General features: G+C 44.2%; 1 protein-coding gene across 4 annotated transcripts; it reads right to left on the bottom strand.

Annotated features, from left to right (window-relative positions):
- Window positions 1–16,687: 16,687 nt before the first annotated feature.
- POU4F3 (POU class 4 homeobox 3) lies at window positions 16,688–65,744 on the bottom strand. Of its 4 annotated transcripts, none has more exons than XM_081505036.1 (9): window positions 65,536–65,720; window positions 47,519–47,698; window positions 47,199–47,293; window positions 34,437–34,517; window positions 30,038–30,184; window positions 22,280–22,433; window positions 21,026–21,114; window positions 19,153–19,272; window positions 16,688–18,839 (listed from the first exon to the last, which is right to left on the bottom strand). In XM_081505036.1, exons 8-9 carry the CDS (start codon window positions 19,270–19,272, stop codon window positions 17,943–17,945), a joined length of 1,017 nt encoding a protein of 338 aa, XP_081361162.1. In that variant the 5' UTR covers window positions 21,026–21,114; window positions 22,280–22,433; window positions 30,038–30,184; window positions 34,437–34,517; window positions 47,199–47,293; window positions 47,519–47,698; window positions 65,536–65,720; the 3' UTR covers window positions 16,688–17,942. The 4 variants fall into 4 exon arrangements, with proteins under 4 accessions (XP_081361162.1, XP_081361160.1, XP_081361159.1 ...); XM_081505034.1 differs by having other exon boundaries at window positions 22,280–22,406; window positions 65,536–65,694; XM_081505033.1 differs by lacking the exon at window positions 34,437–34,517 and having other exon boundaries at window positions 22,280–22,406; window positions 65,536–65,744.
- Between the last annotated feature and the right edge of the window lie 776 nt (window positions 65,745–66,520).

Here is a 66,520-nt window from a genome sequence, read left to right as displayed (position 1 = left end):
GGCACACAGCACACAGCTCCCTTCTCTCTCAGAGCCTAACCTTAAAATGATGAGCAGGGACTTGCCTGGTGGTCCAGTGGTTAAGAATCTCCCTTGCAATGTAAGGGACGTGGGTTCAATCCCTGATTGGGGACCTGAGAGCCGACACTGCCAGGAGCAACTAAGCCGGCGCGCCTCAACCACTGAGCATGCGCACGCCGGAGCCCTCGCTCCACTACCCAAGAGTCTCTGCGCTCCAGCCAAAGATTCCCAGTAGCACACGTCTCTGGAGCTAAGACGAAGATGCAAGTGGATGGCTTGGTTGAGAGTTTATTTAAGAAGCATTTAGACACTCAATTACCTTACGCACTTGGCGCAGGTAGGCAACTGTCTCACTGAACCTGGAAGAATACTGGTTATTTATTCACTAGAAAAAATGTTTGTTTTTTTTAAGTCATTGTATTTGAGATACCAGCCATAGTTAAGGGTTGGAAACCGTACAGCAAACAGAGAAATTAAGTACAGTTTTACATTCTAAATGTTAAAAACCCCATTCCTGTTCCCTCACTGAGCACCTTGAACATCAGCTGCCAGACGTGTATCCTCCAAACAGGAAACTGAGAGAATCAGCCAGTCCAAAAAAAGAAAGAAAGAAAGAAAGAAATCTGCCATTAGACAATCCCAAGATCCCAAGGAAACAGCCCAGCCATGTTACTATAGATAGAAAACCAGAATGAACAAGGCCAAATCAGATGTGCAGAGCTTCCAATCAACTTTTTACCCAATTAACCGAACAATATCTAATACAAAACACAGAAACCAGGATAGTTCATACTGAAAACAAAAGCACTTTGGAGGAAATAGACTTTGAGGGAAGAAGAAATTAAAGAGAAACTATTAGCTATATTAAAGATATAACTGAATAGAACTCAGAGCTCCAACTAAAAAGATAGCAACCATAAAAAATTTTTTTAAAGATTTTTTCCCTTAATTTAAAGGAAAAAGACCTATTAGACTTGTTTTATTAAAAACAAGATATGATAGGATAAATTTAAAACTCAATAGAAGGGTTGAAATAAAAAATTTAAGAAAACATCACACAAAAAGACAAAAATAGTAGAGAAATGATAAATCAGGGAATTCAGATGGTTCAAAAAACAATAGGCATTCAGAAATATGAAAAAAATGGAAAAAAACCCAGAAAACTTCAAAGAAATAATGCAAGAGAATATCCCAAAATAAAAATTGTGAATATCAAGATTGAAAGTTGTTCAGCAGAATAAACAAAATGAATATGCTCTATGTAAGTTTCCAGAGAGATAAAATAGGTTTCTTACAAAAATCAAGAATGTGAATGGTTTGAACTTTTCTATTGTTAACACCTCATGCTAGAAGGCAATGGAGTAATCTCTCTAAAATGGTTAGGGAAAGTTAATTCTAACTTAGAATTCTATATCTGGTCAGATAACCATTCAAGTGTAAGAACAGAATAAAGACAGTTTTTTATTCTATGGCTTTCAAAAATTCTGTCTCCATTTTTCTCAGAGAACATGTGTACTACCTAAATGGAGCATAAACCTAAAGAGAAGATAGAGATCTGGGAAACAGAGGATTCCATACAGGTCCATCTAGTCAAAGCTATGGCTTTTCCAGTGGTCATGTATGGATGTGAGAGCTGGACTATAAAGAAAGCTGAGTGAGGAAGAATTGATGCTTTTGAACTGTGGTGTTGGAGAAGACTCTTGAGAGTCCCTTGGACTGCAGGAAGATCAAACCAGTCAATCCTAAAGGAAATCAGTCCTAAATATTCATTGGAAGGACTGATGCTAAAGCTGAAGCTCCAATACTTTGGCCACCTGATGCAAAGAACTGGCTCCTTAGAAAAGACCATGATGCTGGGAAAGATTGAAGGCAGGAGGAGTAGGGGACAACAGAGGATGAGATAGTTTGATGGCATCACTGACTTGATGGACGTGAGTTTGAGCAAGCTCAGGAGTATGATGGAAAGGGAGGCCTGGAATGCTGCAGTCCATGGGGTAACAAAGAGTCGGATACGACTGTGTGACTGAACTGAAAATCATGGTGAAGGGGGATCCCAGGATGACAGCTGTCAGCAGACCTGGAGAAGAGCTAGCTCATCCTGAAGCAGGCCAGAAGACTCCAAGAGAGGTTTCTTTGAGGAGAATACACTGATAAAACACTTCAGGTGTTTGAAAGTTTTGAACAGAGGTCTGTATAAATGGGGAACATTTGGGGTGCATTTCTGAAAGAGATGGGAATACCAGACCACCTGACCTGCCTTTTGAGAAATCTGTATGCAGGCCAGGTAGCAACAGTTAGAACTGGACATGGAACAACAGACTGGTTCCAAATAGGAAAAGGAGTACGTCAAGGCTGTATATTGTCACCCTGCTTATTTAACTTATATGCAGAGTACATCATGAGAAACGCTGGGCTGGAAGAAACACAAGCTGGAATCAAGAGTGCCAGGAGAAATATCAATATTCTCAGATATGCAGATAACACCACCCTTAAGGCAGAAAGTGAAGAAGAGCTAAAGAGCCTCTTGATGAAAGTGAAAGAAGAGAGTGAAAAAGTTGGCTTAAAGCTCAACATTCAGAAAACTAAGATCATGGCATCCGGTCCCATCACTTCATGGCAAATAGATGGAGAAACAGTGGAAACAGTGTCAGACTTTATTTTTCTGGGCTCCAAAATCACTGAAGGTGGTGACTGCAGCCATGAAATAAAAAGACGCTTACTTTTTGGAAGAAAAGTTATGACCAACCTAGACAGCATATTAAAAAGCAGAGACATTACTTTGCCAACAAAGGTCCATCTAGTCAAGGCTATGGTTTTCCCAGTAGTCATGTATGGATGTGAGAGTTGGACTATAAAAAAAGCTGAGCACCAAAGAATTGATGCTTTTGTACTGTGGTGTTGGAGAAGACTCTTGAGAGTCCCTTGGACTGCAAGGAGATCCAACCAGTCCATCCTAAAGGAAATCAGTCCTGAATGTTAATTGGAAGGACTGATGCTAAAGCTGAAACTCCAATGCTTTGGCCACCTGATTTCGAAGAGCTGACTCATTTGAAAAGACCCTGATGCTGGAAAGATTGAAGGCAGGAGAAGAAGGGGACGACAGAGGATGAGATGGTTGGATGGCATCACTGACTCAATGGACATGAGTTTGAGTAAGCTCTGTGAGTTGGTGATGGACAGGGAGGCCTGGTATGCTGCAGTCCACGGAGTCGCAAAGAGTCAGACACAACTGAGCAACTGAACTGAACTGAATAATAAACATAGAAAACAAAATTTTAAAATGCAATCATTATTAACATCCCCCCAAAATTAAATATTATGCAGGAAAGGAAAAGTAACTATAGTATCTCACATGGCTCAGCAGCAAAGGATTTTGAGAGTAAAACAAATGAATTTTGATGTACTCAAATTTGAGATTTAACTATGGGAATGGTGGGGGAATGGGAATTAGAGTAGGGAATGAGAGACAGTTTAATCTTCATCTCACTACAGGGAACTAAACAATAAAAAGAGAACAATATAGACATGATATTTAAAGATAGTGAAGTACATAGCGAAAGAACCAGTTTCAAGGGTTGAAAGTGATTGCCCTGGGGAATCAGGGCATTGGGGAGGAGACTTGGGGGACAGCTGTTTATCAAACCAAGCCTTGCTAAACTATTTGAATCTTGGAACTATGGAACTTTTATTTCTTAAAAAATTAAAAAGCAAATAAATCTTGCTTTGACTCTTGGGAAAAACATAAGTATCACCTAAAAAAAAAGTAAAAATGTTAGTCAATGAGTCATGTCTGACTCTTTGTGACTCTGTGGACTGTAGCCCGCCAGGCTTACCTAGCCATAGATTTCTCCATGCAAGAATACTGAAGTGGGTAGCCATTCCCTTCTCCAAGGAATCTTCTCAACCCAGGGATCAAACCTGGGTCTCCTGCATTGCAGGCAGATTCTGTAACATCTGAGCCACCAGGGAAGCATCACCTAGCTCCTAACTAATCTCAATCCTAGAACACAACCTCTGTTCCCTGTTAGTATCAAACCTTTCATCCTTCATTCGAAAAGAAGCAGCTCTTCTCACACTGTTCCCAATTTAGAAAACCATTTAAACTGGGTTTAAACTCTGAGGAGTCCAGCTACATTATATACAGGTCAGCAGTTGGTTTACTCTGGAGAAGAGGCATCCATCTCAGCACAGCATGTACACAAAGAAAAGGGCCACCTAAAAGCTGGATTCATGCAACAGGGGGCCCACAGCGGGGTACCATCAGTGTCACGATCCCACATGGCTGCCAGGAACACACACCTTCCGCTCCACTTGACCGTTTCTTCCTCTTTCATTTTTTCAAAATATCATAGTCGAGCTCCACAATTTGTGACCAGCCAATGTGACGCACACTCACCAGGGTTCAGAGGTTATTTTCTGTCTCTTCAGTTTCCCATTTCTCCCTGCAGAGGAGGGCAAGGGTGGTGGGAGCAGACAACGGTATTAATAAGGTTAAACAGTCTGCTAACAGAGATATTCAGAAACATTAGGACTAGTTCTCCCACACTACAGACAGGTAAAGGTCAGGTGAACCTGGCCAACTGCTCACAAAGAAATTGGTCCTGAGTTCCAGAAAAGAGATATCCTAGTCCCCAGTCTGAGTGGAAGCTCTCTGGGGGACGGGCTTGAGTCCTGAGTTCTTTGCTGAATCCCCAGCGTCTTGTGATAGGGCCTGTCACAGAGTAACAACATAACAAATCTTCGTTCAACTAACCTGTTTCTAGACCTCAGTTGTTTCCTTTTTATTGAAGTATAGTTGATTTACAACGTTCTGTTAATTACTGCTGTATGGCAAAGTGATTCACTTATACATATTAATATATATATGCATTCTCTTTTTTATAGTCTTTTCCTTTATGGTTTATCATAGGATACTGAATAAAGTCCTCTGTGCTATACAGTAGGACCTGTTGTTTATCCATCCTATATATAAAAGCTTACATCTGCTAACCCCAACATCCCACTTCATCCCCCCCAACCCCCTTCTCCTTGGCAACCACTAGTCTGTTCTCCATTAGACCTCAGGTATTTCTGATGAAATCAAACATCTACATGGAAGCCAGGAAAGACCTCATTCTTCTTCATTCTTTAGTGCACTTGTGCTAGACATACTACAGTATTCATAAACATTTTTATAAATGTATTTATAAATGTTGGGTCAAGTGAAGATCTTTAGAGGCTTGAAACACTGAGTATTTTATGTTACCTGTCCTTTTGTATGAAATTTAAAACACTACCTCATAAAATACATGGGAAGAAGTTCAGCACCATTTTGAACTTGATGACTAGTATGCTTTTTTAAATACCAAATACTGAAGTCTTCCAAAACACCCTTTGTCATGTTGGGGTTTCTGTCCTTTGCAAGTATGCAAAGCACATGTTTAGACTGCCTTCTGGTAACTGAGTCCTGGCTCAGAGTGTTCTCTTTAGCTTGTTGCCTCTGGAGCTTTCAAGGATCCAAATGAAAAACTTAAAACCAGTAGCCAGTCCTCACAAGCACTTTGACACTGCGATCAGGGAAAGAAAAACAGGGATGGAAAGAACTGAAGGAACAAAAGAAAAGAAGCTTTTTCTTAAGGAAGAAAAGATGGGAGAGAACACAAATCCCTGCCAGTAGGCAAAAGGCAGGCAGGGCCCCCAGTCTAGTCCCTAGGCTATAAATCCACTTTTAAATAACAGCTCCTCAGGGATGCTCCCATTCTCCCCTGAAGTCTCCAGTGACTACCTCTGCTCACACTCAGTGAGTCATCTGTTGTTCAGTTCAGTTCATCGTTCAGTCGTGTCCGACTCTTTGCGACCCCATGAATCGCAGCACGCCAGACCTCCCTGTCCATCAGCAACTCCTGGAGTTTACCCAAACCCATGTTCATCGAGTTGGTGATGCCATCCAGCCATCTCATCCTCTGTCGTCACCTTCTCCTCCTGCCCCCAATCCTTCCCAGCATTAGGGTCTTTTCCAATGAGTCAACTCTTCGCATGAGGTGGCCAAAGTATTGGAGTTTCAGCTTCAACATCAGTCCTTCCAGTGAACACTCAAGATTGATCTCCTTTAGGATGGACTGGTTGGATCTCCTTGCAGTCCAAGGGACTCTCAAGAGTCTTCAACATCACAGTTCAAAAGCATCAATCCTTTGATGCTCAGCTTTCTTCACAGTCCAATTCTCACACCCATACATGACTACTGGAAAAACCATAGCCTTGACTAGACGGACCTTTGTGGATAAAGAAATGTCTCTGCTTTTTAATATGCTGTCTAGATTGGTCATAACTTTCCTTCCAAGGAGTAAGCGTCTTTTAATTTCATGGCTGCAATCACCATCTGCAGTGATTTTGGAGCCCAGAAAAATAAAGTCTGACACTGTTTCCATTGTTTCTCCATCTATTTGCCATGAAGTGATGGGACCAGACACCATGATCTTAGTTTTCTGAATGTTGAGCTTTAACCCAACTTTTTCACTCTCCTCTTTCACTTTCATCAAGAGGCTCTTTAGTTCTTCTTTGCTTTCTGCCATAAGGGTGGTGTCATCTGCGTATCTGAGGTTATTGATATCTCTCCCGGCAATCTTGATTCCAGCTTGTGTTTCTTCCAGCCCAGTGTTTCTCATGATGTACTCTGCATATAAGTTAAATAAGCAGGATGACAATATACAGCCTTGACATACTCCTTTTCCTATTTGGAGCCAGTCTGTTGCTCCATGTCCAGTTCTAACTGTTGCTTTGTTAGATTTTTCTAATACACTAAGTTGATAAAGGAGCAGAGCCCAACATTTTAATTTTTGTTAGTTTCAAGTACATTATCTTGGCATTCCAAAAGGCAAATGCAAAGGACAAATATTTTTATACAATATTTGCTTCCCATGCTCCTTTAAGGGAATTGTGCTTTTTTTTTTTTTTATGAGATAGTTCCTTTATATTTTTCAGTGGAGGGATCCAGGAATGAACAACCATCTAGAGAAGAACTGGCTCTCAGGTCAGAAGGAGAGGTCACCTCTTTGCAACCACATGTCTGAACTGAAATCTACTCTCAGTGTCATTCACTAAAATCTCTGTTCAGATCCTCCACTCAAGAACTCATAGTACAGCCCCCTCCTTGGACCATGGGGACTGCCAGAGTTTTCCTTTTCCTATGAAAATGAAATTTTTCCTCTCTGTGACTTTCATTTTCTACTTATTGTACCCCTTGTGCCCTGCAGAACAAGAGTAAGGCTTCTTTCACATAGGAGTCCTACAGATTTTACCTGAAAAACATAAGTCCATCATCTTCTGCAGAAGCAAGCATGGTATAGTGCAAAGAGTTCAGTTCTCGAGGAAGACAATTCTGGGCTTAATGTTAAGTTCTATCACTTACTAGTTGTGCGACCTTGGACATTCATAAAATATGGGTTAAACTAGGTTTGTAGACCATTTTAGAAAGGGCAGCGCATTGAATGTAGGAATATTCCATACCTTAAAATTTTCATCCTTGGGACTTCCCTGGTGGTACTGTGTTTGAGACTCAGAGCTTCCACTGCAAGGGACATGGGTTCAATCCCTGATTGGGGAACTAAGATCTCACATGCCGTGCAATGAAGCAAAAAAAAAAAAAAGAATTTCATCCTTGCCTTCAGTTACCTTTGGAGTGAATGGATGTGGTCAGGAGAATAATAAGTAAGATTCGCTCATTCATGCACTCAGTGTCAAATGTTTGCTAAATGCCTATTATTCTAAAGTGATCAGTAGAGGTATTGCTTTTTATTGTTATATACTAAATACATTTTACACTATATATTTACTAAATTTCTTTTAGGTCTCATTTTTGCCATGCAGTAAAGAGGTTGCATGAGATTTATTTTCAAATTAGGCTGCCTGTCAGTCTGCAGGGAGTAGTTGTAGCCAAAGGTTCTGGGTGTTGCAACAGTTTACTTTGTGATAAGTAAACTCTGGCAGCAATGGTCGGGAGGGCAAAACAGTAACAGCTGTGTTGCGAATGGAACACAAAATTTATACTACCTTTAATGAAGTAAGAATTGAATTTTGTGTTTCAGGCTATATTCTCAAATTCCAGGGTGGGGGCATTTTGGTTAGAAAAAAAAATACTGTAAGAAACATCTTTCTAAATCTGGGGAAATAATCAGAGACATGTGGAGAGATGGTGAAGAATATAGATTCCTGGGCCCCTAGAATGACAACACCATATTCTTCAGCCAGTGGATCTCTAAGAACTCATCTTGGCTCACGTTCTAGGATTCCATGTTTTTCTGACAGTGACAATATAAAGCATTTGATAAATATGATTAACACTCTTTGTGATGGAAAAAACCCTACTGTGACAGTCAAGAAATACAAACCTTCCCCTCAGCGACTACTAGAATTAGTAGAAGATTAGAGCCATACTACACAATGCCATAAGCTACAGTAAAGAACTGAGAGTGAAAAACTCAAGAAGTAAAAGCTTGGAATTAGGGGAAGGTGGTCAGAGGATTCAACTTGCAGTTATAAGATAAATAAGTCCTGGGATATAATGTACAGCATGATGACTAAACACTACTGGGTATTATTCTATATTTGAAAGTTGCCAAGACGGCAGTTGCTAAAAGTTCTTACCACAAGGAAAAACTTTGGAACTATGTAAGGTAATAGATGCTAACTAATCTTAGTGTGGTAATCATTTTGCAATATATACAAACATCAAATTGTTATGCTGTACACCTTAAACTTCCACAATGTAATATGCTAATTAAATCTCATTGAAACTGGGGAGGGGGCGCACTATAAAATCAGCTGGAGAAATTCTGGTCAGTCCGAAATGGAAGAGTTGAAATTGAAATAATGTTTCTATCATTTCACTTGAGCAATGTGACCAGTAACACAGTCCCTCAAAACCTGAGTGAGCTCACAGCTGCAAACAGTAATTCAAGTCAGAAGGTAGAAAAAAGTGAAGATCCAAGAGCGGAGAACAGGAGCTGATCATCCTTCCCTTATTTGTGGATTCCAGCCAGAGCTGTGATAGGCTTTCGGTGCCCTGCCCAGCCCACAACAACAGCCTTCTGCTCCCCACTGGGCTGAGTCTCCCCAGGCCTCCCAGAACTATTAGTCTAACAAAACACTTTAATTTCATCCAGCCTCCTACTCCCACCCTGCCTTTAAATTTTAAACTTACAAACTATTGTTGTTTTTATTTTTCCATTAAGAAGCAGAAGTTGTGTTTCTGCCACATGGTTTTAGAAGCCTCAGTGCTTGGGAACCCAGAAACTTGGAACTAACCTTTTGTCCAGCACCACTTTTTTACAACTACCCTTTTGAAAACAAGATAGAAAAATAAAATAAGCTAAAACAAATACTGAATATAAGACATGCCAATGTCTTTACATATAAGCTCACATAAAGTGAGCAGTGTCAGCTTCAGAAGTCATGTGGTCCAATCCTCTCATTTTACTGAGAAGGAAAGAGGGGGCCAGAGCAGGGGAACCTCCAGCTCAAAATCTCAATTCTAAGTGTTAAAAGATTGGTTTTAAAAAATGCCTAGATTTTGACCCCTAATGTAGTGCTTTTTTCACTCCATCACATTACCTCTTGGGAGACAGACTATTGATCTGAAAAATAATTTTGCTAAAGCCATTTGGAGTCTTTATTGACAATTGGCTCATGGTCGAATTAACACTTTATTTTTGCCTTCACTAAAGTTCTTCCCAGTTTCCTACACTGGTTTCAGTGTTTATGGATATTTGACTATAAATTCAGATAGTCACATAAAGAAAAATCTTTAGATCACCTAGTCCAAGAGGTCTTAATCTTGGACCCAAAACCTCCTGGGTTGAACCCAGGGAATCCAGGGTTGAACTCTAAGAAGTTAGCAGAACTTTTGAGAGCACAGATGTGCATTTTTCTGGGTTAGGAAAACAGTTTTCCTCAGATTCTCAAGGAAGACGGTGAGCACCCACTAAAACTGACCTATTATCTAGGTCAATTTCCTCAAGTTAGAGTTGCAGAAACTGAGAAATGAATAGAGTTACCAACATCATGTAGAACACAATAAGGCCTGGAATTCAGACCTTTTTGTGCACCCTCCAGGAATCATGTGACCTGTGCTCTGCCTGCTGCTGGCCAGAGATGATTCCCGATCTCCCAGTTAACTCTCTGCCAGTACAGCTTCTCACTACAAGAGGAATTCATTGAGACAATATGCAGGACTTGATACAAACCCACCCTGCCCTGGAACAATGGTTCTCTGTACCTCTCCCAGTAGCCAAGCAGGATCACCACCTAGAACTTCTAGCAGAGATAGAGTCCGTATCCCAAGGCACTAGGCTCCCTCTCATGTGGGTGCTCAGCTGGAGTTTCTGCAGTCTGAGGCTCAATCCCTAACCTTAGGTAGATTATTAAATGCTGTCATCCACATCATCCCCAGATAGACTGCTTTAAATTCTATTTGGAAGGCTAGAACTCAAATCCACCTATATGCACGCTTCATCCTCACAGGCAGGCAGTTCTTATATATTTGTGATGTCCACACCTCCAAATTAGTTTTTGGTCACAAAAAAAAAAAAAAAGAATAAGAATTTTCAACAGCATACACAGTTTATATTTTTAATTATTGATTTTATACAAAACTTCTTAGCATACTTGGTGTGGGGAGATTATTCAGGATTATTGTATCTCTAGTTCTCTGATATCATAGCAAGAAGTTAATGCACAGTGACTAAGAATGACAAATCAAGAAACAGTGGCTAATAAAACAGCTCTGGAGTATACACAAGAAATTGATGTTATTTGCCTTGAAGAAAGGGAACTGGGTAACTTAGGTCAAAGGTGAGAGAAAGATTTTCCACTGCAAATCTTCTAATTCTTTTGAATTTGAGTCATGTATTATTTAATTAAAATCTTAACGTTTCTTAAAATTCTTAATAATCTTAATATTCAAATAAGCCTTGCATTGAGAAATAGTGCCAACAATATATTATTTCGATATAATTTACGTCCAAAAGAAACAACTAAAAGTGGCTAAAGGAAAGCCTTGGTCATGTGGCCCTTCTGTATTCAACTTTTTAAACTATGTGCATAAATTACTTCGACAAAATGTAAAACTAATTAAAAAGAAACAAAAATCATCCCAACCAACTTGTCTTATAGGTAAAGCCACAGGGGTGGGAGAGACTAGTTTCCCAGGGTGGCGGAGCTGGGATAACCACTCAGGTTGCTGTATCCCAGGCTGGACCTTTCCTTAACATGAACAGACTCTTGGAGTAGCTGGTGTCTAAATGCCTTCTTTTAATTATTCTTAGATTAAGACATTTTTAGAATATTTGAATAAAATTGACCTCTCCTCATTCTGATCCTCTGTGCTAATAACTGTACCCTTTTTTATTCATTCAATTACAAGCAAATTGACAGGAGACATTTATATGAGGCAGCTTAAACCCCAGCTAATGGAGTGCCTAATGACTAATTGATCAGATCCCAACCCAGAGAACAGCTCTGAGTGGCCTAAAGGAATTTATGCAATTAGTTTAGGTTTGGTAGAAATTGAGTGCATATGAAAGTAAGCTTTTTATGGTCTTGATTTATGAGGGCTGGGCATTAACTATATCTGCCAAGAGGTGAGCTGCTTAGCAAAGCCTCAGGCATTGGGGGGCACTAAAGTGGGCGGGGATGTTGGATCATAGCTGGGTTGATGGGGGCAGGGGGGTTGTGAATATAGGAAAGAGATAGTGGCCTCAGGAGTGGGATTCGGGGAGAGGGCTCTTGAAATTATGGTGGTCCCCACTCCCGATGTAATTCAAAGTAGAATCAATATTAAATCCTAACTATGTATAAAGAAGTCCAGTGAAATTCTGATTTTCCCAGACGAGCAGTAGGATTTGTGTGTGTGTGAAATTCTAAAGCAAACTCTAAAGAGAGGGAGCATTATTTCGGTACCAGTTTGCTTCCCACGTCGGACTGGGTCAGATTGGGCCGAAGGATGGAGCAGAGAACTGATGTATTTTAGAGACAAGTCTCCGCGCGTTGAGGACCGGAAGCAATAGTGGGGAGGACTCCCGGGAGGAGCCAGGGACCGGCGCGTAACCCTCTCTCCGAGATGCTCCTCCCCAAAGTCCGGGGGGTGGGGCGGGCTCCTGGGCCGGAACGCCGCAGAGGGGAAGCCGCTCCGGAGGCGCCAGGCGGAGCAGGGCGAACCTTGACCCCGCGGGGGAACCCGGGGAGCCGGGCGGGTGCGGAAGCGCCGTCACAGGGCGGAGGGAAACCTGACCTGATCGGAAAAGACCGATCGAAGGCGAGGCTAATTTGTCCGCCGGGGTCTTCACTGGCTCCGTCTGCCCGCCGGGCGGGTTACGCGGGGGCTCCCGCCGCTCCAGGAAAGAGGAGAAAGATGCGGAGAGGGCCCTGTGCGCGCCCTGGGGACGCGGCCCGCCCACCCCTGCACTTTGGGGCCGGACTTTCGCGCCTGAGAGGTCAGAGGGAAGCTGAGAGAGGGTTGTGTGAGAGACCGGTAACAGAAAAAGGAACAGAGATGTGAGAGGCGCGGAACCGAGATGGGAAGACCTGCAACCCAGCGAGGACGGCGGGCATCCTCGCCTTCCACCACCTCCCGGTGACTCCAGCCTAATATGTATGACACGGCTGCTCCGCCCCCATTCCTGGAGGCTCCGCTTCCCTGCCCCTCGCCAAGGGTGAAGCGAAGAAGCCAGTTTTTGCCAACTCTCTCCACCAAACTGCTAAGTTCACGATCCGCCCTGGGCAAGTTACAGAAACACTCAACGCCTCCAAGTTCTCATCTGTAAAATGGGCTTATAAAGGATACCAGCTCATGGTGTTGTTGAAGGATTAATAAATTAACGCACGTGAAGTGCTTGGAACAAAAACTCACAAATGAGGAGCCCTCAATACATGTCAGATGCCATTATTATTCATTTATCTAACAAACACTTGTAGAGCGCTCCCTCTGTGTGTGGCCCTGCGCTCGATTCAGGGAGGCAGGAGGGAACTGGGTCTACGTGGTGCTTGCTCGCCCCAAGTGCTTTTATTGCTCAATAAATAAACAGGGTTCTATTAAGGAATAATCAGGACTAAGACAGAAATTCTACAAGGTAGTCTGGTAGAGGAAAGAATGATTTAAGGTAGAAAGAGTTGGCTAAATCCCTCCGCCCTTCTCTGGGCCTCAGTCTCTGGGCTCTGCGCTCCGCATTCATGCTGAGGCAGTCTAACCGCGGGCCCGACAGTGGGTGGAGGGCGGGGAGAACAAGCTGGGGACCCCGTCCCCGGCTTCTCCTCTGCCCGCTGGAGCTCCACCCCTCCGGGTGAAGCCTGCACCGAGTCTTTGTCACTGACAGTTGATGTTTGCCAGGAGTCTACAGAGGAGCAAGGCTTGGGTCCAAGGAACTGTCAGAGGGTCAAGCCTCTTAGTGGGAACTACACATTGGCACCATGGACTGCTGAAAAGCGAATTCCTCCTTCCTTCCTAGCTAGGATGCACAGAGTGCAGAGGTTTCTTTTATGCTTTCTAGCTTGCCTCCGACAGACACAGCTCTCACTACTCTCATTTTGTATATGATCAGATGGTGGCTTACAGAGGGAAACTGTTGATCCCACCTGACTCCAAATCCGGCAATTTGCCCCTGCAACATAACCTCTCATTTTTCTGAGTATAAGTAATACTTTAAAGAGAGTATTGATTAATGCCTACTATGTGTCAGGCCCTGGGCTTATGTGATTTCATTTACTCATCAAAGCAATCCTGAAAGACAGTCTTTCTTTTTCCAATTTGACAGATGAAGGCACTGAGGCTTAGAGTGATCAAGTCACTTAGTTAAGTAAGAGATGGAGGAGATATTCCACCCTAGGTCTGTCCACTCCAGTACTGGAGCAGTTTATATCTTAGCAGGAAAGTAAAATAACCCAGGCTCAAAGTAGGGCCAAGAGAGGGTCAGGCACTCAACAGGGCAGAGGTCACCACCCCCCATCCTGGAGACTCCTCTTCAGGGTTCCCAGGGCCCATGTCACAGAGGACCCCATCTCTACCCATGATCAACACAGAAGGAGGCAGAGCTTCTTCTAATTTAAACAGGAAGGAAACATTGTCTTTGAATGGAAGCTTGATATGCAGATCACCACCTTGGCCCTGGCCCTACTCCTGACTTGTCTATTCTTGATGGCCTCTGTTTCTCCTTGTAGTCCCCAGAATCCAGAGAGGATTGCGCTAGAGGGGTCCTTTCATTTTACAAAACTTCATTCATTCAGTTATTCAACAGATATCAATTGTCTGCCACTCTGGGCCAGATCCTGAGATGGCATTGAGCTTGAAACAGATAAAACTCACACTACCTGAGGGCAGAGGACGTTCCTGGCCAGAGATCACACAGCCTGGACCCAGGAGCCCAGAGTTCCTACCTCCACATTCTGGCTGCCAGGGCTTCAGCCATGCTGACTTGTGTATGTCTGGCTCATTGTGGGTGAGGCCCTGGTTCCAGCCAGGCAGGGGCCTAGAAGCCTTACTCTGGTCCACAGATAACTCTCAAAGTCCCACCAGGAGAGGCCAAATGCAGCTTTCCATACAAAAAGCCCTGAGAACTGGCCTCCTCTTCTCTTGGCACAGGCTAAAGAAACCCCTAGCTGGGCCTTTGGGGGCAGTGAAGGCCGCCAAGTTGTTGGGACTTGGGAAAAGCAAATTTCGTCACAGTGCTTTTCAACTACTCTTCAAAAAATTTTTCTGCGGTTTTACAGCCATCAGCAAAGCCTTAGCAAGGTGATGTGACTTGTGCAAGGTCATGCGATTAGGAAATGATCCACCAGGATGCAAATCGGGCCTGCCTGAACCCCAAACCGGCTGGTACCCAGACCCCACCACCACCACCGCGTCCTGCTCCGGCCACATACACACCCCACCCCTCGAGAGGTCTGTGCCGTCACCGGACGAATAACAGAGGCGACTGAACAATTCCGGAGAAACCGCAGCTCCCAACGCTTCCTGAACAAGCCCAAAGAGAGAGGCAGCGGCGCCGGCCGGGCGCACTCGAGGGGGTAGGAGAGGGTGGGGCGCGGCGTGGACCGGGCCGCAGCTCCCGCCCGCAGGTAGAAACTTGTCAAAGTACGGTGCGCACACCGTCCAGGACGTCTGAAGCCACTGACGCACAGAGGCGCGGGTCCCATTCATCACCCCGCCGGGCCAAGAGTGACAGACATTGCACTCAGGCGACTCATCGCGCCCTTTTCAAAAAAAGTCTCCCAAACTTTTGATGTTATTAATACACCAAACAAATAAATAAGCAAATAAAAAAACAGCAGCGAACTTTTCGAAAAAGGACATGGAGGCGGATATCGAGTTCTTCTCCGGGCCAAAAAAGCCGAAGGCTCTTACCTGCAGGAAACCTCGCAGCCCGCAAAGGCGAGTCTGTCTGGAACGCTTCGCATCGGCGCGGGACTTTCACGGCCGCCTGCTCTGCAGCTCGGCTGGGCTCCGGCCCTGTGTTTTATACCACTATGGGCAATTAATATTGCATCAGCCGTATTTTAAATTTTCAAAACCCACAATATAATGTAATGGCATAAGGGCATTTATTATTAAAGGACACCCGATGGAGGGGAGGTGGAGGAATCGCTGGGGCTGTTGCGCAAGGCAGCGGCGACGAGCTGAGGTCCAGCGACTGGGGGCGATCCCCAGGTTTGCTTTTGCAGTAGGGGGGCGTGCTGCGCGGAGGGGAGACCTGCTCTGCTCCGAATTTCAGGCCGGACGTGATGACCCAGAGTTCTTTGAAGATATGGTGGGGAAATGTACAGAAGACTTCTGGGCTTGGAATATTCATTTTTAAATCATGAAGGTGTTTCTGCGGCTCACAAATAACATTTCCTCCCCCTTTTAGAGTGTGTCGAAGAGAGAGTGAGAAGGAAACCGGCATCTGTTAAGCACCTATTGTGAAAAAGCACTAAGATAGGATCTCTGCAGCAGGTATCTTTTTACCACCGCCACCCCCATACACCCTCCCCCCGCCCCCGACACACACACACAGAAGCCAAGATAGACGCTGGAATAACCTCCTGGACGATAATTCCAAATGAATTTCTGAAGTAATCCCAAAGAAGTCCTAACGACTCTGTCCCAGCAAAGAACACCTTCCTCTCTCTTTGCATCTCTCTGCTCGCCTCCCATCTAGCCGTTTGAATCTTTTAAAATAATGTTTCCTACTAAGAGCCAAGCACCAGCAGATGCCTTAAATAAACAATCTTACTCAGTCCTGACAATAACCTTGTGATAAGTATTAGCATCTTCATGATGCAGATAACCAACGGAGACTCAGAGAAGTTTAAGAAACTGGATTCAGGATCATTCAGCCAATGAGTGGAGGTACTGGGGGCTCCTACTCCCATTAGTCAGGCCTAAAAGTTTTCGGTCTGAGTCAAGTTGAGCAAATAGAAGCTGACAGATTTGCACTCGGGGAAGTGTGGAGGAAATGTGGAGGAAGGATCTGGAAACTCTAAGGTCCAGGGAGGGTCTGGGTAAGAAGATAAGGCACCCAGGGAAAGGAGCAAGGAGAAGTAATTGCAGGAGATTGGCCTGCTAAAAATGCCAGTTCAGCCCTTCTGGGTTCTCACTTCTAAATCCTTTTCGAGACTAGTACTTCTCAACCTCCAAGAAAGTAAAGCACCGCGATTCGGGTTGAAAAATAAAGCATTTATTTTAGAAGTTAATTCAAGGGGTAAAGAAAGAAGGAAACAATATTTTATTTGCATCTATTCAGACAACAAAACCAAAGGTCACACAGCAACACGCAAATTACATGAAGCAATGAAAGATAAAATGTGACGGGGCCAGAGGGACTGGGGTGAAAAGGACCCAGGCCAGTGGTTTGGCCCCACGATCAGCTCAAAACTATCAGTGAACTTCCACCAAGAGGTTGGGGGATGGAAAAAAGTGGCGGTAAATAAATAATAGTAAACAACGATGCGAACAGTAATAAAAGCGCAACGAAGTGAGCCCTGTTAGAAGGACTTGCATATGCTCCAGAGAGTTACAGTTACTTTCGTTCGGGCAGCCGCCTCTACGCTGCTCTGAGAGTCTGGCTGGAACAGTGAGCAAGGGTCAGAGAGTCCTCAGTCCGACCGGAAAGCTACCAATCCCCCGCCTTCCTGCAGGCAGTCGTTACCCCTCGAACGGCCAGCAGATCGTGGAGGATGGGCCACAGCAGGGGCCGGCTGCTGCTTGCAAGCCAGCTACAGGATTCCAGCATTTTCAGTCGCTGAAAAGGACCCACCTTTTCTGTAGCCCACCTTATGGCGGAGAACAGCTCGGAGCCGGCAACTCTCTGCACATTTTCCCTGAACCTAATCCATGCTACCTTAGAGAACTTACAGCAAACCAAAGGATGAGATGGATAGAATTTAGGTAGGGAAGGGAGTATAAGGCTATCCTTTGGAAACGTACGTGTATTTTATATACTCTAAATAAATCTCCAGTACATGTTTGTGCCCCACTCAGACTTTGTATTATTACTTATCACTTCCTTCCCATCCCTTCACCCCTTGTCTAATCACGCAAAGCAAAGTGATGCCTTTACGCCAGAGTCGTGCGGTCGGGCTAATTGACTATCCCTTGCTTCTGGGCTCCTGCCCTGAGGTCGCGCAGTCCTGAGCGCGAGGGAGATTTTCAGCACCACGGAGAGCACAAGTCCCTCCAGGCCCGCCTTTCCTGAATTTTTTCTTAGAACCCAAACTTTTCTGGTGGGAACAGAAAGGAAAGAAGGGAAAGAGAAGGCCGGGAGGCAGCCAATTAGGATAAAGGGGAAAGTCTGTGACTTCGGGGGTGAGAGCCTGACCTGCCAGGAAACGTCTTGGAGCCCCCATAACCGTTCCCCCCAACTCCAGAGAGACATACACTCAGCTCTCCCGGCCCCGGACGCCGTGCCCCGTCGCAGTCAGTGGACAGCCGAGTACTTCATTCGTTTCTGTTTCTGTCTCTGGTTGCAGAACCAGACCCTCACCACGTTCTTTTTAAGGTCCAGTTTCTCGGCGATGGCCGCGATCTTTTCGGATGAGGGCCGCGGCTGGATCGCAAAGTAAGCCTCCAGCGAGCGCTTCTCTGGCGCCGCGATGGACGTGCGTTTGCGCTTCCGCTCACTGCCATTGAAGAGCTCCGGCTTGCTGTTTTTCTCTCGGTAGGCGGCCTCGGCTTCCTCCAGCCAGGCCTGGAGTACTGGCTTGAGCGCAATCATGTTGTTGTGCGAGAGAGTGAGAGACTCGAACCTGCAGATGGTGCTCTGGCTGAGCGAGCCGACGCCTGGGATCTTGAGGTTGGCCAGGGCCGCACCCACGTCCGCCTGGGTCACCCCTAGCTTGATGCGCCGCTGCTTGAAGCGCTCAGCGAAGGCTTCGAGCTCTCGCGGGTCCGACTCCACGTCGCTGAGGCAGGCAGGCATAGCGCTATGAGGCGCCACGGCATGTGGGTGGCTCATGCCCATGGCCTGATGCAGGTGGCCCATGGCGCCCAGGTGGTGCGGGTGGATCTGGGCCGGCATCACGGAGTGCTCGGGGGCGCCCAAGCCGCTCACGCTCAGCGTGGGCGAGATGTGCTCTAGTAGGTCGCCCTCGAGGCCCTGGTGCACGGCATGGTGCGGGTGCGAGTTGAGCGCGGCCGGGTGGGAGATGGGCACGGTAGACGAAGTGGACGTGCAGGGCACGCTGCTCATGGTATGGTAGGTGGCGTCGGGCTTGAACGGATGGTTCTTGCCGTGGGAGACGATATCCACCGCCGCCAGAGCTTCGGCGCGTGCCAGCAGGCTCTCATCAAAGCTTCCAAATATATTACCCTGCAGCTGCAAGCGAGAAGGCGCACAACACGGTCAGTGGGGAATACTGTCAACTCAGGATTAAAACACATTTTCAAGCAACCGAGATGCCTCTCCTCAAAGCCCAGGTCATAAAAATTAATACGGAGACAGAGGCTTTGCTGGAACAGACGTGTGGATCAGAGACATGAATGAGAGAGAGAGCGCGCCGGGAGAGCGCGGGGGAGACAAGGAGAGGGGTTCAGACAGCGGCGATTGTTCTGGGCGACATGAAAAAAACATGAAGCAAGTGCCTGTCAAAAAATGTGCCTTAGAGCGGTAATTATGCTCCACTACGTACCTGCGGGGCTGGGAGACAGACTCGGCGCATGGCCTCGGAGCCGGAGTGCAGGCTGGAGAATTTGGGTTCTTGAAGCACCGGGTGCATGCCGAAAGGCTGCTTGGCGTTCATGGCCATCATCTTCGCGCGCCGGGCAGGGAGGCAGCGAGGGACATGGATCAGGCTCTTCTCGCTTGCTCGCCGCGCTCCAAGTGAGCGCCGCTCAGCGCCCGCGCTCCCCTCGCCCTCTCGCTCGCTGCCTCCCCTCTCCCCCACCTGCTTCTTCACTCATCTTACAAGCAGCCTGCCAGGAAGGGCCCGGGCGCGCGCAGGCGTGCTCATGCGCCCGAGACTCGCAGGGGCGGCCCGGGAGGCGAGGCCAGGGGGCAGCTCTCTGCGCGCCCCTCTGCGCGGGCCCCCGCCGCCCCCCGCCCCAGCATTTATACCCCTGCCCGGCCGGACCTCCCCGCGTCTGCCCCGCCCCGCCCGGCTCCAGCCAGCAGACCTTCCGGAATCTTACTTCTTCTTTGTGGACTTTTTCTCCCCAAAGTCCCAAACCTTTCCATCCTGTCCCAACTCGCACAAGCCAGACAGAAGGGCAGCCGTGGGCCAGGAAGCTGACCCTACCCCAACCCACCGCGCGCGCGCGCACGCACGCACACACACACACACACACACACACTTTGTCGGCTGCCGCCAAACTGCCTATTTCCAGGGCGCTCCTGGCCCCACGCCCGAGCGGTCCACTAGAGTCCGGCCCAGCCGCGCAGCGAAGAGGCGCCTCCGAGCGCCCAGACGGGCTCCGGGGACGATGAGAAACAACCAGGAGGAGCCCCCAGTGACCTCCACCTCCCAGTCGGCCGCGCCGGTGGATGTGGGGAAAGCAACTGCCTGCCCAGGCCAGGAGGCCTAAGGTCTCCCTGCACTTATCTTTCTTGCCTGCGCTTGAAAGGACAATTTGCCCCCAGCTCCGTCTCCCCAGCCAGCCGACCTAAGGACAGCCTAAAATTCAGCGTATTTTTTAAAGTGGTTACCGTTCAGGACTGTCACCGGCCTTGGGAGTCGGTGAACAGACTTTTCTTGGGCTGCTGACGCTTACAAGCCCTATTTCTCCAAACAACTGCTTTCATTTTTAAGCTCCTACTATGTGCTGGGCAGTTTAGAGTGTTAGCCCCTGGTGTCCTCACACCCTGCGGAACTGGGCTGTGATGCCATTTTACAGACGAGGAACACGCGTGTCGGTGGGGTTTGTGCCCAAGGCAACACAACTGGTTGGCAGCGGAGCCATTCACTCACTCGTTCCGTGGTCGTTATCCGTTTTCCACACGTTTACTGACAGCCTCCTGTGTACCAGGCGCCACGTCTGACGTCCCAGGCTCCTAACCGCTTGGCTACTTTGTCTTCCTTCCCGAAGTTTCCTTCTCGTGCGCCCCGGGGTTACTGCGGCCCCGCCCCCTCCCCTCTGCTCCCGGCTCCTTCCCTAGTTTCTCCCCGTCTCTCCTCGCCTTTCCCCGCGCTAGTAAACAGCGTGAATAATGCATGGGGAATCCTGGGCCCACGGCCGCCCGCGCCGCCCCCCGGGTTGAGAGAGAAGCCCTGTGCGCCCAGCTGAGCCCACCTCGCCGCCGCCTCCACCGCGGGGCGGCCTTCGGGTTTCAGTGATGCTGGCAGCCGCGCCAGAGGGTGTGAGTTGGGGTTCCCAGAAGGTTAACGGAGTGGGGGTGAGGGTGGCGGTGGGGTGAAGGGGCCACCCCCAAGCCTAAGAGGAAACGCTGCCAGGTCCGGGCTCCCCCGCCTCCGGTCCTGCCAATCCCCCATCTCCGAATCGGAGCCTGTCCCCTGGCCTGGATCGCGTCCTCCGACCCCAGAAGCCACGTGCCGCCCTTTCACTAACCCTTTCTGTGCCTCGGTTTGCCGACCTCTGAAATGGGAGCTGCCCCGCTGTTTGTTTGCCTTCTTGGGTTCTGGTGAAGACGGTTCCACCTGGAGTAGAACGTAAAGCACTCAGTCAACTTCCTGACAGCCTGATGCTTGGGGGCGCAGGCTCTAACCTTGGATCTTGCTGGCGGAGAGGCCAGGGGCCACCTTAGAGTCTGCATATGGCACTTTGCTCATCGGTCACTCTCCTGCTCTGATGGTTGTGGAGAATGCACAGATAAGCATTTGGTACTGTGCTTGGCACACTGAAATCATGAACTGAATGCTTGTTCCTTTCTTCTTTCTCCCTCAACTTAGAAATCTGTTGGGAGCAGGAGTGGCCTAGGTCCTCTCTCGGGAGAATGGTTTGTCTGCAGGAGCAAACTGGTTCCTTGCTGTCCTCTGTTCACCTGCTTTGCACCACACCCCATGGTGAGGGCTGGGACACAGATGCGAATCAGACACCGTCTCTGCCCTCACAAAAGCACCAGTCTAAAATCCACTTCAGGAAATAGTCTGTCTCATGCACAAGAAATTGACTGTCTCAGCCACACAGAGCAAGGCTGATGGGATTCTTGAAGTATAGAGTACACATAAGAACCATGGGCCTTGGGAAGACCAGGCGTGGGATAGTATTCAAACACTGGATGGATGTGACCCTGGCTGGGCCTCAGTTTACCCAGGAGAGAGGGCTGGACGAGACCATTGCTAAGCCCTTCCAGCTGAAGCAAAAGACTACTGTTCTGGTTAATTTAAATGCAGCACATTGTGAGCAAGTCAGGAGCTTCTCTCCAGGAATTCTCAGCTCCCTAGTAGCTAAATGTAGCATTATTTGACCACTCACCAGCATTTAGGACCACTTGTTCTTGTTTTCTGCACAATGCTAAAAGCCAAAAGGTAAAGGGGAGTGGGAACCTGGGCATACTGGATCCTCCAGGGAAAAGAATCTATAACTTGCCTGGCCTTATGGTGCCCTGAGACCCTAGTTGTCTGTGAAGCTGAACCCCCCAGAAATGGAGGGAAAAGCCCATCTACATCCATTCTTCCCTGTTTTGTCTCCCAGGGGCCTGGGACATGCTGGCCAGGGTCAAGGGCAAGCAGAGGTCAGAGAAAGAGCAAAACTAACTAGCCCCCTTAGGCCTCCAGTGCAGACCTTCGGCTCACTAACTCCCACTCCAACATCCTGAGGCATTAGGATCACAAATCAAAAGCCATGCTTGCATCAGGCAACCTGTGTTCCCTGGGTTCTTCCCACTCTGCTCTTCAGGAGGGTCTACCAGCAGCTCCAGGCGGCCAGGAGTAAGATGACACCCATCCTCAGGGACCAGTCTTACTGAGAAGGCTCTGGAGACAACAGACTTGAGAAGAGACCATTCAGAAAGCAACTGGAAGGAGAGCCCCAGAACACAGTCAATAACATCATCTATACTGTACAGAATTTGCAAACTTAAATTGTCAGGGGCAAGTCTGGTAAAATTATTAAGCTGGGTGTATAAAAGGGAGGATTGGGACTATGGTAAACCGGAGAGCACATGTCCCCATCCTCACCCTCATGGTGTTAAATTATAGTTAAAGCACTCACACACGCAAACATCATGTACGGACTAAACAAAATCTGTCTGAGGGCCAAGGAAGGACCACGTGGCCATTTACACAAATGGGGGGCATAAAGGGGGCATTTCCTTCATTGTACAATCATTTCCAAATACTTGCTGAATACATATGAATCTAGAAAAAGGGTACAGATGAACCTATTTACAAGGCAGGAATAGAGATGCAGATGTAGAGAATGGACATGTGGACATGGCGGGGGCGGCGGGCAAGGATGGGGAGAGTGGGATGAATGGGGAGAGCAGCACTGACATATATACACAGCCATGTGTAAAATGCATAGATAGTGGGAAGCTGCTAAATAGCACAGGGAACTCAGCTCAGTGTGGGTGGAAGGGAGGCTCAGGAGGAATGGGATATATGTATACATATATTAATAGCTGATTCACATTGTTGTATGGCAGAAACTAACACAACACTGTAAAGCAATTATATGCCAATAATAAAGTTTAAAAATAATAATAATACCTGCTGACAGCTGGGCCTTGTGATAGGTTCTGCAGGTATAGAGCACACTGCCAGGGGGCTTAGAGTCAGTGGGGCCCTAGGATTGCTACATGTAACTCTAAGTCAGGACACAAAGCACTATGTTCTCTGGAAGGGCTAGCCCTAGAGGAATGCTGGGAAGGGGAAGGGAGGCATTTTTCCCTGCTGGTCACTAGTTTTCAGCTTTACTATGAGTAGGAATCATCTGCGACCTCTTAAAATACAGCATCCTAGGACCACACGCAGAGATTTTACTACAAGGACTAAGGTGCTTTTTATTAGACATTCATGACTTGCATACATATGTTCTGGGACCATCAACTCAAAAAACTTGCTCTGGACACTTGTTATCTGATGAGGATGGTGTTAAAGCCCTGACATAATTGTGTAAGTTTCACCAAGACTCAAACAGAGAATGTTCCTTCTTTCAGTCTTCTGCTTCTTCTTCTATTATATCCTGGGAAGCACATGATGTTTTATGGTCTCTGCTTCTTGAAGGACCCTGGGACTTCTTTGAAGATGAGTCTTATTTGTCACTGTGTTTACAGGTACAGGTACCACGCAGGATCTTAATATAATGATTTGTGTTGAATGAATGAATGCATGGATAACATCCTCTCCAGGCCTCTGGCCTGTTATGATGGTGACAAGAGGAACCACACAAGAGGTTCCTTGTGTGCCAGGCTGTGGGCTAAGTGCTTTGGAAGTATTGTACACTGAATCCCCACATCAAGCCTGTGAGGCTGATGTCATCATCTCTATATTGCAGGTGAGAAACCGGAAGCTCAGAGCGATTGAGTTGCCTAAAGCCAGTTAAGCATGGCAGAGTAGGAACAGGAACTCAGGTGTCTGACTCTCAAGCCCATGCTGAAAGTTGACTAACATACTGGGCTGGCACCACCCCAGCCCAGGGGTTGAGGGAGTAGGGTGAGCTGGCCTTTACTTCTTTCTCAGAAGGCCTTGCTTCCAGAGGCTCAGAGTCTGGCCCTGCTCCAGGCATGCTTCCGGCTGAGGCCGAAGAGAAAAGACAGCAACTACCCCCTCCCACCTCCATCTCTGGCCAAGCTCTACCCTCCAGAGTTGGGGAGAGACAAAAGGGATGGAATGGGAGATGGCCCTGAGAGGATGGCCCGAACTCAAGATGCCATCGCGAGGAGGCAGCTGGCGGGGCTGACTGGCCAGGTGTTCGCAGTCGCCAGCCTCGCCCGCCTCTCTCTTTCTCTCATCTCCTTTCACAAAGTTCTCACATGTACCCGCCGCCTGCGCAGCTGCTGCGGACTCGTCTGTCGGCCGCTCCACTCACATTGTGTGCGCGGACTCGGACGATCTGAGATGCCCAGAGGGACTCGGGAGCCTGGAGCCGAGCACCCCCTCCGTGAGGGACCGGCACGTGCCCGGAGCCCTCCGTTGCCCCTGGGGTCCACGCTGCAGCCAAGCGCTGGCTGTCAGACTCCAGGCAGGGCCTCAGTTTCCTTATCTGAAAAATGAGTGGACCGAGCCAAGGGATCCCCAAGAGCCCTTCTCCATCATGCATTCTTTCACTGGATACATTTATTGAGTGCCTACTATGTGGCAGCCACTATGTTAGGAGACAGGAATTCATCTGCAAAGGAAACAGTCCCCAGCTTTCACCTACAACCCCTACCACCCCTACCCGCCACCAGCTGATGCTTCAGCAGAAGATGAGCAATAAATAAAGAAAGCCTTCAGTAGTGAGAGCTGCTACAGAGAAAATAAACCAGGGTGATGGAACAGAAAATGCAAGGACAGAAAGGGGAGGAATAACCTTTGAATCAAGACCTGAAGGAGAAAATAGAAGGTAACGGGAAACAGCATATGTGAAGGTCCTGAGGTGGGAGCAAGTTTGTGGCATTCAGGAAAGAGCAGGAAGGCTGGTGGTGGTGGGGAATATGGTGGGAAAACTAAGGACAGACATGGAGGATGGCAGAAACAAAGAGCAGCTGCTGGATTTTGCAGCGAGGATGGGTTTTGCTCCAGGGAGAGTGGGGAGCCACCCGAGCACTGAAGTAGGACAGTGATAGGATTTGAAGTCTACTTCCGGTGGTTTGTAGGAATTGGGTACAAGTGATCCAGAGTGGAGGAGAGAGACCCCAAGCTTTCTAAGTTTAATCCTTGGCTTTATGGGGAATCTGGGTCAATGGTTTGAATCTGAGGTGCCATTCCCTATGGATATCTCCGCACCCCCCACCCCATACCCAGTGTATTTACCCTTTGTCTTCTTTTTTGAGCTCCAGACAGATGATGCTATGAAAGTGCTGCACTCAATATGCCAGCAAATCTGGAAAACTCAGCAGTGGCCACAGGACTGGAAAAGGTCAGTTTTCATTCCAATCCCAAAGAAAGGCAATGCCACAGAATGCTCAAACTACCACACAATTGCACTCATCTCACACACTAGTAAAGTAATGCTCAAAATTCTCCAAGACAGGCTTCAGCAATACGTGAACCGTGAACTTCCAGATGTTCAAGCTGGTTTTAGAAAAGGCAGAGGAACCAGAGATCAAATTGCCAACATCCACTGGATCATCGAAAAAGCAAGAGAGTTCCAGAAAAACACCTATTTCTGCTTTATTGACTATGCCAAAGCTTTTGACTGTGTGGATCACAATAAACTGTGGAAAATTCTGAAAGAGATGGGAATACCAGACCATCTGACCTGTCTCTTGAGAAACCTGTATGCAGGTCAGGAAGCAACAGTTAGAACTGGACATGGAACAACAGACTGGTTCTAAACAGGAAAAGGAGTACGTCGAGGCTGTATATTGTCACCCTGCTTATTTAACTTATATGCAGAGTACATCATGAGAAACGCTGGGCTGGAAGAAACACAAGCTGGAATCAAGATTGCAGGGAGAAATATCAATAACCTCAGATATGCAGATGACACCACTGTAATGGCAGAAAGTGAAGAAGAGCTAAAGAGCCTCTTGATGAAAGTGAAAGAGGAGAGTGAAAAAGTTGGCTTAAAGCTCAACATTCAGAAAACTAAGATCATGGTGTCCGGTCCCATCACTTCATGGGAAATAGATGGGGAAACAGTGGAAACAGTGTCAGACTTTAGTTTTTTGGGCTCCAAAATCACTGCCATGAAATTAAAAGATGCTTACTCCTTGGAAGGAAGGTTATGACCAACCTAGATAGCATATTTAAAAGCAGAGACATTACTTTGCCAACAAAGGTCCATCTAGTCAAGGCTATGGTTTTTCCAGTGGTCATGTATGGATGTGAGAGTTGGACGGGGAAGAAAGCTGAATGCCGAAGAATTGATGCTTTTGAACTGTGGTGTTGGAGAAGACTCTTCAGAGTCCCTTGGACTGCAAGAAGATCCAACCAGTCCATCCTAAAGGAGATCAGTCCTGGGTGTTCATTGGAAGGACTGATGTTGAAGCTGAAACTCCAATACTTTGGCCACCTCATGCGAAGAGTTGACTCACTGGTAAAGACCCTAATGCTGGGAAGGATTTGGGGCAGGAGGAGAAGGGGACGACAGAGGATGAGATGGTTGGATGGCATCTCTGACTCGATGGACATGGGTTTGGGTAAACTCCGGGAGTTGGTGATGGACAGGGAGGCCTGGCGTGCTGCGATTCATGGGGTTGCAAAAAGTCTGACACGACTGAGCAACTGAAATGAACTGAACTGAACTGACACTGTCACATGTGTTGTGAGCAGCATGGCCAGCTCTGTTTGTCCTTAGGAACCTGGACTCAGTAAACACATGGGGACTTTCCTGGTGGTCCAGTGGTTAAGCCCCTGCCAGTGCAGAGGACACAGGTTCAACCCCTGGTCCAGGAAGTTCCCACATGCCATGGGGCAACTAAGTCTGTGTTCCACAACTACTGAAGCCCACACACCTAAAGCCTGTGCTTTGCAACAGAAGAAGCCACCACGGTGGAAAGCCCATACACTGCAACTAGAAAGTAGCCCTGGCTTACTGCAACTAGAGAAAGTCTACATGCAGCAATGAAGACCTAGCGAAGCAACAATATATAAATAAAAAATAAACACATGGTCCTTGCACATGAGGACTGGTTTTGCCTTCCTCTTCTCCAGTTCATAGGTGGCTCAGAGTTCAAAGTCATAAAGTCAATTCTCCCATGGCCTAGTTGGTTGTCATCTCTTCCATGGCCAAAGGATTAGGCCATTTCTCTTACCCAACCAGCTTGGCTGTGAAGAGGCAGCAAGGGGTGGTGGACAGGGTACAGGAGATGTGTACTCAAACATGAATATGTAACTAACCTGCTGCATGACCCTGGACAAGTCACTCTAGGACTCTGGGCCTTATCACTACAAGAGGGTCAGGGCTGAAAAGTTAGGCCTTTCCAGTGTGGATGTGTCAAGGTTGTAAGTGTAGATCTTGGAGAAAGTGTAGAGGCTAAATCCATCACCATAAATAGAAACCACATTCTGATGGTTCTCCACGTGCTCTGTAAGCAAAGCAGGGGCCTCCATTGCTTTCTGTATCCACCACATGCTTGCTGAGCACCTACCCTGTGCCTAGCATGTGACAGATATGGAGATATGATGATAAATAAGGGATACATGGTCACTGCTTCAAGTAGCTTGGAGTCTGCTGTTATCTTATTCAGTCTCCACAATACTCCCGAGAAAAGAGCATCATCCCTCTCCCTTTTCTTTCTCCGTAAGGAAACTGGCTCAGAGAGATGAAGTAACCTGTGTATCAGTGCACAGCTCCGTGTTTCTTACTCAGCCTGGTTCTGTGCATTATGTCACTTAGTCCCCACAGCCACCCTCTTTAAGAAGTAGGTACTATTTTTACCTCTGTTTCTCAGAGGGGAACCCTGAGGCTCAGTCAGAGAAGTGAAGTGTGTTCCTCGAGGTCGCACAGGAATAAGTGGCAGGACAGGAATAGGATTTGAACTCAGGTCTGCTGCACAGAAACCACAAGCTTTCCTGCACACACTAGACTCTCCAAGAAAATGGGTTGACACTTTCTGTCACTTGTTCACTTTAAGCCCTGGATACAGCAAAGAGAAGTGGAGCCATTAACCAGCCTCTGTAAATTAAAAAAGGAAAAAAAAAAAAGGAGAAGGAAAAGAAAGGTAGAAAAGAAAAAGAAAGAGGGAAAACAAGTGAAGGCTTTGCTCCCATCAGGGGGGAAATCGGCGTCTTGTCGCCTAGCTCCATGCCCTGATTTATGATAAAAAATTTAGAGGAAATCATTTATATTTTAAAGGATCTAAATAGCTGCATGAAAGTTTTATCTAAAGTGCCACTGTATTTATAGGCAGTTCTTCCATGCTGGAGGTAATTAATAGATGTATAAATCGCAGGGCTCCCGGCTCTCCTGCCTTCAGGGCTGGATGGCAACTCAGGCCTTGGCACTTGGGGACCGAGTGTGAGGGGCAGGGTGGCAACTGTAAAGAGATGTGCTCCAAACAACAAGCCCCAGTCACACCCGCTGTTTTGTGAGACCTTCACTGGGGCCAGGAGCTATTTCACAGTAGACTGGCAGATGCAACCTCAAGCTGGGCTACAGTTCCTGGCCACCTGATGTCTAACCTCCTTCCAGGACTGTCCAAAAATAGCTCAAAGGTTCAGCCCCCGTTCCCTCTTTCCTGCCCTGGGGCCAGCGCCAGGGGATAGACTGCACCTCTCTGGAGGGCTTATAACTCCGGAAGTTCCTGGCGAATGAAACCTTGGGCTCCCTCGCTCCCCCACCCCAGCTTTAGCCAGACTCCCATTTCCCTGTGTGTGCCCCCCAGCTCAAGGACACCAGGCACTTGTTTTGGAAAAGGAAGCCAGTTGTGAGAGGCCCGAGGCTCTCGACTTACTTTAATTAAGGCCCTGAAATATTGATGGTTTTGGCTCTCTCTGTGGCTGCCACACCTTACAAGCCGGGAGAGAAGCCCAGGGATGAACAAGTTAAGGAGAGCCAGATGGTTTCCCTTCAGAAACGCCATACAAAACTTACAGAGGTGTCACCACCCTAGTTTAGCCCGGAGCCCTAAATAATTGATGGATCTCCTGAATTCGAAAAGAAAAAATCCACCAAAGTGAAAATAACAGTGATGACTCACTCAGGGTTGAACCTTTGGGAATGGGGAAGGTGTGCTTACCTAGTGGGCTGAGAGTGGACAGCCTGGGGAACAAAGAACAGCCCCTGTGGCCCTCTTCCTCCATTCCCAAATGGAGAAAAAGCTCCTTCCAGCAGCACCATGTTGAACAGCTTTCTGTCCAAAGGTGGGATGGATAGAACCTTCTCCATCTAAACACAGTCTTTTCTCTTCCTTGGGAGGCCAAGGGTGGGCATTCTTTACTGAGGAGAAACTGTTGGACTCCCTTTTGAAATCTCTTTAATGTCCCATGTTCTGATAATGTACCTTCCAAAGGTGGACTTAAAAGAAACTCACACAGCCATCTATTTACTCCACCATTAAATTTAAGCTGGAGGATAAATATGTGTCTGTGGGTTTTTTTGCTTGCCCCGTGGCCCTAAACACAGCACAACTGAAAGGGTTGCCATCCTGGGGCATGAAGAGTATCTTCACCAAGTGGATTCACCTGTGAGATTTAGAAGGGGAGTGATGTTGATGCTAGAGGTGGTGGTGGTGGAGATCTTGTCGTCCAAGGCCCATGTCTTCTGTCTGGTCTAACCCATTTGGGTGAACTGGGGTCAAAGGTTATCTCAGCTTTCAATATAATTTGATCTTGCCATTGACATATTTTAATATATTAGTCCAGAAGGGTTTTACAGGTGGCTGCTTTCTCTTTGCTAAAATGCATCACTTTACAAACAATACAAAACACTATAAGCAAATACTATCCCCTTCCACTTCTTCCTATGTATATTTATCTATAACATTTTATTTCTTAGTTTTTCAATATAAAAAAACAATGAAGGTCTGACCTTATGAACTGGTTTAACATCCAAGTTCTAGTAGGTTAGAAATATCACTGGTGGTTCAGCGGTAAAGAATCTGCTGCAATGCAGGAGCTGCAGGAGTCGCAAGAGATGCCAGAGCTGAGGGTTCAGTCCCTGGGTTCCAAAGATCCCCTGGAATAGGAAAAGGCAACTCACTCCATTATTCTTGCCTGGAAAATTCCATGCACAGAGGAGGCTGGTGGGCTACAGCCCATGGGGTTGCAAAGAGTAGGACATGACTGAGCGCGCGCGTGCACACACACACACTCACTCACACACACAAAGAAATACAGGTAACCTGGAAGTCTTTTCTACTGTTTTTTTAAGAACTTTTTTTTCCCCTCTGAAAATGGCAGTTCATCCATTTCTTCTGCTCTTGTGTCCTACTTCCTGAGCAGTGTAGAGATTTTTGCATGCAAATGGAGTCTTTTAAAATTTAAAAGCAGGTCTGGTGGTAAATAGAAGGATCTGGAAGTGAATGTCATATTCTAAAGGGCTGTAAGCCTCATGATAGAGTAGGTGGGTCCTCTGTTACATTTCATTTCACATTTATAACCTGCTTTTCTCCAAAGAGCATATTATACATAATTGGCCAGATTCAGTGCAGTAGGAAATGACTACATCCTTTGTGAATAAGCAGTAGGTCTTCCGGATAGTTGAGACTTTGATAACGACTATGAGTGGGAAGTGGCCATGTGATAGGGAATGGGCACAGGATTTGGGGAGTCATGGAAGCCTTTTCTGAGTTGCTAAGACCTTAATGAAAAGACGGAACTAATCATATGACAAGCTCTGGGGAGAGTTTCTAGGCAGAGAGAGCAGTAAGCTGGGGATGAGTGTGCCCGTCCAAAGACGAGGAAGGAGGCTACTGTGGCCAGAGCCAATGAAATGAGAGGGAGGAAAGGGAGAGGAGTTTGGAGAGGTGAAGAGGTTAAATAGGATGTTGTAAACTGTGCTTAGAAATATGTGCTTTTCTCCAAGTACAGTGGAAGGTTTGAAGCAGAAGAGTGATACGTATTTTGATAAATGTCTTATAAAAGGGGACACAACCCAGGGTAGAGGCAGGCTGGAGGCAGGGAGGTTGTCCAGAAAAAGGGCGGTACTCTTGCTGCCTCCTCTGTCTGGAATGCTCCTCCCTGGACAGTCACAAGGCTCACACTCCCTTCAGGAGGCAGCTCAACTGTCCTCTACTCAGTGAAGCCTTCCCTGATGTATCTACTTAACATTTCGACTATCTTTCTCTCCCTTCATTTCCTCTGCCCCTCCTGACTTTATTTGTCTCCGTAGCACTCATCGGGCTTCCCTGGTAGCTCAGCTGGTAAAGAATCCACCTGCAATGCAGGAGACCCCAGTTCAATTCCTGGGTCAGGAAATTCCCCTGGAGAAGTGATAGGCTACCCACTCCAGTATTCTGGTGGCTCAGATGGTAAAGAATCCACCTGCAATGTGGGTGACCTGGGTTCAGCCCCTAGGTTGGGAAGATCCTCTGGAGGAGGGCATGGCAACCCACGCACAGTATTCATGGAGAATCCCCATGGACAGAGGAGCCTGGTGGTCTACAGTCCGCGAGGTTGCAGAGAGTCGGACACAACTGAGCGACTGAGCACAGCACAACACAGCACATAGAGCTCATTATCCTCTATATTTTACATGAGATATGAGATTACTTTTTTATGATTTTATTGTCTATTTTTCAAATAGAATATGCTTGATGAGGGCAGGGATGTGGCTCTAGTCCCTTCTCTATACCTAGTGTCACAAACACATGCTCAGTAGATACGTGCAGAATAAATGAATTAACCTGACGTGAGTTTTGACAGCACCTGATTTTTACAGATGAAGAATGACTCAGTCTGCACCATCAATAAGCTATGTATTTTGAAAAAGTTAGCTTCATCCATATTCCGCATTCAGGCTCTCATGTCTAAGGGGAGGCCACACAGTTTCTTGTGATCTTGAAAGATATCAAAGGTGGGGGGCATCAACCTCACCTCATACTTTGCTCCCCATCATTCTGCTCTAGCGCCATGGCCTTTCTTTGTGTCCCTCAGACATGCTAAGCCCATTTCCATCTCTAAACCTCTGCCTTCATGTTCCTCTATCTAAAATTATCTTCCCCCATTTCTTTCTTTTTTTAATGTAATTATTTACTTATTTTTGGCTGTGTCGGGTCTTTGATGCCACACAGGCTTTTCTCTAGTTGCGGAGAGTAGGGGCTACTCTCTATAGTTGCGGTGCAAAAGGTTCTCATTGCAGTGGCTTCCTTGCTGCCGATCACAGGTTCTAGGGCACAGGCTCAATAGTTCATGGGCTTAGTTGCTCCACAGCATGTGGAATCTTCCCGGATCAGGGATTGAATCTGTGTCTCCTACATTGGCAGGCGGATTGTTTACCAATGAGCCATCAGGGAAGCCCCTCTTTCCCCATTTCTTTACTTGGCTAGTTCTTCCTTGTCATTCAGTTCTTAGCTCAAATGTCCCCTCCTCAGAGAGAACTTCCCTGACTTTCCCTGACTACCCAATCAAAATTATTTCCCTCTATCTCCTTCCCTTTACTGGTCACGTTTTTATGCCATTACATTTGTACTTTTCAACCTAGCTCTCCAATTATCTGAAAATGACTCACTCCCTTATTTGTTTACATGTTTATCACGCATGTACTTTCACTGGAATGTAAACTCAATGAAAGCAGACAAAGTCAGCTTTGTTTTTCATGGAATCTCCAGTGCCTGACACATGGGAGGTGCTCAAAATGTGTGTTGGATGAGTACATAAATGAATAAATCAGTCAGACAAGCTAGGCTTGGCCTAGAGGTGAGGAGTAAGTGATTGGCATTGCCTAGGAAATCCAATTCCCATTCCCTCTTCCTCTTTAGACCACATTGCCTTGCCGATGTATGTGGGAAAAGATACCTGAAAAGATAAACAAGAGGAGCTGAAACTATTCTCAGCCCAAACTCCAGGGGAAATGCCGAGCTCTTGCACAGGAAGGAGGAAGCATGTCCCAGCCTTGGGAGGATCACTGCTTCCATTGTTCACCTGAGCCTTTGGGTCAAGAAAGCAGATTTCTGACATCATAAAACCAATTAGGACAAAAAAACAAAAAAACTCAACACTGGCTATGACATGACTGTTCCATTGTACAATCTGATCGAGGAAATGTATCTAGGATTACCCAGACAGTCAATTATTCATGAGCTAAACGTCCAGGCATCAATTACCTGGCTTGATGCTCTTATTCATTAAGGAGATTGAACAGCCCAACTTAACAAAGCAGGAGAAAGTTGCTAAGTAACAGAAGTTACCTGACCAGCTCACAACACTGCATCCTCCACAATATGAGTCTTTTCATGGCAAGAAAGTACCCAGGGATCACCAGAACAAGAGATCAAGTGGTAAATGCCACTGGGGCTAGTTTCAGCTTCAGAAATAGGAAGGGGGCTGAGGATAGATGGACTGGATTTAGAGACAGCAGAAACAATGTACAAGACAGAAGCTAAGTTCATTTGCATCATTTTTTTAGATTCCACATGTAAGCTATAGCATATGATATTTGATTTTGTCTGGCTAACTTCACTTAGTATGATAATCTCTAGGTCCATCCATGTTGCTACAAATGGTATTATTTCATTCTTTGTTACGGTTGAGAAAACATAAATAGACTCACAGACATAGAAAACAAACTTACAGCTACCAAAGGGGAAAGGGAGGGAAGGATAAACTAGGAGTTTGGGAATTAAAGTATACACACTACTATATATAAAATAGATAAGCATCAAGGACCTACTGCATAGTACAGGGAACTATACTCATAATTTTTAACAGTCTATAATGGAAGAGACTATTTAAGAAGAATATATATATATATATGTACAACTGAAACACTTTGTTGTATACCTGAAACTAATACAACATTGAAAATCAACTATATTTCAATTAAAAAAAAGTTTTTAAAGACATAAGCTAAGTTACCTTTTTCCAAAGGAGAGTGGTGTTTACCAGGAAGAGTAAGAATATTTCACAACACACATTGTTAATATTTTAGTTAAAAGTCAAAGATGCTTATTTTGAATATAATTAAGCAAGAATAGACTATGAGCATAATAAAAAAAATCCCCTGGGTGCTACAAAGTATTGGATTTTTTTTCTCTCCAAGCATCCATATGAGACTGAGTCTAAAAACCATTGTTAAGGACAGGGAAATGTATAAAGAGGATACGAAAGTTTATATAGAGATCATGGCTTTATACATGCAACATAATTAACTTTCTCCTTATAAAAAGTTGTTCCACTATAGATGAAAATATAATCCTCTCAACTGCTACTTCCAGTATTTTTCTGTGTAACTTTTATAATCAGAAAGAAAAATTAAAAAAAGGACTTACGGGGAATTCCCTGGCAGTCCAGTGGTTAGGACGCCCGGCTCCCACTGCTGAGGGCCTGGGTTCAATCCCTGAGCATGGAAGCTGCACAGTGCAGAAGAAAAACAAAATCAAATTTGAACACCAGGACGGTAAGGAAAGGAGCTTGTGATTCTGGCTTTAGCTCATACAGGGGTTGATGCAGGATTATCAGAAAATCAGGATCCTCCCCCTATCCACTGCATTGTTCCAGGGCCTCATGTGGTGTAGATAGGACCAATTACATAATTTTCGGGGACCAGTGCAAAACAAAAACGTGGATCCCCTTGTTCGAAAAATATGAAGAATTTCAAGAATTCCACAGAGGATTAAACCAAGCACAGGGCCTTTCCAAACAAGGGCCTTGGACAACCACTCAGGTTACACACCCTTGAAGCAGGCCCTGGGTTGCAAGTTGCTCAGGCTTCAGAGTGAGACAGACTCTGGTGAGGCCAGGCTTCTCCTTTATCAGCTGTAAGGTCTCAAGGAGCCTGCATTTTCTCAGAGGTAATAATGGGAGCCAAATGAGCATTAAGGGAGACTTGCCTGGCCCATACTAATCACTGCTTTGGAAATAACTATCTTTAATGCCGTGGAAATGTTAATGACAAGTAGTGACAATGGAGTGGGCCCTTCCAGGCCTGGTGCTAAGTGTTTGCATGGAGTCACGCAAACAGACTCCACAACAAGGCAAACCACTTTCCCTCTGCACTTGAGTATCACTTGGTTACAAGGTTCAATGGAATTCCTTTCTTCTCACAGCTGTGAGCACCTGAGAAGGGCCTGATTTGGGTTGATGTGACTTGTTCATGCAAAGTAGAGCCGTTACAAAAGTTTGATGGCTGAGGTTCATTTTGAACCAACCTAATTTGGCCGTTTCATTCACTCATGACTTTTGATGGTAACGGGCATGGCCGTGAGCTAGAGACACACGGTCCCTAACCTCAGGGAGCTTACCTTCTAGCAGGGAAGACAGACATGACAGCAGTCCATAATAACTTATGTTTAATCATTAAACAAAAATAATGAAAGGCATTGTAATGAAACATTACAGAGAAAAGCAGTGTGATGAGAGTCTATAACAGGGAATGCTGCTCTGGTTTGGGGGTTAGAGAGTCTTCCTTGACTTTCAAATCAGTCCTAAAAAATCCATCACTTTATGTCAAAAATTAATTTTAATTTCGTGTACTAATGGGGGAAAAAATCTCACATATATGTTGACAAGTTGAGTAAATCCATTCCCAGAAAGAAACATTTGGTTTGATGCCATTTATATAATATTTTAAAGCATGCAAAATATTACTGTCTATTGATACGAACATATAGCATAAAGGCAGGCATGGTAATGAAAAACACCACAATCAGTGTAGTGAATTCCTTGGGGGCAGGGGTGAAGGTTGGAGTAAAGAATATCACTGGGGAGATTGAAGTGTATTTATGATATTTTATTTCTAAGCTAGAGATAGATACATAGGTTAATTTTATTCTCTATGCCTTTTCACATTTTTGAACTATTTCAGTTTAAAAAAATAAAGTTAACTGAAGTCTACACGAAGTATTTTTTACTAGTTCTCATTACCACAGAAGAGATGGCAATGTCTGTTCTCCAAGAGAGTACAGGAAATGGAAATATATATATGACATCAATTCTAGCACATATTACAGAGTAAATAAACTCCAAGCCCATAAAAATGGTTATTAGGTCAAAAAATTTCCCAGGTCCTATAAGTTCTTCTCAGAGAATTTGTATATAAAACACAATGTAAGTAAAGAAAAGAAAGGCAAGTTTTAGAAAACCAGTCCTTGGAAAAGCAACTGTTCCTATAAACTAAGACTCTTTGGTGACTGTATGGACCTCTTGAGAATTTCCTTTATCTTCATTTGGGAAGGAGGCAACTGGAAGGGAAAGCAATCCAGGGAAGGCAGAAGTAACTGGAACCTCAAGTTCTCATCAACAATACCAGAGTCAAGGCGCCAGAGGACAGCGCCCTGATCGATGACTAAGTGCATGGGAATGGCCCAACCGCACCCCCATTGTAAATGGCTTTCAGGGGTACCCCGTGGAAGGGACCCCTCAACTTGCACGCATGCCTGGGCTCTGAGACTGAGGTCAGGGCTGGAATAGGAGAAACAATGAACTTCTGTGATCAGAACATTGCCTTCTGAGTCCGAGGTGGGTCTCTGTGACAGTCCTTAAAATAGCCATCGAGGAGTAACTGGACTGGCAGCCAGTTACTGATCATTCAGCAGAGTGCTACAGCTGTCATCAGGCCAGAGTAACAGAGAGACCATGAACCTGCCCTCCCCTGGCTGAACACATTTCCCCCAAATCCTTATCACGGACCCAGAACTAAAAGCCCTAACTAATTTTCTACCTCAGCATCACAGTGTCTAATAATAACCTCTGATAAATAGAGATAAATAGTGTTTGGGAGGTGGACAGTGCTTTCCAGATTGACAGCCCAATCCTAGGAGACACAAAGGCGTCAAGCCATCATCCGAAGTGAAAGTCTATAAAACCATCAGCAGTAGAGGCTCTTTTCCACCCTGGGCCTGTTTCTATGGGCCTACTCAATTGCTAAATCCATCTATCCATCCATCAAAGCATGGCTCAATGTCTATCTGTGTCAGGTTCCGTTTCCGGTTATGGGATATGAAAATGCTCAGGATTTTGGCCCAGAAGAGCACACGACCAATGTTGACCACATACCCACTGGAAATAAGTCCTGGCCTAAGATTTCTAAGGAAAGATCCTCCCCCCAGTTTCGATATGCCAAGTGAATTAGCTAATGAGATGAACGATGAAGGCCAGATAGTCTGGTCCAGGAATGGCCAATAAGTTTTCTATATTCCTGTGTCAGCTGGTGATGGTTGTCTGGAGCACTGTGATGAGAATGACTCTGAGCACACACTTAGCTGGTTGGAGAGAATCTGATGGTTGATTAGTAACGTCTGTGACAAGTGACAAGTGAGACAGCAGCTGCACATGTTTGCGTCTCTGGTGCAGTGAAAATGCACTAGAAGACTATAGGTAGAGACTCTGATTTTATTTCTAAAACTAACTATGTATCTTAGGCAAGTTAGTTGCTTTCTCTCTCTGTTTTCCTAGTCTACAGAACTAGAGATTATCTATAGCAGGGGTCCCCAACTTCCGGGATCTAATGCCTGATAATCTGAGCCAATGTAATAATAACAGAAATAAAGTGCACAATAGATGTAATGTGCTTGAATCATTAGGACATCATCCCCCTCCTCCGTGGTCCATGGAAAAATTGTCATCCATGAAACCAGTCCCTGGTGCCAAAAAGATTGGGGACCACTGAATAGGATGGTGATGTATGCTCTGCTCTGTCTTCCTCTCAAGTTTGCTAGTAGGAATCGAATTAAAAAAAATATGGGAAAGTATTTATCACCATATATTTATAATTACATTGTAGGTTAATACTGTACACAAATAATTAGGCTTTAATTGGGGAGGATAGAAGGGAAGCAGGCAGAATATTTCCTATTTTTATAGATTTAATTTTGGTTTTCTATTCTGTCCATACTACGGAAAGCCCTTGCATGAGGCTGGTCTTTTTGATGTCAAGTAACCTTCAAAATAGGAGAAGAGCACCAGAGAATTCAGATGACCATTTTATCTACTACCATGGGCAAGAATCCCTTAGAAGAAATGGAGTAGCCCTCATAGTCAACAAAACAGTCTAAAATGCAGTACTTGGGTGCAATCTCAAAAATGCTAGAATGATCTCTTTCCGTTTCCAAGGCAAACCATTCAATATCACAGTAATCCAAGTCTATGCCCCAACCACTAATGCCAAAGAAGTTGAAGTTGAACGGTTCTATGAAGACATACAAGACCTTCTAGAACTAACACCAAAAAAAAAAAAAAAAACAATGTCCTTTTCATCGTAGGGGACTAGGTAAAAGTAGGAAGTCAAGAAATACCTGGAGTAACAGGCAAGTTTGGCCTTGGAGTACAAAATGAAGCGGGGCAAAGACTAACAGAGTTTTGCAAAGAGAACAAACTGGTCATAGAAAACACCCTCTTCCAAAAACACAACAGACAACTCTATACATGGACATCACCAGATGGTCAACACCAAAATAAGATTGATCATATTCTTTGCAACCAAAGATGAAGAAGCTCTATACAGTCAGCAAAAACAAGACCAGGAGCTGACTGTGGCTCAGATCATGAACTCCTTATTGCCAAATTCAGACTTACATTGAAGAAAGTAGGGAAAACCACTAGATCATTCAGGTATGACCTAAATCAAATCCCTTACAATGATACAGTGGAAGTCAGAAACAAATTCAAGGGATTAGATCTGACAGAGTGCCTGAAGAACTACGGACAGAGGTTCACGACATTGTACAGGAGGCAGTGATCAAGACCATCCCCAAGGAAAACAAATGCAAAAAGGCAAAATGGTTGTCTGAGGAGGCCTTACATATAGCTGAGAAAAGAAGAGAAGCAAAAGGCAAAGGAGAAATGTAAAGATATACTCATTTGAATACAGACTTCCAAAGAATAGCAAGGAGAGATAAGAAAGCCTTCCTCAGTGATCAATGCAAAGAAATAGAAGAAAACCATAGAATGGGAAAGACTAGAGATCTCTTCAAGAAAATTAGAGATACCAAGGGACCATTTCATGCAAAGATGGGCACAATAAAGGACAGAAACAGTATGAACCTAACAGAAGCAGCAGATATTAAGAAGAAGTGGCAAGAGTACACAGAATAACCATACAAAAAAGATCTTAATGACCCAGATAACTACAATGGTGTGATCACTCACCTAGAGCCAGACATCCTTGAGTCCGAAGTCAGGTGGGCCTTAGGAAGCATCACTACAAACAAAACTAGTGGAGGTGATGGAATTCCAGTTGAGCTATTTCAAGTCCTAAAAGATGATGCTGTGAAAACGTTGCACACAAGATGCCAGCAAATTTGGAAAACTCAGCAGTGGCCACAGGACTGGAAAATTTCAGTTTTCGTTCCAATCCCAAAGAAAGGCAATGCCAAAGAATATTCAAACTACCACACAATTGCACTCATCCCACAGGCCAGCAAAGTAATTCTCAAAATTTTGCAAGTGAGGCTTCAACAGCACATGAACCAAGAACTTTCAGATGTTCAAGCAAGCTGGATTTATAAAAGGCAGAGGAACCAGAGATCGAATTGCCAACATCCTTTGAATCATTGATAAAGCAAGAGGGTTCCAGAAGAACACCTACTTCTGCTTTATTGACTACGCCAAAGCCTTTGACTGTGTAGATCACAACAAACTGTGGAAAATTCTTCAAGAGATGGGTATACCAGACCACCTTAACTGCCTCCTGAGAAATCTGTATGCAGGTCAAGAAGCAACAGTTAGAACTGTTAGGACATGGAACAATGGACTGGTTCCAAATTAGGAAAGGGGTACGTCAAGGCTGTACATTGTCACCCTGCTTATTTAACTTATATGCAGAGTACATCATGCGAAATGCCAGGCTGAATGAAGCACAAGCTGGAAAAGATTGCTGGGAGAAATATCAATAACCTCAGATATGCAGATGACACCACCCTTATGGCAGAAAGCAAAGAGGAACTAAAGAGCCTCTTGATGAAGGTGAAAGAGGAGAGTGAAAAAGTTGGCTTAAAGCTCAACATTCAGAAAACTAAGATCATGGCATAAGGTCCCATCACTTCATGGCAAACAGATGGGGAAACAATGGAAACAGTGACAGACTTTATTTTGGGGGGCTCCAAAATCACTGCAGATGGTGACTGCAGCCATGAAATTTAAAGACACTTGCTCCTTGGAAGAAAAACTATGCCGAGCCTAGACAGCATATTTAAAAGCAGAGATATTACTTTGCCAACAAAGGTCCATCTACTCAAAGCTATGGTTTTCCCAGTAGTCATGTATCGATGTGAGAGTGGAACCATAAAGAAAGCTGAAAGAATTGATGCTTTTGAACTGCGGTGTTGGAGAAGACTCTTGAGAGTCCCTTGGACTGCAAGGAGATCCAACTAGTCCATCCTAAAGGAAATCAGTCCTGAATATTCACTGGAAGGGCTGATGCTGAAGCTGAAGCTCCAGTACTTTGGCCACCCGATGTGAAGAACTGACTCATTGGAAAAGACTCTGATGCTGGGAAAGATTTGAAGGCAGGAAGAGAAGGGGATGACAGAGGATGAGATGGGTTGGATGGCATCACCGACTCTAAGACTATGAGTTTGAGCAAACTCAGGGAGTTGGTTATGGACAGGGAAGCCTGGCGTGCTGCAGTCCATGGGGTTGCAGAGAGTCAGACATGACTGAGTGACTGAACTGAACTGAACCACAGAATTCCTTACAAGGAGGGAATAAAGCTCTCACAAGGACCATGCTCTTGGAGACTGGTCCCCGGTTCAAGACAAGGAGTTGGTTTATGATCAAACGCATCCTAAGGCTTTCAGAAACAAGTGTCTGAACCCCCACATCATGACAACTCTCTCATGGTTACTCCTTTTCATGATGCTGGTGATGATAATGATGAGAAGGATAAAGATAGCAAGTGATGCTGTGTCAGGCACTTAATCACAAACTTCCTTCCAACTGTTCCATGAAGTATTCTCATTTTATTTTTATTTATTTACTTGTTTGGCTATGTCAGGTCATAATTTTGGCATGCAGGCTTATCCCTAGCTATGGTACTGGGGCTCAGTAGTTGCGGCGCGTGGACTTAGCTGCTCCATAGATATGTGATCTTAGTTCCCTGACCAGAAATCACACCTGTATCCCCTGCATTGCAAGGTGGATTCTTAACCACGGGACCACCAGGGAAGTCTTAAAGTGCTCTCATTTTAGAAAAGAGTTGAACAAAATCTTAGAAGGCTAAGTAACATCCATCACAACAGTGTAAGTGAGGGCCAAATCTGAAAGCAAAATCTGTTGAGGTCTCACTCACTGCATTCTATTGCCACCTGTTCTGGAAGTCGCCAAGGCAGGTGACATAACCCCCAACAAAGAAGAGTTCATACCCCAGGCTAGAAGATGGACCAACAGCCCTGAGTGCCTCATTAAACTGGGATTTCTGTGATTATAAACCCAGGAACACCTGTGGAAAGGACCATCGCTTTAAGCAGAAGGGTTATTTCTCAGGAATAGGCAACTTGAGCAAGTTAAAGTGAGCACAATTAACCCAGGGATGTTGTAGTTCTAGTATTCATGATTTTTTAATAAAGTACTTTGGATTAAGTTCTAGCAAGGCAGCAAAAATTAGAATTTTCTCCCATTTCACTCACATCACCTGTTTCTGTTCCCAGAACTCGTAAAATTTCCATTTTCTAATATCATGTTTTACAGAGCCCTTGTCCATAATGTAGACCACATCCTTTTAGCATTTACATCCTAGCAGGTAAATAACATTAATTTTAAGAAGTTCCCATCATATGCTTCTTAAGAACTAGCTAAAATCTATATATAGTGCAAATGCTTGGCCCTGTCTAGACCACCAAGAGGAACTACTCTGACATAGAACATGGGGTGAAATTTGTTGAACTGACATCAATTCAACAAATTCACTGATTTCAAAATATCTTGTGGAAACTTGACATCTTAAATTGTATCTATTTTGCCCACCAAGTGGTTACAGGGACTTATGGGTGGGCAGCATGGCCAGATGGCACTCAGCTATTCAGTCTCAAATCCAGCTCAAGCTTAGGAGCTAGAAAATCCTACTCTTGGGTAGGAAAGCTACAGAAAGTAATTCATCTGCATTCAGAATATGGTATTTGGTATCAATATAACAATCATAAGGTTGTTTTAAGAGGAAAAATCAATCTACATGTACAAAGTGCTCAGGGTCTAAAACATGTAGGTCTTCATTAATATCAATACCTGGTGCCCTTGTTATGGTGGCGATAGTGGTTATCATGTCTATTTTGCACTTCAGTACATAAAGCTCTGTCTTAGTTGTTTTCATGACTGTATAGTATTCCATTGTAAGACTGTTTTGTGATTTATTTATTCATCTGTATTTTCTGAATTTCTGTATTTTCTGAACTTCTTATAGGTAGTAACAAAAACATTTTTGAAGACTATTACTTGCAGAGAGTAATTCATCTGCATTCAGAATATGGTACTGTTACTTTCAATTACTTATCCCTGCTACAAATTAGATATTGAAAGTCCTTATTAAACACACATTTGTAGATAAAAGTGAAGTGCTATTTTAGAGTTGCTGAAGAAAGTCTCACCTAGCTGATCTTTAAATAACAGACAAATCAATTTCCCCATATTGCTACTAATTAAGCATTCTAGAGAGACCTAACCCACACATTCTAGAGGTATCTAGATGGCACCCCTCTATTTCAAGAAAGTTCCATCTGTTTATTCTTTGCGATGTTTAACAGTATTTGGATTGCAAACATTAAGGTTATGTTCAGCTAGTTAAACGTCATTAAGAATCTGAGTACGAATTTCAGCCCAGCACTTACACAAGCATGATGTTCCAGACAGTGTCTCCTTCTACTACACTGCAATGGGTGAGTGCACTGCCTAAGAATCCCACATTCACATGCGAACAAGTGTATACATACCTACACACACATACATATATGTTCTTTTTCACATTATTTTCCATCATGGTTTATCATAAGATATTGATCTATATTTGTGCTATATAGTATCTTATGTATTTTAAATGTGTAAACACACATATTTAAAATATTCCCCGGTGGTCCAGTGGTTAAGAAGCCACCTGCCAACCCTGAGGGCACCGGTTCCATGCCTGGTCCAGCAGGATCACGCATGACAGGAGCAACTAAGCCCCTGCTCCACAATCACTGGGGCCCCACCCTAGAGTTCCTCCACCATGAGAAGTGGCCCTTGCTTGCTGCAACTAGAGAAAGCCCTAGAACAGCAACAAAGACCCAGCGCAGACAAAAATTCATTAATTGAAAGATTTTTAAATGATTAAAATGGAAAAAAATATATCACATACACTTTTTGGACTTCCCTGGTGGTCCAGTGGTTAAGACTCTGTAGTTCCTTCCACTGCATGAGGTATGGGTTCGATCCCCGGTGGGGAAGCAGTGAGCCTGGCTTAGCTCCCTCTGTGTTGTGAAGTGGTAGCCATGCGTGATAGCAGTAGAACGAGTGCCTTGATTCTGTCCCATAAACAGAAATTCATGAGAGAGAATTCATGTATCCAACTTCCATTAAGAACTTGTGGCATGATAGTAACCTCCAAAAAGTCTTTAAATCCACAGACTTGGAAAACAAAATGTTTGGATGAAACACTCCCGGATCTGCCCCTGCTTAGCCCACAGTAATGGCCAGTGCTAGAAAGGTGAGGTGCAGTTAAGACAGCGAGTCAGGCTCTGGCCACGATCTGAGGTTGGGAAGTATTCCATCAGCACGTGTTTGCAACAATCAGAATGGCAGCGGGTAACAAGGAATGCACTCTCCTAAACGGGGACCCAGAAGATGCAAGCGAAAGACAGCATGCATCAGATCTGCTGGGAGTCTATGTGCAATAATGGCTTAAGAGCACCAGTGTTACAGACAGAGGGACAGGAGTTGGACTCCTTGTTTTGCCTCTTCTCAGCAGTGTGACCTGGGACAAGTTAATTCATCACTCTGGGCTTCAGTTTCCTCATTTGTAAAATAAGGACACTATTAGTACCTACCTTCCAGGGTCAGTGTGAGTGCTCATTACAACAAGTACCAAAAAATAAGCAAGTCCCCGTATGAGAAAGCTATTTTCCCTTGTTGTTCTTGTTGTCCAGTCACTAAGTCATGTCCAACTCTTTGTGACCCCATGGACTGTAACCCACCAGGCTCCCCTGCCCATGGGATGTCCCAGGCAAGAATACTGGAGTGGGTTGCCATTTCCTTCTCCAGGGGATCTTCCTGACTCAGGGATCGAACCCACATCTCCTGTACTGGCAAGCGGATTCTTTTTCGCTGAGCCACCAGGGAAGCCCTTTGATCCATCTGTAGTCCCTCCCAAAACTCACATGGGATAACAACAGCAACCGTAAGGGTAGCCAGCATTTACTAGCAGTTATAAAGGGCAGCTTCAGCAATATGTGAACCGTGAACTTCCAGATGTTCAAGCTGGTTTTAGAAAAGGCAGAAGAACCAGAGATCAAATTGCCAACATCCACTGGATCATCAAAAAAGCAAGAGAGTTCCAGAAAAACATCTACTTCTGCTTTATTGACTATGCCAAAGCCTTTGACTGTGTGGATGAAGATAAACTGTGGAAAATTCTGAAAGAGATGGGAATACCAGACCACTTGACCTGCCTCTTGAGAAACCGGTATGCAGGTCAGGAAGCAACAGTTAGAACTGGACATGGAACAACAGACTGGTTCCAAATAGGAAAAGGAGTACATCAAGGCTGTATATTGTCACCCTGCTTATTTAACTTATATGCAGAGTACATCATGAGAAACGCTGGGCTGGAGGAAGCACAAGCTGGAATCAAGATTGTTGGGAGAAATAGCAAAAACCTCAGATATGCAGATGACACCACCCTTATGGCAGAAAGTGAAGAAGAACTAAAGAGCCTCTTGATGAAAGTGAAAGAGGAGAGTGAAAAAGTTGGCTTAAAGCTCAACATTTAGAAAACTAAGATCATGGCATCCGGTCCCATCACTTCATGGCAAATAGATGAGGAAACAGTGGTAACAGTGGCTGATTTTATTTTTCTGGGCTCCAAAATCACTGCAGATGGTGATTGCAGCCATGAAATAAAAAGACGCTTACTCCTTGGAAGGAAAGTTATGACCAACCTAGATAGCATATTTAATACAGTATACTAATGCATATATATGGAATTTGAAAGATGGTAACGATAACCCTATATGCGAGACAGAATAAGAGACACAGATGCATAGAACAATTTTATGGACTCTGAGGGAGAAGGTGAGGGTGGGACGTTCTTGGAGAATAGCATTGAAACATGTATATTATCATATGTGAAACAGAACACCATTCCATGTTCGATGCATGAGACAAAGGCTCAGGGCCGGGGCAATGGGATGACCCAGAGGGATGGGATGGGGAGGGAGGTGGGTGGGGGGTCCAGGAAGGGGAACACATGTAAACTCATGGCTGATTCATGTCAATGTATGGCAAAAACTATTACAATATTGTAAAGTAATTAGCCCCCAACTAAAATAAATAAATTTATTAAAAAAAATAAAAATAAAAAATAAAAGCAGAGACATTACTTTGTCAACAAAGGTCCGTCTAGTCAAGGCTATGGTTTTTCCAGTGGTCATGTATGGATGTGAGAGTTGGACTATAAAGAAAGCTGAGTGTCAAAGAATTGATGCTTTTGAACTGCGGTGTTGGAGAAGACTCTTGAGAGTCCCTTGGACTGCAAGGAGATCTAACCAGTCCATCCTAAAGGAAATCAGTCCTGAATATTCATTGGAAGGACTGATGCTGAAGCTGAAACTCCAATACTTTGGCTACTTGATGCGAAGAGCTGACTCATTTGAAAAGACCCTGATGTTGGGAAAGCTTGAGGGCAGGAGGAGAAGGGGTTGACAGAGGATGAGATGGTTGGATGGCATCACTGACTCAATGGACATGGGTTTGGGTGGACTCCGGGAGTTGGTGATGGACAGGGAGGCCTGGCGTGCTGCAGTTCATGGGGTCGCAAAGAGTCAGACGTGACTGAGGGACTGAACTGAACTGAACTGATAAAGGGCAGGCATCATGAGCTCAGCATTTACGGCACTATTGAATTTGATCCCTACAGCAAGCATAGGCAGCTGGTATTATTTCTCTCCCCACTTGCCAGAGTGAAAACAGAGGCACATATTGTTAAGTAACTATGGTAATGGAGAGAAAAGTATCAGAACCTGGACTTGAACCTGGGGCTGAGTGACTTCAGAAGCTGCCCTCCTGAGGATACTGCATCCAGCAATGAGGAAAGCCATTAGAACAGGCACAGATAAATTCATGCATAACTGGCGGGCTCAAGCATGTGCTAGGCTTATGCAGTTTTGTAGTTAAAAATTCATTTTTACCATGGAAAATATTATTTCTTTAAATAATACTTGCTCCCTTCAATTTCTTCCTTTTCATGCCATAGTGATCACTGACCTGGGAATATTTCACAGTGAGTGAGTACTGCTGAATGAGGTAGAAAATTACAAATTTTAAAATCTTACAGAATTGGTGAGGGCTATCAGAGAACTTTGCTAGACTTCCACAATCCCCTAGTTATAAATAGAAAAATGCAACTTATCTCTAAAAAAATGTTTTCTCATTGTGTGCACATTATAGAAACATTAGCAATATAGAGAAGCAGAGGCAATAAAAGCAATTCACAACCCACAAATACTCTTTTTAACATTTTAGTATATGTCATCCTGCCCTTTTTTATCTTCTAGACAGTCATGTTCACTCATACAACAGTTCATTTCTACCACCTTTCCCCTAAGTTCTCCCCTCACTCAATGCTGCCTGTCCCCAAAATAGTACCATTGTTTGTCTACTTGCTCAGAACAGTATCTTGGAATGATGTTTCATTCCTCTCTTGAACACCCCACCTCCAATCCATTGACCAATCTCATTTCCCACTTTCTAAACACATCTACTTCCAAGGTCGTCATGTCTAGACCACCACCCGTCCTTGCCTTTTAACTGACCGGCTGACTTCTGCCTTTATCTCCCTGTCTCTCTAGTTCATTCTCCAAACAATAACCAGAGTGATCCTTTTAACCCTGGAGAAGGGATAGCCTACTCACTCCAGTATTCTTGGGCTTCCCTGGTGGCTCAGATGGTAAAGAATCCGCCTGCAATGCAGGAGACCTGGGTTCGATCCCTAGGTTGGAAAGAGTCCCTGGAGAAAAAAGAGCATCATCATATCATACCTTTGCTCAAAATCTTTCCATCACACTCAGAATAAAATCCCAAGACTTGTCCAGGGACCTACAGAACGTATATGATCTTCTCCCCTCCCCCACTGCCCCTACAATCTTCATCTCCACCCCTTCCCACTCTCCACCCTGCTTCCTGCACCCCAGCATCAGGAATAGCAGGACCTCCCCCCTCTCCCCAAACTCACTCATCCATTTGTCTGGAGCTCTCTGCTCTCAAACAAGTGTACTTGACTTGTTTTCATGCAGATCTCTGCTGTATTTTCTCATGATCTGTCTTTCCCATCAGAATGAAACTCCATGAGAGCAGGGGACTTTGTGTACCTTGTTCACTGCTGAGGTTCTATGCTCTAGGGCAGTTCTTATGTCTGTCAAATAAGAGATATACACATAGATGAGACTAAAAATTACACAAGCAAATGTAAAACTACACCTACGACAAGTGCATGTACTAGTCATGATAAGCATGGTTATGCTGCAATAACAAGTAACTCTCACATCTCAGTCATCTCAAATAACAAAGAATTGTTTCTCTCTCACGTTGCGTCCATCTTACTCCAATGGGGATGGGAGGTGGTCTCTGTCCGGGTCACTTCACTCAGCAATAAAGGCTAACTGAGTCTTTACTGCTGGACAGTTCCAAGCCCATGGGAAGGAAGAGAGATTAGAGCAAACCGGACTGCTTCTTAAAGGCTCTTAAAGGGAATTGGTACATGTTTCTGCTCCCATTTCTTGGGCACAAGAAACAAGTCACGTGGTCACGTTTAACTCCATGGAGGCAAGGGATGTGTGATCCAAACTTGTCCCTAGGTGAGGGAAAGCAGAAGTACAGGGTGTCTGGAAAGTCTGAAAACACTGAAGAATCATAATGAACCATTTACTGATATCATAATTTGTAAGAGATTTATATTTTCTCGTCTCCAGATTTCTGAATACCTTGTATTTGGTCAGTAGCACTCATGACCCTTACCACGCTAGGCAAAAAATGTCCTTTTCATCTGTGGTGACTCTGAGAACATAGAATGGGGATCTGACCCCTATTTGTGGGAGAGGTGCTATTTGAGCCAAGATCTGAAGGATGTGTAGCTAAGGGAAAAGGAAGATTTCTTGGACATTAGGCCTGGGGTAGTGGGAGAAGAGTAGGAGATGTAGCAAGAGAGGCAGATAGGACCACAGCCCTTTGTGATGTGCGTTTGTGTGTGTGTTAAGGGGTGCATATGCATGTCTTATTTTTACAAAATGAGTATCAAACTCAAATTGTTTTGTAGCTTGTTTTGCAACATTTAGTTTTATGTAATAAACAACTTTCCTTGTTATTATAAACACTAATACAACTCGTTTTTAATGACAGATAGAATAGCATTATATAATCAACTCATAATTCATTCAACCCATCTCCTATTGTTGAGCTCTGAAATTACTTCAATTTTTTCACCCCTGTAAATGACACTACAGAAAAGATTCTTGTAATTCATTCTTCACACTCCTCCACCATTATTCACTTTGAATAAGTTACTCAAAGCACAATTGCAGGGTAAATGGGTACACAAAATTTTTAATCTTTTTTTTTTTTTTAATGAATAGACAAATCATCTTCTGAAAAGCTTCCGTCCCTCTGTACTCACACACACAACTAGTATGGCTTTACTTTAAACGTTCAGACCTTTGAACCTTCTTGTATTGCACTATTTTGTAGCACAGCACATTATACCAGAGTCGAGGGAGAGTTGGGAGGAGAGAGATCTCCAAGTGCACAGAGATATTTCATTGAGACAAAACAGCCAAAGTCATCTATCAGACAGTAGTTTCCAGTAAGTACCCATCATCGCATTCACAGTATAGATCTCTCTGGCAGCAAACATTTAGGGGCCATATAATTCAGGAGTCATTGCTGAAACAGATCAATGGGTCCAGCAGATGATAACAAGCTCTCACCCGCAATTGAGAGCGGGGGCGTCTGTGCTTCTCCTGACTGAGTGACCTGGACTGTGAATGGTAAATCACCATTCAGCCCTCCGCGGGAGGCACTTTCTTTCCCCAGCCCAGCCCTGAAGCAGCGGAAGGGGAAGCAGTGTGGCTTTGCGGTTTGATGAGAGGGCTGGGCCATTAGAACTTCATGTCCTCTTTGGGGCTCTGCTGGTGACTTCCCGGGTTTCGATACTGTCGGTCTCCTTTTTCTTAGTGGTAAAATAGAGACAGCGATGCTAGCCTCTCCCACAGAAAGAAAACACACAAGTGTTTAAAGGCTTTTAACACAAGCGGGCATCCAGAAAGGAAACCTGGTTGCCCAGGGCAATTATTTTTTCAAAAACACTATTGTGTCAGAGATTCTGTTGTGTCACTTTAGGAAGAATCTAGGTTTCATGGTTACATAAAGAAGGCAAGTCAAAATGAAGGCACTGATGGAAAATAAGGTTATATATGGAACTTCCCTGGTGGTCCAGTGACTAAGACTCCGCACTTCCAATGGGGGGCTCAGGTTTGATCCCTGGCCAGGTAACTAGATCCACATGCTGCATCTAAGACCTGGTGCAGCTAAATAAATAAGTAAATATATTTTTTTAACCCTATATATGTATATATACATACACACATATATACACATATATACAAAGAAAAATAAAATATATGGCCAATTTTCTTTGTGCCACAATGAACCAGTAAGCAAAATGATATTAAAATAAGAGGCTCATTAGACGTATGAAAACAATGTAGAAGAAATACTCTTTATAATTATGGAAAGATAACTTATTATTGAAAGAAAAAGATGATGAAAGCGGCATGATCAGCATGATTTCTATGTTGTAAAATTTGAGCATCTATATATGTAAATACATGAAACACAGAGAAAAAAAGTCTAGAGGCACATGCACACAATTATCAAGTGGTTGTCTATGGATTTTCACTTTCTTCCTTTTGGCCAATCTCTACTTTCTGATTTTTCTACAACATACATAAATTACTTGAGCACTAAAAATTACTTTAAAGTAAGTGATGAATATTTTAGAGGACAATGGTCTTTGTGAACCTAAATAGCAAATAAACCAGGAAGCTTTCATATTATGTATATGGACACAATCCAAAACTGAGTAATATGAAATATCTGTTTTCATTGGAAAGATACAAGTAAATCAAAGGGAGAAGGCATTTCCTGACTTGAAGTAGACATATTCAGGGACCTGATTAGGAATAGTTATTGACTTTTGTTTCACCACTTAGAAAACTCTGTCTCCAAATATCCTTATAGATCAGAGTCTCCTTCCTTGCCGATGATGCAGAATTTAGTCTCAATCATAGAGCCGATTATCTCTCTTTATTATACCAGCAGTCATCAGTCCAACCCCCAGTACCACACTGTCTCATGTAAGTCTGGAGGGGTCTCATGGCCCATCACATGCATCCATATGCACCAAGTACAAGCCTACTGTGCCAAGTAACACTAAGTGCTAAGTGCAGTGGATCCATGACTACTACTATAGATGATAACAAGACTATATACGGCGGCTCCTCTTGTGGACTGCTTGGGAAGGCAGACAGTGAAACATGGAAAGAACAGGAAGAGCCAACTATTACAAACCTGATCATCTTCCATCACCACTTCGGTTGCTGTACACTTCAGCTTTGCTTTGGGGAACTCACCTTTCCTGAGTGGATACAATCTTGGTGGGATTGTCAGTCAGGAGCCCTGCCCTCTTCTGGCTGATGGTTTGGTACAGGACTCCAGGTGGGCTGGGCACGTGTTCTCTACACGGACACTGAATGGATTGATAAGGGCGAAGGAGCTCACTCAAAGCAACTGTAACACCCCAAAGCTGGGGCTTTTCCTTCCAGTTGCCTCAGAACTGCCCGGTCTCCCACTTCTCGAGATTTTCAGGCTTTCCTTCAATTCTGTAAGCTATTCTATATTTCCAGTAATTCTTTTTTTGTTTCAGTTAACCAGATCTAGTTTCTATTGCTCACAACCAAGGAGAAAATACAAAGCCCCCTTTTCATGGACCACTTTCACTTCCAGTCTTTCAATTCTTTCAAAGTCATGAGATGATATGCGATAATGACAAATATGTGCCTGGAGTCTGGTGACAAGTGGTCATAAAATATCTATTATTTTATAACAATATAAAATAAATACAAATATACACACATACACATATATATAATACAGTGCTCTGAAAATAGTACACTTTTGAAATTAAGTATAGTCCACCAGCACCATCTGCTTTAAAAAGAAAAATATTCTGATTTACAAGTAATGCAAAATTAACTGAAATCCTGGAAAACATAACCCAAAGCAATGATGACAGAGCAGCAAAAGTTTTGTGACCCCACCAAGTCAAGAGCTCTGAATGGGAAAGGGGGATAAAAGAAACAAAGATGGGATGACATAACCTACAAACTGCTCTAGGCTGAGAGTCAAAAGAGCTAGTTGTTAGGATGGAAAGATAAAGCCGATGACCCCAAGCATTTCTAAATGACAACACCAAGGTCTAGAAAGGAGATGCCATTATTCCTCATCCTTCTCTGTCTTTGTCCAAATCCCAAAAAGACAGTCTGGTCGATTCTGCCAGCAGAACCCAGTGACTGCTTTCCTCTGGGCCAGGTGTCCACCTATGGTTCAATCACCTGTGGCCACAGGAGGACAATGTTACATCACAGAAAAGAAAGACACAGAAGCCCAGGCCTCTGGGAGGAGAGAACAGTTATGCAAGGGGAAAGGTATTGCTGGATCATATGGTAACTCTATTTTTAGTTTTCTGAGTAACCTCCACACTGTTTACCATGTGGTTGTACCCTGGCATTTTATGAGATATAAAAATTTTACTATTATTATAGAAGAAAAAATGTAGTTATGAATAAAAGCACTTCTCTCTTTCTGCCTGATATCAGTTTCCACACTAAACTCATAATCTGATATCAACTTTTTGCAATATCAATCTGATCTTAGAAATAATTCTTTATTATGATGAGTTCTTAGGCTAAAGCGGAATGAACAAGCCAGAAATCCCTCTTTCATCATATAAGCATTGATAATTGATTTTTTTTTAGGTGATGAGGGAAAAGGGAGCACAGTGCTCACTAAACTTTGATTCACACAATGAATATTAACATGAAGCAACCCCCTCCCTTTAGCTCCCCTGCCTCTGCCCCCACAGCCTCCCTCCCTCCCTCCTTCCTGTGTGCATCTCCCTAGCATTGTCCCGGGTCCTGTGATGTACCCTCCCAGGACCATCTTCAAGAGCAAAAAAAAAAAAAAATACACTTTTTATTGATTTCATTTCATATACATTTATGCTGTTGGTTGGCTGCTTTTATGTTACATGCAACCTTCAGAATTCAGGTTGGATATGTCGCGCCACGGTGTGCAGGAGGCCTGCAGAGAGAGCGCCCCTGGACTTTAATGGGAGCCAAGTACATTCAAAGGAAGAATTTTGCTTTCAGTGTATTTAACATTGTTTGCCTACAGTTCTGCCTCCACAGGGGCTGACATCTGTGTAAGACAGCAGGGAGGGCAGCTCCTGGCCTCGACCCTGCTGAGAACAAAGCCGGGACACCTGAGAATGAAAGGGCTCGTGTCCTTCAAAGCTTTCCTAAGCCGGCATCGCTTCTCATTCCTTTGTACATCTTGACAGGTTTACCACTTACGTCTGCCTCACTAAACAGCTCATCCGCAGCATTGCTGTGCCAGTTTACAAACTCCATATAAATGGCATCATATTGTATGCATCCCACTGCCACTTGCTCTTGTGGATCAACATTCTGTTTTTGAGATTTATTCACATGTCTCAAGTTCATTCATTTTAATAGCTATGGGGCACTTGATTGTTCATCATGTTTTATTTCTTCAGCTGAGTGATGGGTACCTCTAGTGTTTGCTAGATTCTTCTCCCAACTTTAGAGGAAGTCAGAAATATTTCATGGTTTAAGAAAAATAAAGTGAGTGCTGTATTGTGGGTTCTCCTGACATATAATGCTGCTGGCAGTAACGTGCGGCTGTCCTGGTAGACAGCAGAATGCAGCCGTCCACTCAGCCACTCTCCTGGCTCTGGAGGCCTGAGCCCAGCAACTCATAGTTTTATAATAACACCTAGTTATGTTTGCTGAATGTGGATGTGGTACCAGGCACTGTGCCAAGCTATGTGAGAGACTGATCTCATTTAGTCCTCATAACAATACTATGGCTTGGGGGTGTCATTATTATCCTGTGTGTATAGCCTGGAAGTTTGGTGACTTGAACAACATATGACATGTGGGCAGATATGGAGCCGGTATTTCAAAGTAGGCCTGTCTAGGGACTTCCCTGGTGGTCCAGTGGCTAAGGGGCTTTCCAAGTAGCACCAGTGGTAAAAAATCCGACTTTCAATGCAGAGAGACTGAAGAGACGCAGGTTTGAGCCCTGGGTCAGGAATATACCCTAGAGGAGGAAGTGGCAACCCATTCCAGTATTCTTACCTGGGAAAGAGCAAGGACAGAAGAGCCTGGTGAGCTACAGTCCATGCGGTTGCAGAGTCAGACAGACTGAGTGACTGAGCAAACACACACACACACACCCCAGTGGCTAAGACTCTGAGCTCCCAGGGCAGGGAACCCGGATTCCATCTCTGGTCACGGGACTAGATCCCACATGCTGCAACTAAGAGTTTGCATGCCACAACTAATGATTCCACATCCACAATGAAGATTCAGCATTCTCAATGAAGATCAAAGATCCTCTGTGCCACAACTAAGACCTGGCACAGCTGAATAAATAAGATAAATAAATTATATAGATAAATAAAAAAAAAAAACAGGCCTGTTTGACCCCAGGATTTGTGTTCTCACCACTATGCTGTATTTTTCCATAGTTGGGAGAGGCCATCGACTTGGTCTGGATGCTCTGTCTGTTCCCTCCTCAAGAGACTCTCACTCAGATGCCACAGGTAGGAAGGAAGGATTAAAGTAGCCATGGGATTGTAACTCCGCTCAAACCCTTCTTCACTCTAACAATAAGCTGGCTTGATCTACTGATACATAATCAAAAGGTTCAAAGTGCTTCCCTGGTGGCTCAGAGGGTCAAGTGTCTGCCTGCAATGTGGGAGACCTGGGTTCGATCCCTGGGTTGGGAAGATCCCCTGGAGAAGGAAATGGCAACCCACTCCGGTACTCCTGCCTGGAAAATCCCATGGATGGAGAAGCTTATAGGCTACAGTTTATGGTAGGCTAAGGTCTATGGGGTTGCAAAGAGCCAGACACAACTGAGCAACTTCACTTTCACCAGATAACGTCCACACCCGCTCCCACGCCAACAAACACAGGCCTGTGCCCAGTGTCTGTCCCCCGACACTAAGGCTCAGCATCTACTACGTGGCAGGCCAACAGGATCCTTTGTGGGGGAAGGAGGGTGGTCTTTAGATGTTCACAATTTTTCTCCAAATAAGCTTACACTGAGAGTCATTGCAGTTTTTCTTTTCCCTCTTTCTGTCCTTTCTTCCTACTCTTTTTTCCTCTTCTTTAAATGCTAAAGCATTTATATTATTTAATGTGAAGATTTAAAATATTCTGACTTCATATTCTCATGTTGGTACTTCTTTTACTTTCTAATATAGTAGGACCCTTAAAAACATGGCAGTGGCTTCAATGCTGAGAAGCCTTGCTTAGGCCCTGGGGGAAGGGGAAGGGCCAGGGTCTTATAGGTCACTCCCCTGTGAAAGGTTTGTTGCTGAACCACGCAAAGACGCCGGGATTCTTGGCCTCTGGAGGAGAATTCAATCTGGGGCCAGAGACGAGGCTGATCGCTCAGAGCTTTTGTGTAATAAAGTTTTATTAAAGTATAAAGGAGATAGAGAAAGCTTCTGACATAGGCATCAGAAGGGGGCAGAAAGAGTACCGGCTTGCTAGTGTTAGCAGTGGAGTTATATACTCTAAGATAACAGGATTAGCCAGAAGGTTTAATCCAGAGACTGTCCTCATGCAGGATACATTATTGTTAGATAATCCTAAGGAATGTAGAGAGAAAAGAAAAAAAAAGTTTGTCCTTCCTTCCTCCTTGAGAATTCCAGACCCCTCTCTCCCTGGGGATCCCTAGACTTCTTATCAACCTGCCTAGGAAAGGACTCTCTCACCTGCGTGCTGGCAATCCCCTCTGGTGCTCGGAAAAACCCTCAAGATGTTGCAACTACCAGACAAAAAGAAGCCTCTGCGTGGTTCTGTAGTCACTATCTGTAGAAGGCCTGATAGAAGGTAACACGGAAGATACCTGGTTTTGTTTGCTTGTTTGTTTGTTTTTTACCATATGTTCAGTCCAAATCAACACTGGGTGTAGATGAACAGCTACTGAAAATTGCTGTTGCAGGACTAAGCTGACAAGTGACACCTCTCAACTGCAACCTTCCCCCCAAACCTACTCTGACAGCCTTGCAGCTATTAATTCTATTTTGTGGCTGTGCTACCAACCTCCAAACCTCTGGGTGACAAAAGGAAATAAACTTCATGCCTCTGAAAAAAAATCAGCATTTTATTCATCAATCAGTTGGACAAGATTGCTTCCTAGCCAAGGATCTGACCTGCTGTTTTAATAATTCCAAATGTTCTGAGGAAGACCGCTGCTTCCTCTATAAGAGGGCTGTAACTTCAGGCGCTTGCGACAAAATCTGGGTGGATTATTAGACAATTTCATGCTGGTTTGCAGAGTGATTAAAACAAGTGGCCTTGAATGATAGCGTATGTTATAAAGAGATGGAGCCTTTCAGTTATAAAAGATGTATCCATCAGGGGAAAGCAAACACAAATTAAAGTTTGATGAGCAATTGGATATTAATTGGTACTAACTCTGCTTTTTATGTCATTTTGATGTGGAGTGGATCGTAAACATGGTAAGCGATGCTAATAATGTATATTCACTTCAATACAACTTTATGGCGCCATTTATTATAGAAACCAATATTGCAGTGGAGTTGTGAGAGCGCTGGTGTGCACTTCTCCTGTCGTGCACCTTCACCTAACTCTTGCCACACAGACTCTCAGCCACAGTCTACACTGCAGTTGGTTAGACAGCTGAGAGTTGTTGCCTGAACGATGAACCAATTCTAAAGTACAGTGGAAACAAATTTCACAGAAAACTGTCTTTATAGTTTTCCCCAGAATTTTTTCAACAAGTTGCCTATTCTTTTCTGAATTTCGACAGCAAGCTCAAAAAAAGGAATGCCATCTCAACGTCATTAAATAGACACTAAATAGATACTGTAGTGCAGTCCTAGGGCTTCCCTGGTTGCTCAGTGGTTAACAACCTGCCTGCCAATGCAGGAGACTCAGGCTCAATCCCTGGGTCAGAAAGATCCCCTGCAGTAGGAAATGGCAACCCACTCCAGGATTTTTGCCTGGGAAATCCCACAGACAGAGGATCCTGGTTGGCTACAGCCCATGGGAGTCAAAAAAGAGTTGGACACAACTTAGCAACTAAACAACAACCAAGCGTAGTCCTATAAATAGCCAACATGCTTTATGTGAAATATAACCCAACACAGTTTATCTCAAATGGCTAAGCAATTTTTTGCACTTTTTACAAAAGTGATAAATGGTCCCTAGTAAAAGAAGAAAATAAAAACTGTCTTAAAAAAAAAAGTTAAAATGGGAGCTTACTAGATAATCAGTTCCGTGATGTCTTTTTCTCCTTTAACAATCCATTTGGACGATTTTATTTCATCTCACCTGGATTCTTAGGCCAGCTCTGCCATTTCTTCACTGTGTGACCCCAGGCAAATTACTTAATCTCTCTGTACTTTAGGTTCTCATTTGTAAAGTGAGGCTAATAACATGCACCTTCAGGATGTTTGTAAAACTAAATGAGGTATTTTACAAACATCTTTAAAGCTATTATTTAACACTTAGTGCTATGTTTAATGTGCTCAAAAAGTTAGCTGTTTTTATTATGATAACATTATTTATAATGGATGGGGTCTATTCCGCTGTATTGCCAAACTATAATTTATTTAATTAAACTACTAATAATGCTGGTCTTTCAGGTCGACACCAACATTTCTCATCAGTACCTGCCACTGTTACTTTGGGATACATCTTCAGAGGCCACATGGCTAAGAAAACATCTAAGAAACACAGCTCTTCTTGCCTACAATGGTTGCCATTACTTAGAATTTTAGCACAGCTCTATAGGAGATACACTTTATCAGTACATTGGAGGTACTTACTTCCATATTATTCTGCTAGTTTTATTGTTTTGTTTTTAAATCAACTACGGTTTGCCTTGGTTGGGTGAACTATAGCTAGTTTAGAGCTAGTTTCAGCCAGTTTAGAGCTGGGCTGAATAATTTCTTAAGATCCTGGGTACTTTGTTGATATCGGGATAGGAGGAGCTTTGCCTATTTTGGGTGTCAGAACCAGGCAAACCCTGATGTGCATTATATTTTTTTTTTTGCATAGGAGGAAATCTAGCTATTAATTAGGCTAAAGTGCTCAGGGAAGTATTTCACAAGTATTTTCACTGGGCTATTTGCCTCAGAACCTATATTTTTATTATCTGCCGATTAATTTGAACAGGTTATTTAAAGTGCATGTGCATTAATACATAGCAAGGGAGGGAACTAAAGATGAAACTGGGCTGAGGGCTCTATCGGTTTATGCACCGAGAGGAAGCCCCCAACAGGTAATGACTCGCGGTTGATTCACAGTAAAGAAGGAAGAGGATCAGTGCAGAGACAGAGGGGACCTTTGGGTTTTGGGTTGGTTTGATGAAAAGGCAAGTTTGTTGTAATATTTTATAACTATTTCAATACAATACATAGTTACTATTTGCATTATTATTTTTTTAAAAAAAGCAGGTCTGCGTGGAAATGAAGGAACAGATCACAAAACAGACGCCTTGTGATGCTTAGCATCTCATTAAAAGAGGTTTTGTTTTGTTTTTTTCTTGCCATGGATGGACTCACATGTCATAATTTTCCTGCAAAAGTAAATGGCCTGTTTTCAAAATAGGCAGAGAACCCCTGTTCCTTAGATCTTCCCTTAATTCAAGAAATATATCTAACTGAGGTCTAACAAGAGTTGGTTTCAGAAGAAATTAATGAGGAGCAGCCATTAATTATTTATGCTCTGAAACAGTAGGTCTGCTAATGTTCAGCTAATCACCAAAGCTAAACAGATGTATCTTCATAGAGACATCTTGAAGAATAGAATGAGTATAAAAGAGGCACAAATGGAAAAAAAAATACATATATGACAGGAAACAAGAACAGTGAATGTATCACTGTCCCTGAGACAATGTGTGTTCAAACTGCAAGGCACAATAAAACTATCAGAGAGAGTTCTGTTCACGTTTTCCAACATTTAAGGATAATATTAAGCAATAATAATAGGAGTTGAAAGTAGAGGGCTACAACTAATACTGGAGAATGAAAAGAATGAGCCTGTTACTCTTGAAAACGGCATTTAGAAAGCTACCCAATTGCCAGAAAACATTCGAAAAGCAGCCTCTTTCGTGGAGGTTATATAAGTAGTAAGGTTGTAAATTCTGAAATCATTATATCCAATTCTGAAATGATTCAAACCTTCGTTTTTTTACCTTCATACAAAAATCTACTGGCTCCTCTTTTGAGCTGAAAATGTTGAGTGAAGCAGCTTCTATAATTCCATGAGCTGCAGTCCTAGAGTCACAGTTGGAGTGGGGCCTTTTCTGAGAACTAGGATATCTGGATTTAAATCCTGGCTCTTCCACCTAATAGCTTTGCAATTAGACAAGTTGGCCTCTTAGTACCTCTATTTCCTCCTTGGCAAAATGGAATAATAAGATGACCCACCTCAAAAGGTTATAAAATGAATTCTCAGGGCAACTAAATACATGGTGGTACAGGACTGAGTCTTCTAGTCCGTTGGCCAAAAAGTTCTTTGGGGTTTTTCCGTGACATCCTATGGAAAACATGGAATTCAAATTCTCTCTGGTCACAGCTTCCATGACGCATGAACAGTGAGCGGCTCCATCTTGCCTCCTAACTCGTAGTCTCAGTCATGCTGATGTTTCTCATCATTCTTCCAGTAGAACACAGTTCCTCTTATGTTCCACAGAAGGTTTGCAAGATGGTTGAATCAACATAGTGACCAAAATGGAAGCTGATAGGAGATGGGTCTGCTGTCCATGTCCTTTTTCCACTGTTCCTATTCTGGCCCACCCTGGAGACTAAAGATTAGAACTTTTCAAAGACATTTGTAGCACTCAGATCTTGTATCCAAAGAATCACAGTGGGGCTTCCCTGGTGGTCCGGTGGTTAAGAATCCTCTTGCCAGTGCAGGGGATGCAGGTTCGATCCCTGGTCAGGGAACTAAGACCCCACATGCCCAGGAGCAACTAAGCTCACAAGCCACAGCTAGAGAGAAGCCCATGCACAGGAACAGAAGATCCCTCATGCCACAGTGAAGATCCTGATGCAACCAAATAAATAAATAAGTTTTTCTTTAAAAAAAGAGTCATAGGGAATGACTCCTCTTTGAGATATCCTGCTTGTGGAATTACATGTCATCAATACAGGGAGTGATCCTAGGAAGTACTTCTTACGCTGCCTGCTAGAATCACTTGGAGAAGTTAACAAAATTAAAATTAAAAAAATTTTTCAATAATTTTACTTATTGATTTTTGGCTGTGCTGGGTCTTCATGGCTTCGAGAGCTTTTCTTCAGTCATAGCAAGTGGGGGCTACTCTCTAGCTGTGGTGCACGGGCTTCTCATTGCAGTGGCTCCTCTTGTTATGGAACATGGGCTCTAGGGCACTTGGGCTTCAGTAGTTGCAGCACATGGGTTCTGTAGTCATAGCTCCCAGGCTCTACAGCATAGGCTCAATAGCTGTGGGGCACAGGCTTAGTTGCTCCGTGGCATGTGGGGTCTTCCCAGATGAGGCATCAAACCCGTGTCTCCTGCATTGGCAGGTGGATTCTTTTCCACTGAACCATCAGGGAAGTCCTAAAATTAAGATTTAAAAATATATTTATATTGAATGTATGTGTGTATATACTCAAGTTCCTCTCTAGGACTGCAGAAATAGAATCTTTGTAGCTGGAGCCCAGTAACCTGCATATTTTAAAGTTCCCCAGAACCTTCTGGTGTGCACTCAGATGCTGGAGCTACTACTCAAAGGCAGAGATTCTCAACATCCTGTGTCACAGCATAATTGCATGTCTTGCATCATTTGCTGTGATTTAAAGAATGTCCACATTTATGAAACGTCATAAATTAGGGTGGATTTGAGGTTTACCCCCCCCACCCCCCATAATGAAGTCACTCTCCCTCACTCATGGTTTCTAATGCTTTCTTGCCTGGAGAGAAGAGGGAGTTATATGGCTGGTGCATAAGCTGGCATCCCGTCCCATCTCTGCAGGAGTCTCAAATGAGCAAGTGCTGCTGATGGGTTCTTAACCAACGTGGTTGAAATACTGCTTTGCTTACCAGAAAAAATAGGGGTGGGCTGCTATTCTCAGTTGCTATCACAATACGCTCACGAGAGCCTGCTGCTCAGGTAACTATGCATTACCCATCAGGTGGGGCAGGGCAGACGTTGCCCTCTGCTGCAGCAGACAAAACAGCATCTTCTCCTGTGGCCAGAATGACTCTCTCCTTTCACACAAGAACCTCTCTCACTGGTGAAAGTCCGCCCTGCCTCCATAATCAACCTCTCCTTAATACCTCTACGTTTTCCCCTCTGTGCCTACTCAGCTGAGATGGCTTCAGTCAAGGACCCACACAAGACTGCCAAGGAAATAGACAGGAAACAAGACAAGAATGACAGATTCCTGTAGTATCCATCCTTCCACTGCTTTCCACTGTCCCCTGCACCTACTCCTTTAGCATCCATGAACCCTGCACCAGTCATCAGGTTATGGAACATCACTTTGTAGCAAATAGATGGGGAAACAACGGAAACAGTGAGAGATTTTATTTTGGGGGGCTCCAAAATCACTGCAGATGGTGACTGCAGCCATGAAATTAAAAGACGCTTACTCCTTGGAAGAAAAAGCTTGCTCCAGCATAGACAGCGTATTAAAAAGCAGAGACATTACTTTGCCAACAAAGATCCGTCTAGTCAAAGCTATGGTTTTTCCAGTAGTCATGTATGGATGTGAGAGTTGGACTATAAAGAAAGCTGAGCATTGAAGAATTGATGCTTTTGAACTGTGGTGTTGGAGAAGACTCTTGAAAGTCCTTTGGACTGCAAGGAGATCCAACCAGTCAATCCTAAAGGAAATCAGTCCTGAATATTCATTGGAAGGACTGACGCTGAAGCTGAAGCTCCAATGCTTCGGCCACGTGATGTGAAGAACTGACTCCTTGGAAAAGACCTTGATGCTGGGAAAGATTGAAGGCAGAAAGAGAAGGGGATGACAGAGAATGAGATGGTTGGACGGCATTACCGACTCGATGGACATGAGTTGGTGATGGACAGGGAAGCCTGGCATGCTGCAGTCCATGGGATCGCAATGAGTCGGACATGACTGAGCAACTGAACTGAATTGAACTGAACCACAAAGAGAGGAGAACTTATTACCTAAAACCAGGCTCTCTGGAAGTAGCACATTAGCTCATTTATCCAAATGTGGGGAAAATATGCGGGTGGCTCAGGTAAAGAATCCGCTTGCCATTACAGGAGCCGCAGGAGATGCAGGTTCAATCCCTGAGTCAGCAAGGTCCCCTGAAATGGCAACCCACTCCAGCACTCTTGCCTGGAGAATTCCATGGACAGAGGAGCCTTGCGGGATTACAGTCCATGGGGTCACAAAGAGTGGGACTTTACTAAAGCGACTGAGCACACACGCACGGGGACAATATGCAGGGACTGGAAAAAGCCTATGCGCCATTAGCTGTACTAACAAAATCAAACCCAAATGCCAACAAAACTTTCTGTGTCACTTCTATGTTTTATTAAACAACATGACCTGTCAGGCCATGCAACTGGCACTGCTTTCTGTACACAGCCAACTACATCCAAAGAGCCACTCAGGTGTACGGCAAAAGTACACTTAGGTCTTTTGACCCCACACTGGTCACATTTCCATTTCTCTCTCCATACAGCTCTAACCTGAAAAAGCCAAAATGTTAGTCGCTCAGTCATGTCCAACTCTTTACAACCCCACAGACTGTAACCTACCAGGCTCCTCTATCCATGGAATTCTTCAGGCAAGAATATAGGAGTGAGGTGCCATTCCCTTCAACAGGGATCTTCCCCACCCAGGGATGGAGCCTGCATCTCCTGCATTGCAGGCAGATTCTTTACCATCTGAGCCACCTTCTAACCTGAAGTCTGTGCTTATTTGCCATGTGAGCTGTAAAAACACATAAACTCTCACAGAGTCTAATGGAACGCATCTGAAGGAGAATCACAAATACTTTATAAACCATAAAAATGAAATAACGTAGAAAGAATGAAAAGAGAAATATATTGCTAATTACCGAAGCTGGCAATCCTCATATGTTTTGTGCCACACTGAAGCAAACTTTTCTAATTTACCTATGAAGCTATTCAGAATGACAATTTCCAACCTCTCTTTCACTCCAGTGATCTGCACAAGCTTCTACTCAGCATTTTTACTTTCTAGTACACATACTATCAACTTTAAAAAGCAACATTCAGAATTACACCCATTACTAAAATATCTGCAGGATGTATGTCAATAACAATTAAACCAGCTAGTGGGAGAAAGGAAGAAAATTAAAGAGCTGTTCCAGAATTTCTCCTTCCAGTGTTGCCAGCCTCTAATTGCTTGAAAGAAGGAGGTAACTCTTATAAAAATCTGAGCTATTAAGGTTATGCAAAAATCAGCTTGTATGAGTGTAAAGAATATTCCCTCCGTGTTTATTTTATAAATTAATATACTCCTTAAACAAATGGGCAAATGACACTCATTTGTTTCTGACGCAGTGCAATGGGTGACTAAGTTCATCAAAAATTCTGTAAGTTCATTTTCAGTACTAATCACCAATGCACAGAGTGACAATAGTAAACGATCTTTTCCTCCATGAAGCCTCAGCTTCTCTCATAATCTATTATTGCAGAGTGGAAAGTAGTATAACATTGTAAAGGTTTGAATGGTATCATTAATTCTTAGCCTTGTTGCCTGAAAGAAAAACTCTGTGAGAGCTATAAGAGAGGCTCATTTTTCTTCTGTGCTGTTTTCCCTTTGGGGTTACAGCGTGGTAGCAGAATGGAACCCCCAGGTGATATTCATTACCAGTGGAAAAGCCCCCTTCACCCAGTGTCCCAGATCTAGCCCAGATAGAACCAGTACCAAACAGTTCACAGCTGCTAGCCCCCTGTTTTGATTTTAAAGTTGAAGTGCAACTCTGCCCCTGGGTTCTAGGTATTCACACTAGGTTAGTCACTCCAACAATAAGAAAGAATAAGGCAGAAAACAAAGAGGGACTCCCAGTGAATTAAGCATGGTGCCCCCGGCAATCCCTGAGAGAAGCATATTGCTACAACCTCCTTTCTTCCTAAAAGGGAGTCATTTGCTACAGTGAATGGGTTGTTTTTTTGTTTTTATTTTTTTTAAAGAAGACAAATTCCTGCAGTTTTATGAATAGAGAGGTGGTATCCTGAGGAAGTATAAAATAAAACAGAAACAGACTCACAGACCTAGAAAACAAACTTATGGTTACTAAGGGTAAGGATTGGTTTGGGATGGACATGTACTCACTGCTGTATTTAAAACGGATAACCAACAAGGACTTCCTGTATAGCACAAGGAACTCTGCTCAATGTTATGTAATAACCTCAATAGGAAAGAATTTGAAAAAGAATAGATACATGTATTGATATATGTATAACTGGAATTATTTGCTGTACACCTGAAACACAACACTGTTAATCAACTACTCTTCAATATAAAACAAAAAATAAATTAAAAAAAAAAGAAATGTGAAGAGTCTCAAAGGAGAATATCTCCGTCTGGTCACTTTAATGGTGTGGTTAAGTCTGAAGTGAGGAGGGGAAGCAAGCAGAGACAAGATCCCATCTTCTCCAGAGCAAAATATGTGTCTGTTTTCAATCTGAGTGTTTAAAACAGTTTTATCTCCAAAATGTTCAATAAATCAACATGTTTGTTTAAATAATTACAATAGAAACCAAAAAAGAAGTGTGTAAGAGTTTTACCATGATCCTTTTCACAGTGTCTATCACCTCACTGATAATTTTACAAAGAGATGGAGAAAATGACAGCTTGCTTGTAATTATTTTCTGCCTTCTATGCTGAAACACAAAACACAAAAGCCATGGCACAGGTATTTCACATAATTTGTACTGATGATATATCTATTCAAGAGCTAATTCCAGTATCCTCCAAATATATCTGGTATGGAAAATAGTTTCATTAATTTTTCCATTTTAAATATTTTCCTTTGGCCACACCCTAAAGCATAATTCACTGACTATGATGTACATACACTTTATGGAATTACTCAACCAAGGAAAAAATCTCATTTTGTCAAAGAGGTTCACAGTTTTCTGGTGGGGGCAGATCATATGGCATACAACAGGACAACCAGTACAGGTGATTCTGAAGTGTGAGTCTGTTAAGTAAATTCCCAATTCAAAGGGCTTGATACTTTGGGGGAATACTTAGGCTTTTCTGTGGTACATTACATAAGCATACAAAATACTTACATTCTTCTGTGTAAGATTAGACAGGAAACCAAGCCCCTTCACCCAACTGCAGTTTGAAGCTTGGAAGATGGTCAGAACATACTATATTTGACCACTTCACGGCTATATGTAATATTCACTAACAATTGGTAAGGATTACAAAATATCATTATCTAGTGTCTGGTGGTCTTCATCTCCTTGATTAGTGTGACATATTAAAGAAATATAAAGGTGCAATCTTAGATACGAAGTACTCCCTTCTCTTTTCTCCAACATTGCTAAGCATATTTAGGTGATTCCACAAGATTCAACAACCAAAGTAGGAAATTCAATTGTAGTTGAAAACAGCTCCATCCAGCTCCAAACAGCTCCAGGACAATCTGATGAAGCTTTGAAGATCTGCTAATAAAAGTTTGCATTTCACGAGGTACTTTCAGAGGTATTATCTCATTTAATGCTTATTGCAATCCTGCAAGCAATAAATGGGTTCTGATATTACAAAGCACATTTTATGAATAAACTGAGCATTGAAAAGATTAATTAACCTCTGCTCATACAGCTATTGGGCTGCTCAGGTGGCGCTAGAGGTAAACAACCCACCTGCCAATGCAGGAGATGTGAGATGCACAGGTCGGGTCCCTGGGGTTGGGAAGATCCCCTGGAGGAGGTCATGGCGACTCACTTCTTGCCTGGAGAATCCCATGGACAGAGAAGCCTGGCGGGCTACAGTCCATAGAGTCACAAGAGCGGGACACGACTGAAGGGACTTAGCACGCACCGTACGCATGCACCGTACGCATGCACCGTACGCACGCACGCACACACGCATGCACGCATACACGCACGCACACACGCAGCTACTAGGACGTTAGCACAGTAGCAAGCAGCGTTAAAAGCCGTGCTTTGGGGGCTTTCCTGGTGGTCTAATGGTTAAGAATCTGCCTGCTGATGCAGGGGACACGGGTTTGATCCCTCTGGGAACATCTTACCACATGCCACGGAGCAACTAAGACAAGGCATCATAACTACTGAGCCACTGCTCCTCAAGAAGAAGCCACCGCAATAAGAAGCCCACGAACCGCAACCAGAGAGTAGCCCCTGCTCTCCGCAACTAGGGACAGCCCTTGTGCAATAATAAAGACCCAGCACAGGCAAAAATAATTGTGTGTGTTTTTTTTAAGCTGCTCCTCGAAGTCAGATTGTATTGTGGCTTCAAATCTTGGCTTTGTTTTGAGACGATGACCGGTCTGTGCCTCAGCTGTCCCTTGGAAGGAAAGGGGAAAATCACAGTTTACCTCATAGGGTAAATGAGAATGTTTGAAAACACACAGCACAGAGAGTCACATGATGATCACTGAAGTGGTGTCCAATCGAGTTTGACACCACGCCTGGGGCTCTCTCGACCCCTGAGAGGCTAAGGAATACCCCAGCTGTAGGAGACGAACTTCCTTCATCAGATCTGTGGGTCTTCAACATTCTGCTCACCATCCCTCTCTGACTGGGAATAGTGGAATAAAAGTACAACACAAAAAGTGGTACTATGCTTAAAGAAACCAAGACTGAAATTGAAAAGAAACCGACTTAT

The sequence above is a fragment of the Giraffa tippelskirchi genome, chromosome 6, assembly GCF_054371585.1.
Source record: "Giraffa tippelskirchi isolate mGirTip1 chromosome 6, T2T-mGirTip1v1.2.pri, whole genome shotgun sequence".
Lineage (NCBI taxonomy): Eukaryota > Metazoa > Chordata > Mammalia > Artiodactyla > Giraffidae > Giraffa > Giraffa tippelskirchi.
This window is presented reverse-complemented; position numbering and strand designations above follow the sequence as displayed.

Coding starts and splice junctions, on each gene's coding strand:
- POU4F3 (XM_081505033.1), bottom strand. CDS start 19,272: ATGATGGCCATGAACGCCAAGCAGCCTTTCGGCATGCACCCGGTGCTT. Junction 18,840..19,152: donor TCTGTCTCCCAGCCCCGCAG/GTACGTAGTGGA, acceptor TCTCGCTTGCAG/CTGCAGGGTAATATATTTGG.